This window comes from Schistocerca nitens, chromosome 4 (assembly GCF_023898315.1).
Source record: "Schistocerca nitens isolate TAMUIC-IGC-003100 chromosome 4, iqSchNite1.1, whole genome shotgun sequence".
Classification (NCBI taxonomy): domain Eukaryota; kingdom Metazoa; phylum Arthropoda; class Insecta; order Orthoptera; family Acrididae; genus Schistocerca; species Schistocerca nitens.
The window spans coordinates 481,555,419-481,627,507 of record NC_064617.1 but is presented as its reverse complement, the minus strand read 5'-3'; positions in this window follow the sequence as shown (position 1 = coordinate 481,627,507).

Sequence of the window (72,089 nt, the reverse complement as noted above, 5' to 3'; positions counted from 1 at the left end):
ACAGATCTACAATATTAGAGACTTCAGTGTTGATGGAAATAGAACATTCATCTCACTGTGGGAATTTAATAGCGCGGGGGTATCACGTGATTGAAAGGTCAGAAAAATCTAGCAGTATCCAAGTGTCACGACACGCATTATGATCCCATTTGATCGCTAGTAGACCATGCGTGCGACAGTCCGTATCACCGATCGTACGGCCACTGGGCTTTTCAGTGTCGTTACAGTCAATATATACGGTCCAAAAAATCTAGACACTAACCTCTCAGGATAACAACATGTTGTTCATCGAATATCGCGGATTACAGAACCGGATAGATGGGTCACAGTTCAGCATTTTTACATCTATGTCAACATCAGTACTCCGCAAGCCACCTGTCGGTGTTTAGAAACACCTAGAGTGGGGGGGGGGGGGGGGGGGGGGAAGGTACCTGTGGTACCACTAACTTATCAATTCATGCTGTATATAAGTTGACAGCAAATCCAATCCAGTCACATTTCCCCGGAATGGAGTACATTGCTCCACCACCTTCTCCCCTGCCCCAAGACCGAGCGAAGAGGCACGGTGGGTTACCACACTGGACTCGTATTCCGGGAGACGATGATTCAAGCCCGCGTCGGCAATCCTGATTTAGGTTTTTCGTGATCTCCCTAAATCACTCTAGGAACATGCTGGGATGGTTCCCTCGAAAGGCCACGGCCGACTTTCTTCCCCATCCTTCCCTAAACCGATGAGACTGATGATCTCGCTGTTTGGTCCCCCCCCCCCCCCCCCCTCAAATCAACCAACCTGCCCCAAGCCGCAACTGTACCTCTGCTCTAAGCATATAAAGGGCAGAGATTGGCACAGGGACACCGCCATTGGCTGGACGAAGTGTAGAGGAAGCTCACCTAGACTGGCGTGTCACGGTACATGTTTCCATACGATGATGGTGTATGTTGGAAACCACATGAGACACTGCATCCCGGTTGTCAACAAAACACCATTAAGGCAGGTGGTCGACGTAATCTCGCATGTGTAATTTTTACGTAGGATGAAACTGAACCTCTGATAAGTCTGTGGTCGTCTCCCATCGAATGAGAAAGGAACCTACTGCACGATCATGTTTATTTTGACAATACAGCCACTAAGGCTTGTCTTGAGCAATGTTGAATGTAGTTCTGGTGATAAATGTATTGAATGTATATGGTTGTTGGGAAGGGCAGTATTTGTGGGGAGAGAGCAAGGGTATGCCCACACGTACTTGTGGGAAGCATGTGTGACATCGTATGGTTAATTGCGGTGTAGAGAGTAGCGTGTGCAGATTAGCGGACGGATCAAACGCACGTGTTTGAAGGACACTTTATGTGATTTAGTATTAACGGAAGATATTACTTAAATCGTTAATCGAACTTGAGCAGTTGGTTTTTCGTAATGGCTGGATAATACACTCCTGGAAATTGAAATAAGAACACCGTGAATTCATTGTCCCAGGAAGGGGAAACTTTATTGACACATTCCTGGGGTCAGATACATCACATGATCACACTGACAGAACCACAGGCACATAGACTCAGGCAACAGAGCATGCACAATGTCGGCACTAGTACAGTGTATATCCACCTTTCGCAGCAATGCAGGCTGCTATTCTCCCATGGAGACGATCGTAGAGATGCTGGATGTAGTCCTGTGGAACGGCTTGCCATGCCATTTCCACCTGGCGCCTCAGTTGGACCAGCGTTCGTGCTGGACGTGCAGACCGCGTGAGACGACGCTTCATCCAGTCCCAAACATGCTCAATGGGGGACAGATCCGGAGATCTTGCTGGCCAGGGTAGTTGACTTACACCTTCTAGAGCACGTTGGGTGGCACGGGATACATGCGGACGTGCATTGTCCTGTTAGAACAGCAAGTTCCCTTGCCGGTCTAGGAATGGTAGAACGATGGGTTCGATGACGGTTTGGATGTACCGTGCACTATTCAGTGTCCCCTCGACGATCACCAGTGGTGTACGGCCAGTGTAGGAGATCGCTCCCCACACCATGATGCCGGGTGTTGGCCCTGTGTGCCTCGGTCGTATGCAGTCCTGATTGTGGCGCTCACCTGCACGGCGCCAAACACGCATACGACCATCATTGGCACCAAGGCAGAAGCGACTCTCATCGCTGAAGACGACACGTCTCCATTCGTCCCTCCATTCACGCCTGTCGCGACACCACTGGAGGCGGGCTGCACGATGTTGGGGCGTGAGCGGAAGACGGCCTAACGGTGTGCGGGACCGTAGCCCAGCTTCATGGAGACGGTTGCGAATGGTCCTCGCCGATACCCCAGGAGCAACAGTGTCCCTAATTTGCTGGGAAGTGGCGGTGCGGTCCCCTACGGCACTGCGTAGGATTCTACGGTCTTGGCGTGCATCCGTGCGTCGCTGCGGTCCGGTCCCAGGTCGACGGGCACGTGCACCTTCCGCCGACCACTGGCGACAACATCGATGTACTGTGGAGACCTCACGCCCCACGTGTTGAGCAATTCGGCGGTACGTCCACCCGGCCTCCTGCATGCCCACTATACGCCCTCGCTCAAAGTCCGTCAACTGCACATACGGTTCACGTCCACGCTGTCGCGGCATGCTACCAGTGTTAAAGACTGCGATGGAGCTCCGTATGCCACGGCAAACTGGCTGACACTGACGGCGGCGGTGCACAAATGCTGCGCAGCTAGCGCCATTCGACGGCCAACACCGCGGTTCCTGGTGTGTCCGCTGTGCCGTGCGTGTGATCATTGCTTGTACAGCCCTCTCGCAGTGTCCGGAGCAAGTATGGTGGGTCTGACACACCGGTGTCAATGTGTTCTTTTTTCCATTTCCAGGAGTGTATATTAAAACTTATTTTATAATGTGCAATAAACTATTGATGCCGAATGAAACAAGTTTACTGTTACCAGTCACTGTTTATTTATTTCCGCGGCGCGTTTCAAGAGTTTAAACCTCCATCATTAGATGGATTTATGAGTATTATATTAAATGTGTTGTTTTACGACTTTTGGGTAACTTTTGGCACTGTCTCCAGTGATCACAGGCTCCGTTCTTTGTCGAAATACATCTCATATAAACCGTCACATTTTGTTAACTAAGCTGGTGTCTAGAAAAACATTAGTTTATGCACAAAATCTTTATTTAAAAGTGTATCGGTTTATATGTGACGTATTACGACAGAGAAAGGAGCCTATGACCACTAGAGACAATGCCACAAGTTACCAAAAGTGGTAACACAATAAATATATGCCAGAACACAAATAAGCCCACCTGATAATGGAAGTTTAAACCATTGAAACGCGTTGTGGAAATAAATAAACGATGTCTGATAATAGCATACTTGTTGTAACATTAGATATCAGTAAAGGTAACGGCGAAGCCTCGCCTATAACGTCCGCATTAATATAATCTACTTTTTTAAACATTTGGTATCTGAGCCTGCCTGTAACAGTATTACAGAGTTGAGACTGTAGGACCTTATCCGGAGATTCATGCAATCCGCTAGACGACAGGATTCTCGTAGCATCCGTTTATTCAACTGCGTACAATACTTGTACGTACTGCAAAGTAACGCGTCACACACCACTCTTGAAATGTGTCAGAATGGTTTGAGGAAAACTTCATAGACTGGAAGACACTGTACCAATCGCAATCTGAGTTGTGCGCGGCGTTTATGGTTTGAGGAAAACTTCATTGGACACAGCTGTGACCAATCGCAATCTGAGTTGTAGGCTGCGGTTTGGTTGCCAATGCATGAGGTGCCTCGTAGTACCTGCCGCCGCTAGCGTCACAGCGAAAGAGTTTTGAGAAGGCTCTCACTGAAGAACGGAGGGCGGATAGTGAATGGCTGCATACTCCTGTCGAAACATTTCCTCTATTTCCAATGTGACGTAATACGTCACATACTTGGAAGAGACATTATAGAATAAATATCAAAAGCTGATACATCCCGAAATGGTTCGTGCGCAGTTCTGAAATACAAGGCTTTCAGGAGTACTCCAATGATTTTCACTTTCAAGATCTAAAGAAAGATACACTTCCGCTGGCCGACAATCCTTGTTCAACATGTTAAAAGAACAGGGACTCGACCCTTAAACGCTACGAATAAGCAAACATTAGTTGGCATACCATAGAAAGTTCATGATCAAACCTAAAGTACGCCCAGATGACGAGTTACCCCCACTATCGTCCAACCTAGTCCTGGACAAAGTTATGAGGGAATTTGAAAAAGAAATGAAAATCCAAAAACGTTGGAAATCAACACAACTACGATGATCCCGGGACAACATAGAAATCTCAAATTTAGCTTTCCGATACGACGAAGCAAAAGTAACCACACAAATAGAAATGCTAAAAGAATGTACAGGAAAAGTTGGCCTGCAAATCTCTTTTCAGAATTCTGAATTCTTCTGCTGAAAATTAAACATGCAAAGATTAGACACAAAATATGTTAAGATGAACAGAGTTACTTATGTCAAATATCTAGGTGAAAGCCTCGAACCTACAGGAGGCGAAAAGATCGCACAGAAGACTCGACTACAAAAAATGAAGAGAAATTAGGTAAATAATAATAAATGCATGTTCATGCAATCAAAGATCAGACACTACATCACAGTAAGCAAGTCTGAAATACGGCATGCAAGTGAGACACTAACACTCCGTACCAAAAGCGACGTGGAAAGCATAGTGAAGGAAGAACGCAAAATCAAGAGAAAAATTCTCGGTCCAAAGCTGGCAGAAGGAGGATACAAACTACACAGTAGCAAAATAACAGAAGATGTCAAGTGTAGCAGCAAATGTCAGAAAAAAGGTTAAAGTTCTATAGACAAATCAACAGACTACCACAAACAGGCTCACCGACAAATCCTGACGTACCGTACTTGGAAGGGGTCAAGTCAACGATAACGTGGACCACATAAACAAACAACACAAATTGATCCAAAAGAAACTGAAGATAGAAACGTATACAGAGACAATGTACACAAGTCCCAGAAATACTAGTGACAAAGTGGACTGAAGATAGAAAGAGACTCCATGGAGAAAAAAATCAGAGAACCGTGGAAGAACAAAACGAATGCTCAAATGAGTCACAATACTTTGTGTGGTCCTACAGGATCTCGACAAAAATAATGATAATATACCGTGTCATCAACAAGGCAAGAATATTTCGAAGGAGACTTGATATACCAAATATTTCTAGAGACGTTGAAGAATAAAACTGAAACCGCTGACTGCATCCATACGATAAATAGCGTGTCATCTGTAACGTAAGAGAAATGTAGCATCCACCAGGAAATGAGAGTACGAAAATGCGATTGTGTTCAAAAAAGTGTTGTTTGAAAGTTTCTTACGATAAACTCGTCTTTTTTCCGTATTCGTAAACATTGGACTGGTTCATCTCGGCAAGAATACATGACATAAAATATACTTGACAGGTTACTACACACACTATGGCTTTCAACTGTCACAAATAGTGCATGAAATGTGATAAGGTCTTGGATTGGAAGAATTATCTTTGTTTGATAATGAGTTTCAGTCAGTAATTATAATCTACAGATCACTCTGTGTCAATAAGATTTAGTAAGACAACCTCATTAAATTTTTATCAAGACTGGCAGCATCAAAAAATTAAGTACATGGTGAACCTAAAGGACACACACTGTGCGGCGCCTATATGGTGAGACCATACTGCGTTTGTACATTGAGCACAAACACACGAAGACGCTTCGTCTTGTTTGCTGCTTACGTAGTATGCGAGGTTATTTTTATCGTCTATTTTATTTTATGGCGTTGTCGATCTCGGCAAAAATTTAATGGCGTTTTTCTACGCAATTCTGTCAATACAGAATGACTTAAACCGTTTATCAAATGGTAGGTTGGTGCATGAGTTCGTAGCGATTTGTTTTGCATTGCATTCTGATTGCTATGGATTTGTTTATCGATTGTCATTTTTTTGTAGCCCAGGTTACTATTTGAGTTTACACACTGTCAGATGGTTCAAATGGCTCTAAGCACTATGGGACTTAACATCCGAGGGCATCGGTCCCCTAGACTTAGAACAACTTAAACCTAACTAACCTAAGGACAACACACACACCCATGCCCGACGTAGGATTCGAACCTGCGACCGTAGCATCAGCGCGGTTCCGGACTGAAGCGCCTAGAACCGCTCGGCTACAACGGCCGGCGTTACATACTGTCATTTTGTCATTTAGAAATAGTGAGTGGAGCAGTGGACGTCAGAAAATGGAGTGACAAGTGGAGAAATCGGAATATCTTCGACATATTCTTCTGTTTGAGTTCAATGGAAGGGTGATAGCAGCACAGGCTGCCAGAAACATTTCCGACTTTTATGTGGATAATGCCACTAAATAGAGCACGACAAGAAACTGTTTTTCTCGTATTAAGGAGGCTCGTTTTGATGTTAGTTACTTGGGGTTTCATGAAGATCGCTTAAACGCATTATCCACAATGAACTACGTCAGTGTACTCGGAAACTGGCAAAGGTGATGAACTGTGGTCATTCCACTATCGTGCGACATTTTCATGCTATGGTAAAGGTTCAAAAATCTGGTGTATTGGTACCGCAAGCTCGAAGCCAATATCATAAAAGTCAGCAGGTGCATCTCTCCTTGCTCATCATCAATTGACTCGTGAACGACTCCGACCATTTCAATTACGTATCGTTGCTGGTGACGAAAAATTGTGTCTTTATGCTCACGTAAGAAAAAGAAAGGAATGGTCGAACCGAAACAAAGCAACAACTCCTGTTGCAAAAACAGCGCGCATCTACAAAAGACAACGTTGTGCATCTAATGTACCATGGACGGTGTGCCATAATGCAAATTGCTTCCCCGAGGTGTTGACATCAATTGCCAACAACTCAGACGTCCTGTAGACACAATCCAAGAATAACGACCAGTAAGACTGCCTGAAGTGCTGCTACTCCGCGATAAACGCCCGCCCGCATTCTGCTAGACACACAAAACACTACATGGAAATGAAATGACACGATTTCAGAGACATTACTAGTCTCACACAGATATGGTTTTATGTGTATATACTAAAGCTGCGAGTGAAACTTTGCATCAAGACAGGGAATCGGGTTCAAATGGTTCTGGACACTATGCGACTTAACATCTGAAGTCATGAGTCGCCTAGAACTTAGTACTAATTAAATCTAACTAATCTAAGGACGTCACACACATCCATGCCCGAGGCAGGATTCGGACCTGCGACCGTAGCGGTCGCTCGGTTCCAGACTGTAGCGCCTGGAACCGCACGGTCACTCCGGCCGGCCCGGGAATCGGGCACAGGTCTCCTGCTTATTAGGTATGTGCGTTAGCCACTAAGCCACCTTGGCACACCCGTCCACACAACTGCATGGATTACCCTGGCACTCCTCCCTCCTCGATCCAAAGTCTTGCTGCAACCCCAGTCTACTTTGAATTCCCCTTTCACACAAAGGGAAATGCCGAGGCTCTCCATGCACTGGAGTAGCGCGTCAGCACCGAACATAAATGGGGGATCCAGCCTGAAACCCAGGTTCAGATACATATGCATATGAAATGACGCAGTTTCAGAGACTTTTGGTATCATACAGATATGATTTTATGTACATAGACTGAAATTTTATTTGTGTGAAAGAGGAATTTAAAGTAGACTGGAGCGGAAATGAGAATTCGGAACGGAAGGGAGTCATGCTGGAGTAGTCCAGGCAGCTGTCTGAACCGCAGTGGCGAATTGGCTAACGCACTTGCGTAGTAATCAGAGAAGGCGCGGTAGTTTGGCGTGTTCGGTCAGAGAATTAACTGCCCTCAAAAATATCTGAACGGGTGACATGGGACGTCCGCCCCGAACAAATGCAACGAACAATAACGAACAAAATGACAAAATGAGATCTCAAAAAAATCCACTTGCGTAGTAAGCGGGAGACCCTGGTTCGATTACCGGTGTTGGTGCAAATTTTCACTCTCCGCTTCACTGTATACACATAAAACTCTATACAGGAGTTGTGCTGGGAAGTCATTCCGCACCCACATTATTCACCTCATCTTGCACCCTCAGATTTTCACCTTTTCCGCTCTCTAGCGAACAATCTTCAAGGAACCTCCCTTCCAGATGAAAATGTGCTCCGAACATTGCTCGACGAGTTCTTCGCCTCAAAACTACGTGATTTCTACAGTCGCGGAATCGAGAAGCTACCCCAGCGTTGGCAGTATGTTTTAAACAGCGAAGGAGAATATATTAACGATGGCTAAAGTCTCTGTTATCTGTATCTGTTGTGTTTATTAAATTTGTATAAAAGCGCTGTGAACTTATGCACCAACCTAATCAAGTGACCAACTCCTGCTACAAAAAGTGGTGTAGACACTGTACTTACAGATTGTGAAGTATTTAAGACACTAGAAGCCACACGTGCCCGCTCCTTTATGTCCGCTACGCTGCTGATACACCGAAACCCCCTCCATCTGCTCACTTCCTTCATCATGCTAGTGCCACCGCTTTCCTATCCCTCTATCCTGGATTCCAGACATCCCAGCGATCCCACAGTCTTCACCTAACCTGCTTGCCTTCTAGTCTAACCAATGGGCTACTCAAAATAACCCCTTCGGAAACCCTCGCAGTAATTATAATTCATATTATAGCCCCGCCCTAACCGCAGCCTCCGACAACCTTGACGTCATCCCATAATCCACTCCAACACTTAACACAGATAAGTTGAAGATGTGAATTGAAGTTTGTGTTAGGGGAGGCACTGGACTAGGGTGGTCCGTGTAGGTATGGTAGCGACAATGCTGTGATACTGTCATGGCTAGCATACCTGCATAGTAAGCGAGGAGACACAGGTTCAAGTCCCAGCCGCAGCAGAAGCTTTAATTCATTCAGCTTCCATCGGTATCTTCATAGTTGCAACCCTTCAACTTTACGAAATATTCAACGTTCCCTTACCCTTTATTCCCAGTACAGGTCCTTCAACTTTTAGCAGATGTGTGGTGCTACATTTTAAGATCGCCACTTCTCTACAACGTCTTTCAGACATTTTCGTATTTCTCCTAATAGTTTTCTGTTTCAGTTAAAAACGAAAAAAATCATACGTTATTTTTTATACAGGAGCCATGAAATTCTTCTTTCGATAAATTACAAAAATGCAGGGTGATTCCGTGAGGACGTTACAGACTTTCAGAGATGACGGAGAAGGGTAAATGTACCATTCTGACGTAACGGACCATGGTACGGATGACGATGATGATGTTGGTTTGTGGGGCGCTCAACATCGTGGTCATCAGCGCCCGTACAAGTTCCCATTCTTTCCATTTCGAGTCTCGCCACGTCTCGAATGATGATGAGATAATGGGGACAACACAAACACCCAGTCCCCGGGCGGATAAAATCCTCGACCCTCGCGAGAATCGAACCGGGACCCCGCGATCCAGAGGCAGCAACACTAGCCACTAGACTACGAGCTGCGGACACCACGGTCGGAAACGACCGGCTCCAAAGTTATAGGCTAGGCGAATATCGTTCTGCTATCTCTGACAATGGACCTCTTTTACTGCAAGCTCTTTGTTTCCATGTTTTAGGAGGAGAAAATATAGACCAAAATAAGAAACAATTTTCAAGTAAACATGGGCTCTAAAATGCATACTGCAAGAGTTACGAAGAGGTGTGTTTCACAGTAGCAAAGATGAACAAGTACTCATAACTCCTGAGGCATGCACTCCAGAACCCGTGTTTATTCGACTTTTTTGTGTTTTGGTCCATACTACCTCCTCCAAAAATGTGGAAAGCAAAATACTTTCAATAGGAGAGGTCCACTGTCGGAGGTATCAGAACGATTTTCGCTTACAACTTTCGATTCGGTCGTTTCCGGATAAGAGTCCGTATCTCAGATTGACACATTTACCCTTCCCCATCATTCTTGTTAGTTTGTAACATCATCACGGAACCACCCTGTCCACAGAAATTTTTAAGCATTTTTTATGTAGGTTGAACATTAATAAAACCGACAAACTGCAGGAACGGATGCCTCACTGGAGATGGAGAAAAAATTTCCCACGAACATGTGGTCGGAAATGCATCGATGCCACGGGAGATGGCGCTGACGAATGACAGTACTTCTGACCACGTTCCCCGTGTTCCTCGTGTGTTGCAGACTCTGTGATCGACGCAGCGTACTGCAAGGAGCAGAATTGTTCGGTATTCGTGTCCGGAACAACTCGAGTTGTTGTTAGTGTGCGGCCAAGCTCATGGGAACGATCGTGAGGAAGCACGGCTACACCAAAACAAGTACCCTCACAGACACCAACCACATCACACAACATTTCAACCCCTTTTTGGGATCGTGGGGCTTTCAGACAGACAACGAGCAGGGTGGCGGCGGACTGTGCGTACACCAACCACATTTGGAGGCCCGGGTTCTACAGGATATTGAGGCGAGCCCTAGTACAAACACCTGGCTAGTGGCTCGCCAACATGGTGAAAACAAAGACGAAAATGTGTATCCTGCGTGACAACCGCTACTATCCCTATAACCTGCAATGAGTTCGAGGATTATCAACAGCGGATTTCCCTCTGCGGGAAGGATTTTGTCGATGGTTTTTGCACCAGACCATCACAAGTATGGAATTTCTATGATCAGTCCTCTTTAGCAACGAAGCAACATTTACCACAACTGGCATCATCAATCTGCATGATCGTAATCTGTGGGCTACAAACACGGTACGTAGTATGAGAAACTTTCAGTCGTCAACGCCATCTACCGTGGCAACGATGCATTTCCGAACACGCGTCCATAGGGCCTTTTTTTTCTTCATTTTCAGTCAGGAATCTATCCTTGCAGTTTCTCGGTTTTATTAATATTCACCCTGTATATAAAAATTCAGTCAGCGTAAGTTTGTCCTTGCAGAACTCGAAAAGTAGTCGGTTGACTGTCTCGAATATACACATGTTTTATATAGCCATTTTTAATATACATAATATAGGTAATATACAAAGAGGAAGGGTTACTACCAAAAATCGCAAAAAAATTCTTGACCGATTTGCTTCACAATTTTGCACGGTACTCTTTTAAACGTCTCGATGAGTGTAAGATGATATTTTTTAAAGCTATATAACACACAAATTTATATATAAAATATGTAATGCTGAAAGGTTGTTAGCAAAAAATCGAAAAGTTCTTGAAAGAATTACTTCTAATTTTAAACGATATTTTTTTAAACACTTGGACAGATATTGACTATGTTTTTGTAAACAGCAGTTTACAGGTTCTCTGTTTGCATTTTCGCAGACAGTTTTAATTTCGATAGCGGGGTATTTAAACCATTAGACAAATCGATTCTCCCTTACATATTTATATTTTTTCTCTGTGCGTGTGCCTAAAGATGAATTGTATAAACAAACAATGCTTATTTGTTTTCTTCCTCACAGATGGTTTGTACGTAAAACAGGAAAGTTGTATTTTTGGATTGTCGTTTTATGACTAGAACACTACCACAGAATTTGAATTTGCAAATACAATAAATAAGGGTGAAGGTCAGGGGGAGGGGGGGAGGGAGAGGAGAAGAGGAGGTGGTCGGAGGCTGCAGGTAATGGACGTAGAAAGCGGAAAGGAGGAGACTGACAGAGAGGACAGGATTAGATGGAGAGAGGAGGGGGCTGGAGGAGATGGACAGGAGATGAAAGGGGAAAGGAGGAAGAGATGGACAGGGACAGGGGGAGAGAAGGTGAGTAGGACGTATATCCAATTCCCATACATATCAGAAGCTGTGCTTTTCCTTTTCTTTCTTTTCCATTAAACCACACTGAGCCACAGCAACGTTTGGCCGGGTACGGCTAGTTTAACTATATTGTTACATTTCTGCGAATATTTTAAATGTTGTGGCTGAAGAGTGGAATGTTTATACCGTTGATAACCCCTACCCTCTTTCCCTTGTGGAGCTACGAGGACAAAACAACAGTATAAAAAACAGAAGTCACACTTACAACATGTTACGTGTAAAACAGTGCAAATGATGTCCTAATTTTTAAAGAGTTATCGAATTTGCGATAATTACTCTTCTCAACGTTGTTTTTGTGTATTTTTAAGTTGAGTATTAACTAACCATGAAACACGTGCCTGTACTTAGCCGATTATCATTTATGTAACAAATAATTTGCAAAAATCTGTTAACCGTCAACAACTATGGACGCTGACGGGAACAGAATTACCATGGAGTGGTCTCTAAGAACGCCTTCTTATTTTTTATATATAAAAAATTGTTGTGGTGAATACATATTTCCGTGTCTTGGAAGTAGACTTTATGAAAATTTTAATTTTTTTAAAGAAAGCAAGATTTTAAACACTTGGACTGATAATACGTATAATAACAGTAGATACTGAAGTCCCTACTCCCTCACAGATTTTCACCAGGGAGATACTGCTCCAGATTCGTAACATAACTGCACTGAAAAACGCGTTTCATTTAATAGCCACTGTATATGAAGTCGACTTTGAGTTTGCTACTCATAGTTTCAGCATAGAGCGACTACCAAATTCCATAATTCTATGAAGGGACAAACTTTTAATTTTAAAAGATCAAGTAGAAGGTAATTTTTCTTTCTTAGAAGCCGGAATTACATTTTAATCACTTTCAGTCTGCTTGTACTCGTATTTCTCGTGGATCGTCCTAGTGCACTCCAAGCAAATCAGAATACCACACCGTTGACAGGGATATCTTGTTTTGCTCTTCTTACGAGGAGGGCGAAAGGCACATGTCTTGTTTCTCAAACAGTTCTTTCTGTATTTGAGGCTTATACCTCCAAAACAAGATGTCTGTCGCTGTGCAGGTAACTCAAAGACGATGTTGTGTTGTCTTCTTCTTACGTTAGGTGGCACCGGCTCTTTTCTCCATAGAAAACATCTGTCTTTTACGGAGAAGTAAGCTTCTCCATAGTTATCAGCTCTCACATCGCTTTCAGTTTCCTACTTCGCATTAGTTTCGTGATCATTAAATATCTAGAAATCAAGATCGTTATCGCTATCATAGAAGTTTTCGTAAGAGAATCCAATGAGGTATTTCTGGATATTCATATCTGTCTCAGATAAAATACGTTGCGTAGAAGGTCCAGCTTAAATAAGACATGTAAACAATACGATACGCTTGTGACATCTCTGAAAGCCCAAAACTGGGAAACAAAGGGCAGTCACAATGCAAAAGTTCTGGCACATGTAGCTTGCCATCCAATAGGAACGAACAGAAGAGTCCACTTCGCTTCACATGGGTGTGTGAAATATCACAAAACAAAAAATTCGCAGTGGTTTGAGAGCCAATTCATACTAGTTAAGGTTTTTTAATACCTCCGCGATCTATCCCGTTGGTTTCGACACAATGCTGCTTAAGCCCCTTTCACGCGATCGGCTTTCTTATCTCAATTGACTGCTCGAGTCCAGTGCGTCTACTGCAGCCACACTGTGCTAGAAGAGATATCCTACGCAGATGACCTCCTCCTGTTGGTTGGCGGCCTTAGCCTCGAGGAGCTTAAGGTGGAACAGGTCACGAGTTTACTAAGAGAATGGTGCCGCAAGTCAGAAATTAAATTTTTCCCCAACAAATCGACATACTTAAATTAAAAGGACAATTAGTTAGGAACCCGAATGTGAGGATTGATGGCTCACCAGTTCTTAGTCTTCGCGAGGCACGATACTTGGAGTCGTCGTAGACGCGAAATGGAATTTTGCCACGCACATACGAACAGTAGCCCTGAGGTCGTTGGAGGTGCTCAGCGACCTTACTGGGATTGCGCACAAAAGATTCCATCTACCACCAAACTTAACTAAACTATGTTATAATAGTATTCTATAGTGGGTTAGGGTTCAGGAGTCTGGGCACACAGGTTCAGGAGGGTCATGCCTGCCTTGGCAGTCAGAAGAGTGCAACGAAAAATGTTACTTAAGATCTATGAGTGCATACAGGACATGTCCGAGCAGCGTCTTGTTAGTGTTAATGGGGCTCTGTCCCCTTGACGTCAAGATAAGGAAGCAGGCAGCTTGGTACTGCGTAAAAAAGGGGAAAATTGAGGGGACAGCTGAAATTCTGGGGGGTTCAGGTTTGGGATAAGATTATGATTAAAAGGTGATGGGAAGAGCTGTGGCAGGACATGTCTGAGCAGCGCCTTGTTGGTGTTAATGGGGCTCTGTCCCCTTGACATCAAGATAAGGAAGCAGGCAGCTTGGTATTGGGTAAAAAAGGGGAAAATTCAGAGGACAGCTGTAATTCTGGGGGGTTCAGGTTAGGGATAAGATTATGATTAAAAGGTGATGGGAAGAACTGTGGCAGGAATCCTGGGAAGCCGAAGAAACAGGCCGTAGGACATATCAACTGTTTCCAAGCATTAGAGAGCGATTACAATTAAAGTATTTTCAGCCGAATAGAGAACTGTTGTACTTTCTCACTGGGGATGGACCATATCCGACATACCTGTGTCAGTCTGGGAAGCGGGCTTCTGTGGAGCGATGGAGGTCACCCCTGAGCACGTGGTCTACGAGTGTTTCATACAGGGTTGATGTGGCAGCCGAACTCAAACAGCACTACCCAGCTACGACATGTACAACCTGATACGACAACAAGACACCTTCCTGACACTTAGCAACCTGGCTAACAGGTACGAACTAAGATCCTACGGGAATTCCTGAGGGATAACAACAAACAGTAGGACATAAAATGTGAAGCACGATCGCACCTATCCCATGCCGCCGTGGCGCGGACTGACTAGTTCGAAGTAGGGAGTAGTTAATGGGTGATAGTAAATGTAATAGTGGACCGCAGCGAAGGTAAAAGTTTCTTGGGCCAGCCCAGTACCAGCGGCACGCCCGCTGGGATTAGCACGGTGGGTACGGCCAACATAGTAGGTTTATAGATCTAGTGACAGTGGAATTTAAGTAGCTTCAGTACAGTATAATAGTAGTAGCTTTTCCATTGTAGATTTAACTGTAACATCATCACTACTTGTTATATTAACAGAATCTTCCGTCGGTTCTTGGTAGAACAACATTATAATAAATGAAAAACACCAGTTTGCTTTTGTTCTACAATATTGCTTTTATTGCTAACCGGTTTTTGGCTTACAAGGCCATCTTCAGACATTTACTGAGTATTATCACCAAAGAAGTTAAATGTTAGCAGACAACATTGGAAGAGAAGTAACACATCTAGACTGAAGTAGGAACATACAGTAAGTAACATCTTTGCAATGAAATAGTAAAAACTGAACAGTACATAAATAACAATGGAGTTGACAGGAAAGCCTTTAGCACAAAATAGGAATAGCATGCCTACATAACAGTTTCTATTAATAAACAAAACTAATAAAATAGTATAAAATTAGTACTAGACAAGGCTGCATCAAGAGGTATGAAACATGGAGAGTGATACACAACCAATTAAAAAAGAAGAGACAGTTGTCAATGTAAATACAGAATACTTGTTGAAAAGCTGCATGTGAAATTAAAACTGTGTAACATAGCACCCACTAATCACTTAGGAAGTGGGTTATTATTGTATGATTATTAATAATAAGAATAAAGTGCATCTACTGCAGCGCCCCTGGCGTCCTATTCCCGTTCTACGCCTTGTCTTTTTTGAGTGTACTGCAGCTGCTCTAGCCGGCCGCGGTGGTCTAGCGGTTCTAGGCGCGCAGTCCGGAACCGCGCGACTGCTACGGTCGCAGGTTCGAATCCTGCCTCGGGCATGGATGTGTGTGATGTCGTTAGGTTAGCTAGGTTTAAGTAGTTCTAAGTTCTAGGGGACTGATGACCAAAGCAGTTGAATCCCATAGTGCTCAGAGCAGCTGCTCTATACTGAGTCTCGCGTGTTTCGATTGTCATTTAAGTTTACACGTTGGTGACAAAATTGCCGGTGTCGTGAGAGCTGTCCGCTGTGTAGTTTGGCATCTGAATGGTGAAAGTAGGGCTATGGGAGACTCTTTTTTTTACGGAAAAATCGAAATATAGAAATAAAATGTAGAAACAAGCAACGACAATAGAGTTTATTAACGAGCAAAGCAAAATTCATCGTTGACGTTCTTGTCAACGGTCGTGTGGTAAATTCTCTATACTCTATACTCATGAAGAACTGAAAGAATAGGAAGACTCTCATCCAAATATTTCAGAACATACGCACTTATTTGCCCGAGAAAATATCTGCTTGCAAACACGACAGTATGTAGAACGCAGTAAACAGTGCTTCTTTCTTGATCCTTTGTATCTTGTTTTCTTGCTAAGTGCCAAAGAACAACGGAAAACCGCTCGGTTAAGACCGTCATGTCACGGACTGCGCAGCCCCTCCCGCAGGAGGTTCGAGGCCTTTCTCAGGCATGATGCGTGTGTGTGTTGTTCTTTGCATAAGTTAGTTTAAGTAGTGTCTAAGTCTTGGGACCGATGACCTCAGCAGTTTGGTCCCTTAAAAAAAAAAAAAAAAAACAGGGAGATTATTTTTCTTGTCTAATAAATTTGACTTTACACTGTTGGAATATTTTCATTAAAATATGTTTATCTGCTTACATTCTTATTTTTGCATTTTTTCCTTGTAAAACGAAATACTTTTTGCTTTAAGATATTTCATCTGTTTTGTAGGAGAACACTAAAATGCCAGGGCCTGATGTAACTTTTCAGTGTCCCACGAAAACAAAGAAAACCACATAATAAAGATTAAGAAGATGCGGAAGCACAAATTCCATTTCCGTAAGAGGAGTGAGCTCAACCAGAATAGGTCACAACTTTCGATGTAAGCAAATACCGCCAGAAGCCCTTGCCTCTGCGTACGCCCAGACTCCAGAGTGCGGCATAGTCGGAAACGTAGAACTCCGCACTCGGCACAATCTATAGATTATTGACTCACAGACACACACGCATCGTGGTTGGTTGCTGATTTACAAGCGGTTACGAAAGGTTCACGCACTTCCAGTAGTCGATTTTGATCCGAAAGCCGCTCGTGCGAAAAGGGCTCTACGGCAGCTGCAAGCTTACGCGCGGAAGGGGCCTTGGTAGTGCCACGCAGTCGACCTTGGCGGTCTCAGCTGGAAACCGGTAGCCGCGCGACCTTGGATAGCAGACCGCGTTGCGCCGGATGCGGCGCGGCGCCTCAGCTGATAAGCGGCCTCGGCTAACGGGCCGCTGTCAGCTGGCCGGACGACTGCGTCGGCTGAGCCTCCTGTTCTGCAGCTTTCCCTGCCAAGCTTCCAGCTGTCGCCTGCAGTTCCTTCACGTTGTGTTACATAACGTATCAACAGTTACGAGTAACCCGTAACTCCGACTACTGCCATCCCACACAACCGCCGGTGTCCTCAAACACTGTGTGCACACAGGGCCGATTCTATCATGAGACAAGACTAGGCGACAAAATTTTAGGCGCGGTAAAGTGAGGGGAAAGAGCCAGTGGCTTTAAGCATACACAACATCCATACCTCACCGGGATTCGAATACGGACCCGTCTCGGACAAAAGCCAACCACTTAGACCAATGCGAAATGGGAGTAGTTAACAAAAGCTGAAGAACTCTCAATAGAAAATCGAAACAAGTCGTCATTTATTTCTTTAACCGCAAGAAAGTGGATGCTGAAAAAGATGAGATTTGTTTTCCGTTATAAAAATATTTTGACTGAAACAGAAACACCAATAACACCGCCATTATCCAGATGACCTAGTCTGATGCTTCGGCATGTCTCCCATTAGAACAGCATAATTCACTCGCATCAGAAAATAGCTCTAAGCCTTTATCAGTCCATTTTCTCGAAATTAAACAAAATAAGTAATTGATGCCAAATTTGTGTTGTTTGAGCCTTTTCCTGACTGACTAGATGGAAGTGTAGTTCTCAGGAGAGACGTCGGATGTCGTCGTGAAATTTCCACTAATGTTCCGTCGACGCAACTAAACTTCAGGTGTGGCGAACACACTGCTGAGGCTGCGACTGAATCCCTTCATTTATGCCAGTCACAGGAGAAACTGCGCAGGCATGACCGCGTCGAATTCGGTGACCAGTAGTGCAGATATCCTGATCGGTAGAGGAGATAGAAATTTCACGACGACATCTGGCGTCTCAAATGGTTCAAATGGCTCTGAGTACTATGGGACTCAACTGCTGTGGTCATCAGTCCCCTAGAACTTAGAACTACTTAAACCTAACTAACCTAAGAACATCACACACACCCATGCCCGAGGCAGGATTCGAACCTGCGACCGTAGCAGCAGCGCGGCTCCGGACTGGAGCGCCTAGAACCGCACGGCCACCGCGACCGGCATCTGGCGTCTCGCCCGAGAACCATACTTACGATACATACAACAAACTGGTTGCAGTCTGTTGATTTCTGGTTTAAAATCTTCAGCACATTTTTCTTATTTCAATTATTTTTGGAAATTTCAAAAATTGAGGACAAAAAAAGAGAAATTGACATTTGTTGTCCTCGATCAGTGTTAAGGGTATTGAGGACAATGCATGAAAATTGGGGACTGTCCCAGAAAACAAGAACATCTGATCACCTTATTTTAATGATTAAAATTATGAAAGGTAAGTTACATCCTCGTACCGTTGGATGTTGGTGGTGTGTTTACATTTTGTGGAGTGCAGTTGCAGCTGTAGCAGTTATAAAGGTAAGTACTGACAAAGTTATTTGTGCTCTGTTATACAGTTACTAAATTTAACAGTTTTCAGCGGTGTTTTGTACTGTTCGTGGCGAAATAACGATTTAATTAACTTCGGGAAACATTCGCTCGCTGTGATTTTTAGATTTTTCTGTGCGTTGAAGTCGTTTAGTAAACTTGGTGCTTTAGTTTTCAACTGACGTTTCTCATTGTTTCTAGTGAGATATTTCAATAAGATTTTCATTCGTTGTTTTAAATTCGTTGAGTGTTTCAGTGGCCGCTCGAAGTTTTGGTTTTGGCTAGTAATTTTGTGAAGCTTAGTTGGTATTGGTATTAGCTGTGGTGTAGTAGTACTGATACAAGTAGTAGAAAGAGAATTTCGAGACCGCTATTGTTCGTTCTTTAAATACTTCTACTCGTCTAGCTGAATTTAGGTAACGTAAACATACAGCTTTTTTAATAACTGTAAAATTTTACCATGAGTGAGAAGTGTGGGCTCTGTCGTAGGTTTGTGAGTAGTGGATTACGGTGTGGGATTTGTTCAAAGTATTTTCAGGGGGGGGGGGGGGGAATGCAGTGGGGAAGCCAGTAGGCATTCTAGCGAGATCCTCTCCTAGGAATGCAGAATCTGTAGAAGAAATAAGTTTATAGAGGAGCAGGAGCGTAAGATCTGTGCCCTTCAGGTCCAATTACAAATCGCAGAGGAGGAAGAGATGGGCTAGGGAGGGTGAAGGATGTTGGGGAATGGGAACTGGCAGTTGGCAAGAAGGCAGCTAGGAGGAGGAGGTATTCAGACAGTTGTAGTTTGCGTATATGCAAAGATTTGTCCAACTGTCAGATTTGAATGGAGAGGAGAGTCTTCTAGCTGTATGTGTAGGGAACATGCAGCAGCCCTCAGCAGTTAGGTAGCCTAGGTCAGCTGCGAAGTCTAACAGAAAGAAGAAGGTTCTGCCACTAGGTTGCAGGAGGTGTTGGACAGTGAGTACCAGGTCATCAGCATTGTGAAGTCTAGTGCAGGGTTGGCTCAGGTGACAGATAGCGTAGGGGAGGTATGTAGGAATTTTACAGAGGAGGATCAAGTAGTGATAGTGGGTGGAGCAGGGAACAGTCTTGATAGGGGCAGGGATTATGATGTAGGTGGTTACCTGAAAAGATAGCTACTCAAACTGGTGGCACTAATGTGCATTTCGAACAACTGTTTCAGCGTCGTGATCGACCGTATCTTAATGTGGCTGTTAGGCATGTTAACATGGGGCTGATGGGAGAGGGCATGGGTCACATTTCAGTGGTGTCTGTTGGGTCTATCAGTTGATTGGGTTTCCCTAGGCATGGCCTGTATCTCAATAGGTATGGGAGGGGGAGGCTGGCAATGCTTATAGGTGACAGTGTTGTTGGTGGTGGTGAGATCACTCACGGAAAAATTCCTGTAGTACTTGGTGTTAGAGCTGCACCTTTTTTAGACTGAAGTCAGCTGATAGGAATATCTGCTTAAAGGAAGTCCCTCTAACTAAGGTCTCACTTTCAGAGAACATCATGTTTCCAAGTAGAGAAGGAATTAGCATATTTCATCAAAATATAAGAGGTATTAGAGATAAAGTTAGTCAACTGCTTATAGATGTTGACTCTGAAATTATTGCTATATTGGAGCACCACTTAAATAATTGGACAATTCAGAGGCTTCCTTTACCAGGTTTTTCAAGAGTTCCTTGCAAAGTAGGGAAGTGGCTATGTGCATAAAAAACAGTATTCCATTTGAGTTCATAGACGTATCATAACACTGCACTGAACAGATATTTGAATGTTGTGCAGGGGCAGTAGAATTTAGTGAAACTAAATGAGCTGTGGCTGGCTCATGTTATGCGTTCGATTAAACCTTGCTTGCTATTCTGTGTTTAGTCTTCCACAGTTATCGCGATTATGCTGTTATCCTCTCCTTCCGCAAGTGGCAGCAGCCGTGTGTACCGATATTCGCACCTTGTAATATCTTTGGCCTGGTGCTTATAGTTCCAGCTTGTAAGGTGTCAGGCAAATCCAACACATTCCATGAAAACCCTAACACGATAGCAAATCCGGCAGTATGTCACATAGCTCCAAATAAATCCTGACATTAAATTAATCAAAGTAATACGATCAATGAGTGAGCAAATGGAATACCACAGACTAACACAAGAACACCTAAATGCATGTCATACCTTCCCACCGTGAAACAGACGCAGGTCCGAGGGGAGAATAGAGAACAGAAGCCGAGAGCAGAATCGTGTAGGCTAGGAGGCCCTACGATAAGGGACGGACACCTACGTCGCCAGCTGACCGCCAAAACCACCCCCCAGCCCATGTTAAAAGATAGAACCCTCAAGAAGAACAGTATAAATCATACGATAACACTAAAAGGGCCACACCAGCTGCAAGTTTTAGCGTGAGACTTCTTCGCGTCTCTGTTACGTTGCAAATGTTAAAAAAATTGCCCAACCACGAAAAGTATAACGTTTCTCATTGGATAGACAGAATTTTTGTAGGCGAAGCTTAAGGTTAACATTGAGGCCCTGATTGGTCAGTTAAAAACACAGCCAGATAGCTTTTTTTTAAACCAACTTCGGTAAATTGTAGTAAGGAGAAGTTAGGGGAGAGTTTTCCTTCCGAGACGGCGAGGTGCGTGGAGCTGTGCCGCCCGCCGCCCCCTGACACTGCCTAAACACCGACAACGTAATGAACGCACGCGATGCCGCATTTTTGAGGGCATACGGCTTCACTCAGAACTGCAGAAGTCTCATCTGTTACATCCCCTTTTTACGTAATACTAGTGTCGATCGTCAATTAAATCTCATGGTGTTCACATTTGCTGTTGTTGTTGTGGTCTTCAGTCCTGAGACTGGTTTGATGCAGCTCTCCATGCTACTCTATCCTGTGCAAGCTTCTTCATCTCCCAGTACTTACCGCAACCTACATCCTTCTGAATCTGCTTGGTCTCCCTCTACGATTTTTACCCTCCACGCTGCCCTCCAGTACTAAATTGGTGATCCCTTGATGCCTCAGAGCATGTCCTACTAACCGATCCCTTCTTCTAGTCAAGTTGTGCCACAAACTCCTCTTCTCCCCAATTCTATTCAATACCTCCTCATTAGTTATGTGATCTACCCATCTAATCTTCAGCATTCTTCTGTAGCACCACATTTCAAAGGTTTCTATTCTCTTCTTGTCTAAACAATTTATCGTCCATGTTTCACTTCCATTCATGGCTACACTCCATACAAATACTTTCAGAAACGACTTCCTGACATTTAAATCTATACTCGATGTTAAATTTCTCTTCTTCAGAAACGATTTCCTTGCCATTGCCAGTCTACATTTTATATCCTCTCTACTTCGACCATCATCAGTTATTTTGCTCCCCAAATAGCAAAACTCCTTTACTACTTTAAGCGTCTCATTTCCTAATCTAATTCCCTCAACATCACCCGACTTAATTCGACTACTTTATCCTCATTTTGCTTTTGTTGATGTTCATCTTATATCCTCCTTTCAAGACACTGTCCATTCCATTCAACTGCTCTTCCAAGTCCTTTGCTGTCTCTGACAGAATTACAATGTCATCGGCGAACCTCAAAGTTTTTATTTCTTCTCCATGGATTTTAATGCCTACTCCGAACTTTTCTTTTGTTTCCTTCACTGCTTGCTCAATATACAGATTGAATAGCATCGGGGAGAGGCTACAACCCTGTCTCACTCCCTTCCCAACCACTGCTTCCCTTTCGTGCCCCTCGACTCTTATAAATGCCATCTGGTTTCTGTACAAATTGTAAATAGCCTTTCGCTCCCTGTATTTTACCCCTGCCACCTTTAGAATTTGAAAGAGAGTATTCCAGTCAACATTGTCAAAAGCTTTCTCTAAGTCTACAAATGCTAGAAACGTAGGTTTGCCTTTCCTTAACCTTTCTTCTAAGATGAGTCGTAAGGTCAGTATTGCCTCACGTGTTCCAACATTTATATGGAATCCAATCTGATCTTCCCCGAGGTCGGCTTCTACCAGTTTTTCCATTCGTCTGTAAAGAATTCGCATTAGTATCTTGCAGCTGTGACTTATTGAACTGATAGTTCGGTAATTTTCGCATCTGTCAACACCTGCTTTCTTTGGGATTGGAATTATTATATTCTTCTTGAAGTCTGAGGGTATTTCGCCTGTCTCATACATCTTGCTCACCAGATGGTAGAGTTTTGCCAGGATCGGCTCTCCCAAGGCCGTCAGTAGTTCTAATGGAATGTTCATAACCAATAGATTGTGGTCAGAGTCCACATCTGCCCCTGGAAATGTCTTACAATTTAAAACCTGGTTCCTAAATCTCTGTCTTACCATTATATAATCTGCTACTTATAATATATCCTTTCTGCCTGCTTCATTTACTGCATTTTTATATTTTCTCCTTTCATCAATTAAATTCAATATTTCTTCTGTTATCCAAGGATTTCTGCTAGCCCTCGTCTTTTTACCCATCTGATCCTCTGCTGCCTTTACTACTTCATCCCTCAGAGCTAGTCCGCATCTCGTGGTCGTGCGGTAGCGTTCTCGCTTCCCACGCCCGGGTTCCCGGGTTCGATTTCCGGCGGGGTCAGGGATTTTCTCTGCCTCGTGATGGCTGGGTGTTGTGTGCTGTCCTTAGGTTAGTTAGGTTTAAGTAGTTCTAAGTTCTAGGGGACTTATGACCACAGCAGTTGAGTCCCATAGTGCTCAGAGCCATTTGAACCTCAGAGCTACCCATTCGTCTTCTACTGTATTTCTTTCTCCCATTCCTGTCACTTGTTCCCTTTTGCTGTCCCTGAAACTCTGTACAGTCTCTGGTTTAATCAGTTTGTCCAGATCCCATCTCCTTAAATTCCCACCTTTTTGCAATTTCTTCAGTTTTAATCTACAGTTCATAACCAATAGATTGTGGTCAGAATCCACATCTGCCCGTGGAAATGTCCTACAATTTAAAACCTGGTTCCTAAATCTCTGTCTTACCATTATATAATCTATCTGATACCTTTTAGTATCTCCAGGATTCTTCCATGTATACAACCTTCCTTTATGATTCTTGAACCAGGTGTTAGCTATGATTACGTTATGCTCTGTGCAAAATTCTAACAGACGACTTCCTCTTTCATTTCTTGGCCTCAATCCATATTCACCTGCTATGTTTCCTTCTCTCCCTTTTCCTACTGTCGAATTCCAGTCACCCATGACTTAAGTTTTCGTCTCCCTTCACTACCTGAATAATTTCTTTTATCTCATCGCACATTTCTTCGATTTCTTCGTCATCTGCAGAGCTAGTTGGCATATAAACTTGTGCTATTGTAGTAGGCATGGGCTTCGTGTCTATCTTGGCCACTATAATACGTTCACTATGCTGTTTGTAGTAGCTTACCCGAACTCCTATTTTTTTTTATTCATTATTAAACCTACTCCTGCATTACCCCTATTTGATTTTGTACTTATAACCCTGTATTCACCTGACCAGAAGTCTTGTTCCTCCTGCCACCGAACTTCACTAATTCCCACTATATCTAACTTTAACCTATCCATTTCCCTTTTTAAATTTTCTAACCTACCTGCCCGATTCAGGGATCTGACATTCCACGCTCCGATCCGTAGAATGCCAGTTTTCTTTCTCCTGATAATGACGTCCTCCTGAGCAGTCCCCGCCCGGAGATCCGAATGGGGGACTATTTTACCTCCGGAATATTTTACCCAAGAGGACGCCATCATCATTTAATCATACAGTAAAGCTGCATGCCCTCGGGAAAAATTACGACTGTAGTTTCCCCTTGATTTCAGCCGTTCGCAGTACCACAACAGCAAGGCCGTTTTGGTTAATGTTACAAGGCCAGATCAGTGAATCATCCAGACTGTTGCCCCTGCAACTACTAAAAAGGCAGCTGACCCTCTTCAGGAACCACACGTTTGTCTGCCCTCTCAACAGATACCCCTCCGTTGTGGTTGCACCTACGGTACGGCTATCTATATCTTTGAGGCGCGCAAGCCTCCCCACCAACGGCAAGGTCCATGGTTCATGAGGGGCATTCTTGAGTTATGACTGGTGTTTCTTCCTTACAAGTGACATGAAACCTGATGGCCTTAACACAAGCCGAACGCATGAAGATGGTGTCATGAGACAAGAGCATCTGTATTATCACAAAGGATTTCAACCAGTGGCACCCAGACAGATAACCAAATACAAACAGTGGTGAAACTTCTCGCCACATTCTGCTAAACTGCCAGTGTTGCAGACAACGCGAAAGCTGGATGATCGAAAATAGTTACAGGTGCATCCTAGGGATCCAGAGAGCAGAACGTGCCACCATCTTGCAGGAAACTGCGATCAGCCGTACGTCATCAATGATAAGTTTAGTACGTGTGTTGGTTAAGCCCTTGAGGAACAGTTCAAGTGAATAACAATAAACCTGCAACATGCTGGACAATACGTCGAGCGCATTCTGTTGCATTTGGCTTGTTCTGAACAAAATTCGAGAATGAATAAGGCTGTGCTCTAATGAAAGATACCATTGCTTTTCTCCTGTAATTCTCTATGTGTCTGATATGTCATATGGCTCCTTCCCATTTTACAGATACAAGTTGCATCCAAAATGGAAGCTCCCAAAATAGCCGTCGTGTTGGTAACATAGCCCCACAAGTTTTCCTTCGTTCCCATCTCACACTACTGGACGTTAGGTTTCTGTTTATCCACCTGTTTTTGTTTTACAAGGATGGTTTCACTCCGACGGCGCACGCTGTACTACCATTTATTTTTCCTACAGCGCGTTTGTGGGTTTTTACACCTTCATTTACACACGGATCGCCACGTCATACACTGCAGATGATGCTAATGTAAACTTTTATCCGAAAAACGTTACATATGTCACATCAAATAGCAGAAAACATTTCTATTCATGGAAATTACTATTAAACATTAGTGACAGTATTACTCGACGAAGCGAACGGTAAGCCCAGTCGTAACTGGAACTAACTTGCTTAAGTGACTGGGTACAATCACGTTTCAGTTCAAATTAGTTAATCCTTATCTCGCAGTACGTATAGAGGTAGTGGAAATGTCTTCGAGGACAACCGCAACGACTTGCTGTGAGTTTAATTGTCGATTAGAACGAGAAAAGAGTGACAGGGCTGACGGTAAAGGCAACGGAACGTGGAACAAAAAAGTAAAAAACTGAGAACGTTGGTGGTCTGAAAACTATGGCAAGAAGGACACTATTACCCCAGGAAAGTGTGTTCGCTCCCTTGCTGCTCATGCTGATTATAAATGATCTCGCGAACAACATCAATCGTAACCTCACGCTTTTCGCAGATGAGGCAGTCATCTGTAATAAATTGCGGTCTGAACAAAGCTGCACAAATATTCAGTCAGATCATGAGACGATTTCAAAGTAGTGCAAAGTTTGGTAACTTGCTTTAAATGTTCAGAAATGTAAAAGAGTGCACTTCACAAAATAACAAACAGTGTCCTATGGCCATAAATCAGTGAGTCACAGAATTGGGAAACTTACACAAACACCTTGGTGTAATACTCAACAGGAACACACACGCTCCATCGTGGGTAAAACAGGTAGCAGACTTCAGTTTACTGGTAGAACACCAGAAAAATACAATCTACAGAAGAGACTGCTTACAGATCACTCATGCGACCGATTCTAGAACATTGCTCAAGTATATTGGACATTTACCAAATACAAGTAATAGTGGATATTGAACGTATACAGAGAAGGGCAGCACGAATGGTTACAGGCTTGTTTGATCTATGGGAGAGTGTCACACAGATAGTGAAAAAACTGAACTGACAGACTGTTGAAGATAGATGTAAACTATCCCGAAAAAGTCTACTAACAAAATTTCAAGAAGAGGCTTTAAATGATGACTCCAGGAATATACTAAAGACCCTACATATCGCTCCCACTGGGATCGTGAGGACAATGTTAGATTAATTACGGCGCACACAGAAGCACCTGAACACTCATGCTTCGCGGGCTCCATAGGTGAAGGGAAAGGGAAGAAACCCTAATAACTGGTAAACTGGGATGTACCCTCTGCCATGCACTTAAGTGATTTGCTGAGTATGGGTGTACATGTCGACGACTACGAGAATAAGCGTTCACTCGCGGCCCATGTCCTTGTCTCGAGCATAGTTATAGAAGCCACAGAAAGCTCAGTCCGAGACGGTAGCGGGATATGCCATCAAACATACAGGGTGAGTCACTGACTATTGCCACCTAGAATAACTCCTAAAGTATGATAGTAGCTGAAAATTTGGTGGACAAAAGTTGCATGGGACAACGGGGGCCATAATATGATGTTGGTTTTTTGTCGCTAGGTGGGGTCGCGTCAGAGATGTGAAGGTCAACTTTGTTTTTTGTTTTTTTTTTAATAGAATGCTATAGTTTGGTACTTATTTTCTTGTAGCGGCTATCGAGACGAATCCAATGATGTATAACAGTAAGGACTTGAAGGTCAGAAAGGTGGTATGAACATCCATTTATAGGTGTTCGAAGTGATGACCATTGGTATCAATGCAGTGCTGCAATCTTCTTATCATGGATTGAGTGGTTTTCCTTATACATCGGAACTTATCGAAGTACATGCTCTGAAAATTCTCTCTCGTATATCGTGCAAATAGTAAATGTTCGCCGAATACGGCGTATCCATCTAACGTGCCATTGACATGTAAACACCATTCGACGGTTTCGCAGTACAACACTAATAAGAACGGTAAGACTAGTATCGTCGAATCAAGCGAATGTGAATTATGTATTCCTTCGAAGAACAAGTCGATATGCTTCTCATTTGCGGAGAATGCCAACGAAATTCAGTGAGAGCTAGAGACTTATACACTGATATCCTCAACGTACTCACCCTACACGTCGCACATTTAAATATGTGTATGATAAATTGAAAACAACTGGATCTTTAACGCATCGGAAACATATCTGGCAAGGAAAGTTACTAACGAGGAAACGGAAATTGTTAGTCTTGCCACTGTGGTTCGAGATCCTTGTGTTAGCTCGCGTCAAATCGTAAGGGAATCTGGCATGAGCCAGAGTAGTGTTGATCGTGTTCTGCATCGCCATAAACATCATCTTTACCATATCAGACTCCACCAAGAATTAACTGGTATAGATTGTATGCGTCGCATTGAATTCTGCCGATGGGCTCAACTTCAGATACAGAGGGATGGCACATTTATTAATTGATTTTATTTACTGACAAGGCTACATTCACGAACCATGGAAATGTTAATTTGCATAACATGCGTTATTGGCCAGCTGAAATCCATGCTTGCTGCGGCAAGCTGCGTACCAAAAACTGTGGTTGGTGAATGTGTGGTGTGGTATTCTGGAGGACAGAATTATAGGCCCCTATTTCATCGAAGGATATCTTAATGGTAGGAAGTACACCACATTGCTGCAAGAAACATTAGGTCTGTTATTGGAAGAAATACCTTTAGGAACGAGGAACAGAATGTGGTATCAACACTATGCGTGTCTGGCACATTTTTCGCTGATGGCTAGAAATGAATTGCAGAGACAATTCCCAAATCGTTGGACTGGACGCGGAGGAAATGTCTCGTGGTCGTCTCGTTCGCTACTGCATTTTTTCTTCTGGGGGTTCGTAAAAGACATTGTTAATAAACATGTTCCAACTAATCCTGAAGATATTCGAGAGAGAACTGTCAGAGCATGTGCTTCGGTAAGTGCAGATGTGGTAAGGAATACCACTCAATCCATGATAAGAAGATTGCAGCACTGCATTGATGCCAATGGTCATCACTTTGAACACCTTCTGTAAATGGACGTTCATGCCACCTTTTTGACCTTCGTTGACCTTCAAAGACCTTACTGTTACGCATCTTTGGATTCAGAATAAAGGATGACAGCCAAAAACAGTTGCAGGATAGAATTTTTTTATTAAAACTCTTGACCACGGTTTCGGTACATATAAACATACCTTCATCAGAAGTAAAACTTCTAAAATTACATCATGCCATGGAGAATAATAAAATAATTATGCCAAAGGCGTCGTCAGTAATTTAAAACATCATCTCCATTTATACGACATGTGTAATGGGCACAAGATCATAGCGAACAGTTTAACATCGTTGCTTCGCCTATGAACTATAGTTCATAGGCGAAGCAACGATGTTAAACTGTTCGCTATGATCTTGTGCCCATTACACATGTCGTATAAATGGAGATGATGTTTTAAATTACTGACGACGCCTTTGGCATAATTATTTTATTATTCTCCATGGCATGATGTAATTTTAGAAGTTTTACTTCTGATGAAGGTATGTTTATATGTACCGAAACCGTGGTCAAGAGTTTTAATAAAAAAATTCTATCCTGCAACTGTTTTTGGCTGTCATCCTTTATTCTGAAGAATTTTAACAGTTGCTGCTGCAGCCATGTTTAAAATCTTGACATCTTTGGATTCGTTTCGATGGCTGCTATCAGAAAATTAGTACGAAACTATAGCATCCTATTAAAAAAAACAAAGTTGACCTTCGTACCTCTGAAGCGACCCCATCTAACAACAAAAAACCAACGTCATATTATGGCCCCCATTGTCCCATTCAGCTTTTGTCCCATAAACTTTTCATCATCTGTCATACTTTTGGAGTTATTCTTGGTGGCAATAGTTAGTGACTCACCCTGTATAACAAGAAAAAGAGCGAAGCACGCTCACTCATTCCTTCTGCGAACGTCCATGGCCTGACCTACCCGACCTTACGTCACAAACAAGGGCCGCGGTCTCGAGGCCAACGAGAAAGACAGGCCTTACGTAAGTCCACGGACCTTGTGTAAGTCCTTGGTGAGGTAACGACGGGTAAGCATTTCCACGTGCTGTTGTCGGGAGCGTTGAACGCGCATTTCACCTGCGGGACGCTTATTATGACTCTGGGGATACGTAAATTTTATTGAAAGATTTCACAACGGTTTATAAGTCTTGTGTTCCCGACTGTAAAGGAAACTATCCGCATGGTTCTAATGTCCTTGTATTTTCCTTTTCTAAAGACCAAAGCCTTCTTCGTAAGTGGATTGATACCATTCAGACGGAGGCGTTTTCACCAAACAAATATTCCTAAGTACATACAATAGTGCTACATATTTTAACAAGTTCTTAAAGGCCTTTGTTACTTGTTTATACCTTCTGGAGCCCTGTATGATATTGTAGCCAGGTAACACTTGTGAGTTTGTGTTGTTAGCCATACTGGTACGTGAATTTTTATTGCTCATTTCAGCACGTTGTACTCCATAGCCGTGTAGATGCAATCCCATTTTCTAGGTTACTTTTGATTTACTCGGAGGCATAATTTATTTGAGCTGAATATTAGCAAAGAATGCTTTGCAAAATAATAATCATACAATAGTTAGCCGTGGTGTGATAAATTATGTCAGCCTTTAGTAAAATCTTTCACCTAATAACAATAGCATCAAGTTTCAATCATGGGAGACATAATACATTCGACATGGTTTTCAGATATGTGAGCCACATTTTCCAAACGAGGATATCTTAAAACATACCCAGTTCTTTGATGAAAAATGTAGACGGAAGATAGTGGCTTTACACTAGGCACCACGACTTAGAAGTAAACAATGCTGTCTGCTTTTCCCAGTTGTCCTATATCACAGTGATCAAGAATACCAGTCTACCTGTACGGTATGTTCTTTCTGCTGTAACAACAAAATCTCTTTTCTGCTTGTACAGGGCACTGCTCGGCCAAAACATCATGACCACCAACCAGTTACCGATATAAGCCCGTCCAGGAGGCAGCAGCGTCACCTTGTGAGGAATGACTATTAGACACATGCACGGTGCATGTGGTACCAGTGATAGCGATATCCGACTGCAGAATGGAGAAGGCACACTATCTATCCGAGTTTGGCCGAGGACAGATTTTAATGGCCCAGAGGCTCGGCACGAGCATTTCGGAAACTACACGATTCGTCGGGTACTCGAGAAGCGCCATGTTGAATGTTTTCAACGTGCGGCGAAACCAAGGTGAAACCACGTCCAGACGTCGTGGGGTTGGACGGCCACACCTCACTACAGGTGTCTGACATCGTAGGCTGTGCAGACTGGTAAAACAGGACAGGCGTCAAACTGTGGCGGAACTAACATCAGACTTTAATGCTGGGCAGAGTACACATGTGTCTGAGCACACAATGCACCGAACACTCCTAACGATCGGCCTTCGTAGCCGATGATCCATGCATGTGCCAATCTTAACACGACGACATCGGCAACTACGACTGAAATGTACACATGACCATCGGCACTGAGCGTTGATGCAGAGTCACACGGTTGCATGGTTTGATGAATCCCGATATCTTCTTCATCATGCCGATGGGAGGGTGCGAATTCGTTGTCTTCCACAGGAGCAGCTCCTTGATACCTGTACTGTGGGACGGAGACAAGTTGGTGGCGGCTCCATTATGCACTGGGGAACTTTCACGTGGGCATCCATAGGTCCAGTAGAGCTCGTACAAGGCACCGTGATGGCCAAAGAATATCGCACACTGGCTGCAGACCACGCCCTTATTCACGAGCGTGCTTCCTAACGGTTGTGGAATGTTTCAACAAGATTATGCACCATATCACCAAAAAAATGGCTCTGAGCACTATGCGACTTAACTTCTGAGGTCATCAGTCGCCTAGAACTTAGAACTAATTAAACCTAACTAACCTAAGGACATCACACACATCCATTCCCGAGACAGGATTCGAACCTGCGACCGTACCTGTCGCTCGGCTACAGACTGTAGCGCCTAGAACCGCATGGCCACTCCGGCCGGCCGCACCATATCACAAGGTCAGGAGTGTGATGGACCCATAGTGACGAGTTCCAACTGATATAGAGGGCCCCCCAACTCGTCTGACCAATCTAAAACGTCTGGGATGTGATTGAACGTGGCATAAGAGCTCATCGTCCCCTCTCCCGGAATTTTCGGGAATCTGGTGTCTTGTGTGAGAAAATGTAGTATCAACTCCCTCCAGCGACATGCCAGGAGCTCATTACTTCCATGCTACGATGCGTTGCCACTGTTATCCGTCCCAAAGGTGGCCATAACGGCTATTAGGGAGATGGTCATAACACTGGTTGATTAGTAAATAAACTCTATATATTATAAATTAATGAACATTTAATGTGAAAATAGCGTAATTAATGTAAATTTATATTATTTGATATTATATTTTGTTATACACTGACCTATACTACGTCAAAATGAAACTTTGTGTATTATAAAATTTCCTGGACCAATCCAATGAATGTGCGGACCCTGAGGTAAGAAGGAGAAGGCTGAACAACAGCATTTTTTCTGTTGCATTATCCGATCGCGTGTCTACATAAGCTGTCTGGCGAAAGCAGAACCTTCATGACATTTCGCGAATTTACTAACTGCATGGAAAGGAAAGAATTAGTAACAGTTGGACCATTGTAAAGAAAAAGAATTGTTTCTTTTGCCACTTCAAATTTTTTGCTGTTTTTACCAATGAGTGCTAATATGAGTACTGATTTGCAGATAAATGTTTTTTTTAAGGAACGAACAGCTCTAAAAACTGGTAGTAGTCACACTTTCCCTGGAATTATTCAGGATGTTGGTCAACTCAATGAAATTTTACAACTCTCCTTCTCCTTAAGTGTCATTATTCAAGTTGTGCACTACAAAATATAATTTGTCATACCTTGTAAAATATTCGAGAAGTTTCAGACAGTAGAAATGTAGAATTTCTAACAGATCAAGTGTAAGTTGCTGAGTATAGCGCAAGAACTGTTGAATCTCTGCTGAATTCCTAGTATTCTGTGTATTGTTTTGAATTTCTGCACATGCTTATAGCTTTATGACAAAGTCTCGTTACACGTTTTTGCACATCATAGTATAGTTCAAAAGATGTACCCAAGGTTTCCTGTAAGGCCTCAGAAGGAAAATGTAGAAGTTAGCTTTGTTGTTTGTGTTAAAGATTAGTGATTTAAAGACAGAGGATCATATTGTCTCATTAATGATTGATGATAAGGTGCCCATCAAACAATACATGGATTATAAGGGAGGTAATATTCTGGGGACACCTTTCAGTGGTACCACTGCAACTACCTCTGCATGTGTTTTCATAACTCAGACCCTTTTGCTTCATTTAAAGCAACTGGACACATTCTGCCTGCAAACGATCTTCAGGCATGTGTCCTTTTCATTTATGTTAAGAATGTAACTGTGGTGTCACTGCCAGACACCACACTTGCTAGGTGGTAGCTTAAATCGGCCGCGGTCCATTAGTACATGTCGGACCCGCGTGTCGCCACTGTGTGATCGCAGACCGAGCGCCACCACACGGCAGGTCTCGAGAGACGTACGAGAACTCGCCCCAGTTGTACGACGACGTTGCTAGCGACTATACTGACGAAGCCTTTGCTCTCATTTGCCGAGAGACAGTTAGAATAGCCTTCAGCTAAGTTAATGGCTACGATCTAGCAAGGCGCCAATTGTATCAGTGCATGTATCTTACAAGTCTCATTTGTATAGTCAAGAGAGATGTACCAAAGGAAGCATTAAAAGTTAAGTATATTCCAAAGCTACGTATTTTCTTTATAGCAGTCATAACGTATCCTGTTCCAGACTTGACGCCAGTCGGCGTGTGTGTACGCGTGCCTTTCGGCTTCCTCCTCAGTGTGGCGTAGCTAGCTTGTTACGCCACAACAGATTGACGACGAGGATTACAGGATCGTGTTCTTTCTACTTGCTTTGCTCTGAATTATTTGTGTCATGGCTTCGCCACAATCTCCAGATGTACTGTCCGAATTTTATCGCTTGCAGAATCAGCAGACGCAGGCGTTATTGGATGCCCTTGGACAGCTCGTCCAGGGTCAACGTGCGCTGCACCCCGATGCGGCCGCCGCCGCTTCATCGCTACCGCAGCCCCACCAAGCAGTTGCACCGTCCTTCCGTCATTTTGATTCAACCCAAGAGTCGTGGACTGAATGGTCCCGACAATTTGGGTTTCATCTAGCCGCCTACAGAATTCAAGGTAATGAGCGGCAGCCGTTTTTGCTTTCTTGTGTCGGTGTGTCCACCTACCGTGTGATAGTGAAATTGTTTCCCCGACGCGACATAGCAACTCTGTCCTACGAAGAAATTTTGTCTGCTTTAGATGCCTATTTCGAAGAAACAGTTAATGTAGTTGCAAAAAGGTATATGTTCTTTCGTACCAAACGTACGGCCGGTCAGACTAATAGGGAGTGGGTTGCAACATTGCAAGGACTTACTAGGGATTGTGATTTTGCATGTGAATGTGGACTTCCGTATTCAGATACTATGGTGCGTGATGCAATAGCACAGAACGTTTCTGATGTTCGCATAAGGGAACAGATTTTGAAACTAGTAAATCCCTCCCTTCAACAAGTGATAGACATATTGGATAGGCAAGACACACTTAACTTTGCTCAGGAATCATTTGAAACTTCGCCAGCAGTGTGTCGCATTGACCGGCCCGCCGGGCGCGCAGCACGGGATGCTAAACGGCCCTCGCGCACATCCGCGCAGCTGCAGCCTAGCTCGCAAACACGTGTGCCGCGTCAGCATGCCAATGCAGTTCTAAAATCATGCCCGCGGTGTGCAACTAGACATTCGCATGACAATTGCCCGTCGCGCCAAGCTATTTGCTTTTACTGTCATAAGAAAGGACATGTTCAAAGTGTTTGCCAGAAAAAGCTAAGATCAGACATTCAAAACCATTCCAGGCCCTTTGCTTCGCGCCGGAATCGAACCAGGGACAATCAGGTTCGTGGACCTTCGCCCATGGACATTCATGTCGTTAATTCCACCTCGTCCAGTGCCTCTTTATGTAACAGTGACTGTGTTAGTCCCGCACATACTTTATCTAACAGTGACTGTGTTCGTCCCACAAAAAGTGTGCGTCGACGTCGCCGGAAATCCAGTAAAGTCGCAAGTGCTTCTGTACCTGTATCAGTTCAAATTGCACGTGAAAGTCGCTCTTGTCGTCAGCAGGACAATAAACTTTTTGTAGACTTAGACTTTGGAGGCAAAGTGATACCATTCCAGCTCGATACCGGAGCTGCAGTTTCATTGCTCAATCAAGACACGTACAAACAACTGGGCAAACCTCCGTTGCGTGCCGCAAATGTTCAGCTCAATAGTTATTTAGGACAGCAGGTACCTGTGTTAGGACAGTGCAGCCTTCTTGCCACATATAAGGGACAAACAAAACTTGTGTCATTTTACGTTCTTCGTTCTCCTACAGCAGTGAACTTGTTTGGTTTAGATTTATTTCAGTTGTTTAACATGTCTATAGTAACTCAGGTCCTATCCATGAATCAGACTGCGCCTTCAGCCAGTGTTTCTAGTCTTTGTGAAGAATTTGCAGACATTTTTGCTCCGGGCCTTGGTTGCGCTAAGAACTATGAAGCACATTTGGAACTCAAAGTGGACGCGCAACCGAAATTTTTCAGAGCGCGCAATGTTCCCCACGCATTGCGTGATGAGGTCGCATGAACATTAAACGATTTCGAATCACTTGCTTGCATGTTCATTGATTCGGAAACTGATGACGTGGTCGAATCGTTTCCGATTGATTTTCGTCGTCTCGCTACAGCCACAGCTGCGGACCCTGTCCTTGCTACTGTTTTGCGTTTTGTTGCTACTCAATGGCCCTTGTCAAAGTCGCGGATCGCGGATCCGTTGGTTCGCCGATTTTTTGCTCACAGGGAGAGAGTTTTTGTTCGACGTGGTGTTTTGTTGTTGCGTTCGGATAATGATCAATCCAGAGTCGTGGTCCCACGTTCGTTACAGTCCTCTGTCTTACGGCTTCTTCACCAAGGACATTGGGGTATAGTGCGAACGAAACAACTTGCTCGTCAGCACTGTACTTGGTTCGGCATCGATGCTGCGATTATGAATATGTGCTCTTCTTGCATGGCGTGTGCCGAACAACAATCCGCACCACCGCTGAAATTCTTTGCATGGCCGAAGGCCACTTCCCATTGGCAACGCTTACATATCGATTTTGCTGGTCCATTCTGGAATGCTCGATGGTTGATTGTTGTCGATTCTTTCAGTAATTTTCCTTTTGTTGTCCAGATGTCTTCCAAGACATCTTCTGCCACAATCCAGGCGTTGTCTGCTATTTTTTGCATTGAAGGTCTTCCCCAGACTATTGTTTCCGACAATGGCCCACAATTCATGTCCGCAGAATTTCAGTCCTTCTGCAAGGCCAATGGTATTCAACATCTGACATCCGCGCCGTTTTCGCCTCAGTCAAACGGTGCCGCTGAACGGTTGGTCCGGACTTTCAAGTCACAGATGTTGAAGTTGAAAGAGTCGCATTCTAGGGAGGACGCATTCTTGTACTTTTTGTCTTCGTATCGCTCTCAGCCCCGCGATGGTCGCTCGCCGGCTGAGTTGCTCCATGGTCGTCCTCATCGAACCTTGATGTCTTTGCTGCATCCGCCGCATCAGGTTCCAGTGCAGCGGCAGACTACTGCTTTTGCTCCTGTCGACGTTGTTTTCTATCGCAACTATCGCGGTTCACGGCGTTGGCTCGCAGGGCGCATTCTTCGCTGCCTCGGCCGCGCGATGTATTTGGTTTTGGCGGCCTCTGGTGAGGTGCGTCGGCATCTCAATCAGCTGCGCCTCTGTCGTCGCCTGGGTTCTGCCGTTCCCCGTCTGCTTTCAGCGACGGTGCCGTCCGGTCAGCGCTCTGGGGACCCATCTACTGGCTCGCCTCATTCCCAGGTGTTACCGACGCTGCCTTCCATTTTGCCTCATGGCGACGCGCCGCCGCCGCCTGTTCTCCCGCCGGCGCCGCCCGCAGTGGACGCGTCGCTGCAACCGCCTGGCGCCTCCCTGGGTCACGCGCCGCCGCTCGCTTCCCGTGACCGGCTGTCCTCCACCATGGAACTCTTGCCCGCTCCGGACCAGATGTCGTCTTTGCCCGTCGGGTGCCCCGACCACATGGAGGTCGACCCTTCGGCCCCTCCTGTCTCTCTCCGGGTGCATACACCGCATGTTGACGTGCACCCTGGACTAGGTTTTCCGGCGTTTCCTAGCTCCCCTCGGACCGAATGGCCGGGTGCGGGTGGCACAGCCTCGCCTGTTGTTAGGCTCCCCTCCTCATCGCATACGTCAACATGGGGTCCTCCCCACGGCGGGCGGAAGCCTTATAACACGACCGTTTGCCGATTTGCGGGGGAGGAATGTGGTGTCACTGCCAGACACCACACTTGCTAGGTGGTAGCTTAAATCGGCCGCGGTCCATTAGTACATGTCGGACCCGCGTGTCACCACTGTGTGATCGCAGACCGAGCGCCACCACACGGCAGGTCTCGAGAGACGTACGAGAACTCGCCCCAGTTGTACGACGACGTTGCTAGCGACTATACTGACGAAGCCTTTGCTCTCATTTGCCGAGAGACAGTTAGAATAGCCTTCAGCTAAGTTAATGGCTACGATCTAGCAAGGCGCCAATTGTATCAGTGCATGTATCTTACGAGTCTCATTTGTATAGTCAAGAGAGATGTACCAAAGGAAGCATTAAAAGTTAAGTATATTCCAAAGCTACGTATTTTCTTTATAGCAGTCATAACGTATCCTGTTCCAGACTTGACGCCAGTCGGCGTGTGTGTACGCGTGCCTTTCGGGTTCCTCCACAGTGTGGCGTAGCTAGCTTGTTACGCCACAACAGTAACAATGGGCTTTTGTGTTGCAAATGATACTACTTCTGTAAACAGAAGAGTATGGGATATTTCTCAACACCACCAAAAAAGAATGTTATCCATACCTATCCCTCAGACCTCTGATAGCCATTACTTATGACTGTTAGCACACATGTTTTGAAAAACATTTGGGACAACTGGATCGACCATAAAAATTACCAGCAGGTCATCACACATACTGATTTTGAAAACAAAGAGAAAAATTTGTCAGTGAATGTTACTTCACCCTGAAGAAGCTTTATGCCTTGGAAACGAATAGATTATAAAGTACTCCTAAGGCTTCGGTGTGAAATCTCTCTTTGCATCACATTTTGAAAGACAAAATGTAAAATACATTCAAAATGTATACAATCTGTATGTTGTGCAGGAGCTTCCCACTTTAGCTGGGTAACACAGCCTGTATGAATATAAAAGTACTGGAGCTTTTATTAACTTAATAGAACAGTAGTGGTTGGTGGTAAATGTTAAAACAAATTATAAAGATGAACACCTGAAACATCCACTTCAGCATCCATTGGCAGCAGAATGAAATGTGGACAGTATCTTTCTCAGTAAGCTTTTGAAATGGTTACATGTTTTGGACCAGATGAGGTTAAAGTACAGTTGCCCTACATGAGACATCCATTGGACACTGTCAAACACCACTCATGGACTACTTGAAATGGTCAAATACTGTGTTAATAAAATTGACTTAAAGTACTTTTTGCTGGGCAAAATACAGAAATATATTCTGTAGGTTAAGTTTGGCAATTACAGTACATATGCAGAATCACATTAATTAGTTCTGTAAGATAAATCTTTGAAACTGAATGTAAGATGAGGCTTCAAACCTGCTTCCTTTCCAATCAGGTTTCTCTGAGAATACAACTGCTGCCCTGACAAGTACTGATGAAAGCAATACATTGCCAGTTGATCTGTAATCTGATACTGCAACATTTACATCTGATATTAGTGACAGAATTCATACTGATTATTCCCCACATACATGGAAGAGGTAGAAAAACTTGTACCACTTCTGACAAATTTAAATGGCAATTATATCTGGATTGCTTTGAAGAGACTGGTGTGTAGATTTTGTGCTTAGGTATTGATTCTGGACAAGAAAGCATTGCCTGACAGTAATAACAATACTTTAACAGCAGACATTTATCACAATGTAATGATACATCTGATGATGAGGCTTTTCTTCTATAATCACAGAATAAAATAAATGAAACAGATTTGTAGAATAATTATTGCTACAGACATTTCTAAATAGTGGGAAGTGGTCTACCAACTGAGCTATCAAGGTATGACTCAAGACCTGCCCACACAACTATACTTCTTTATGAGGTATTGGCAGAATAAAAGCTGTGAGGGTTGGTCATAAGTCATGCCTGTGTAGGTCAGTCAGTAGAGCACTTGTCCATAAAACGCAAAAGTCCCAGTTTGAAATCCCCATACAGCACACAGTTTTAACTTCCAGAAAGTCTTAAATCAGCACACACTCCCCCACAGTGTGATAATTCATTCTTGATTACTAACTCGCTAAACAAGTTGAACAGCACTAGAACAGAGGACTACTATGGGTTCAGTAGCTATTTTCTAAACTGTGTAATTAATTAAATCAAAATGCTCATGTTCTACATTCTAAATAAAATTCATAATGATGTACTTTCCCTGAACATCTTAAAGATCCTGAGATAGTCTCAATACACAAAAAGGTCGACAGAGGTATATCACATAAATGTACCCCAGTATATAGAATCATAGATAAATGTATATGTATATACAGATTAAAATGTATTTTGAGACTAGCAAGTTACAAAATGAAAATCAGTGTGTATGTAGATGAGAGTTATCTACCATGAAAGCTACTCAAAGCCTGTTAATTGCAATTCATAAAGGATTTAAAGGGAACTGACTGCCTATGCTACACATATAGAATTAGGTAAGGCTTTTGATTCTGTATCATGAGAGATTATTGCTGAAAATCTGGAATACTGTGGTATTGTATGGAGAGAACGAAATTTAGTTAGATCATACCTAAGCAACAGCCAAGAATCTATACTAACAAGGTGAGGTCAGAACTAATGAAAATAAAGAGAGGAATCCCACAAGGTTCTGTTCATGGACCATTCCCATTCATTGCCTATATTAGTAATTTATCAAACAATATTGACTGATTATGATTTCATCCAGTGAGAACACGCAAGTACTAACAGACAAAAGTAAGGAACCATTTCGAAAAAGTATCACTGGCGTAAAGCTTACCAACTATGTGTAAAAGAAACGAAAACCGAAGGAATTTATTTTAATGTAAAGGTACAAAAAGATGGGATGAAAGTGTCAAATTGTTGTATCTCATAATAGACCAAAGATGCTAATGAGATGAGCATATAAGATATCTGGCTGGTAAACTTGCATGTGTGATTCTTCGACTGTATAAAATAAGAAACGGTATCAACAAAAACTTACTGGTTCTTTGCCACTGTGCACCCTTTTAGTCACAGCTGCAGTATGAGGTTCTGTTAAGAGGAAATTCGTCAGGTACAAACTGTCTATTCAGATGGAAGACAGAAAGTAATTAGATGTACCGAAGTATGGAGTCCTAGAGAAACCTGTAAGAAACATTTCAAAGAAGTCAACATAATGACATACCCAAGTCCCTATAACTGCTTAGATTATGAACAAGGCGCCTCATTCATAGATATTCTTTGGTGCTCTAGAGAATTATCGTACTGATTCAGACTTTTTAGCTCACACGAGTTGTAAACTTTAATAAATAAACTCTGGATGTATATAGACTGTAATTATGATTAGGGCAATAATCTTAGTTTGTATGCATTTACGTGAGGCTAGGCCCATACATGTCAGGAAGCAAATATCCATCTGAGTAAGCCGGTACAACTAACACGAACTCAGCGTAAATACAGCAAGACAATTCTTTTTTGTGACTTTCCTCGCAAACATTCTATCGCGAGCTAGCCAGAGCCTGAGCTTGATCCATTAACAAACAACCAATATAAAAACGGGAAGCTACAAATCGTAATATAGTTTTTATTCATGTAAAATGTAGATATATCATAATAATGTGGAAGTGGAAGACAGTGTTTGTACTTCTGTAATTGATGTGCCAATATATATTTACCCACATATAATTCTGTAGATATGGAGTGAGAGCTACCAGAATGTGAATTACTTGTTTAGGCCGTAAATGCTGTATTTATTCAACTAAAACTTCCTTCTATTCCTTGTATACAAATAGAATGGCTTATCCGTTGTAACAACACAAGTACCATAATTTCTGTCTCCAACAACACCAATTGCAAATGTTTTATAACAGATAATGTCTCTGTCATAGTAAGCCTCCAATCCTTGTAAAGGCTTGTCACTACCTCTCACCAAAGCAACAGACATCCATGAATTGCCTGTGACTACTTCATTTGTAGTACAAGAAAACGTAATCTTACAGCCAACAAATGTTATTGGCCCAGCTAATATCTCCTGTTGAGACGTTGGGTTTGGTGTCTCGTCAAAACTTAAAACAGTCTTGTAAACAGGCATTCTGCTCCTCCTAGAGTATCTCCTGCGGCGGTACGGCATGGCTGTGTGCTACGTGCTGCTGCCTGCAGTCGACTGACGCAGAAACAGGAAGCGCGCGCAGACCCCAGCGCTGGCCTTATCAGCCGCCGGAAGTTGCGCAACCCATTCACGGCAACTTGATTATAGCGCGCCGCGGGCCTAGTAATACTAGGGCCCGCGGCTCCCAGCAGCCTCGCTCAGCGACTAAGTCCCCTTCAAGGTCACCCGCCTATAAGGCGGCGCACACAGCCATATCAATATACATTGATGTACAATATATATATATATATATATATATATATATATATATAAACTTCGTTTTATGATGCCAGTTGCTTGATAAATATGCTGAAAATCTAATTAAATAAACATTCTAACAGAATTTTGTGTAAGCTAGTGATGTCTCTAACAAGGATTTAGTGCCTGAAATGGGCCCAGCCAATAGTGTACTAAATTACATCCTGTGACAAAGTGCTTATTGGTTTCCACATCTCTGGGATCAAAGGTAAAGGCTCAATGTCCTGCCATGCCCCTCCACCCTCCCCCTTAATTAGATAAGGGGTCCATTGCTCAGCTTTGTAAAGATGCCACACATTTAGCTTAGCCTCCTTATCTCCTATCACTTTAATTGATGACCTCTTTCTGCTGTAATTTATTACCAAGTTATCTAGTCTATGACCTGTCTATTTTATTGATGACCTGTGATATTAGTGCTATAGTTTATTTCTGTCTAATTTATCACCATTGTTTACTACCTAATTAATGTATTAATCACCAAGTTTTATTACAATTATTTCTTACCAAATTATAATGATTTGTGGCCTTGATGTGGATGGATAGCTATAGGTGGCAATGTAGTCTATTTATCCCAACCACTTATCCACATATGCTATCAGACAGCGACCTCATTTGTGCTCTGTAAACTGTAATGTCAGCAGGAGATATCAGCCACCACCCCCCAGGCAGAATACGAAAAATGTGAGTTGTGGCATTATCCTGTTAGTTATTACTGAATCATTCTACTAAAATTTCTCATCCAATTTATTACTCAATCACTGTGAAGAGGTGTAAAGTAATTACATTGGTCCCACATCTAATCATTACCACAGGTACACTGCTGGAGATCGCTAAAATTACAGTATGGATGCATATCAACAAAAATGGCTGCCTTTATCCGACAATCGGTCCTAAATAGTGAGAAATGCAACAAGTGGGAGTTGGGACATTGTCCTACTCGTCATTACACAATTATTCTACCACAATTTACTACCTAAAATAGATATCATGGATTTTTCTCTCCAAAATAGTTATTTCCCAGTGGTAAATTAGAAAAAAGCAGAAAAATCAAAGGGGCTGTATCCCATAGCTTGGGAAAAGTGGTGCAGCCTGCATTGCTGTCAAATTATAAGAACACATTTACCATTTAATAATCACACTGTGTAGATTGAGGGCTCATTTAGTACACTGCAGGCAAGTAGCTACTACAGTATGGGGTTTCATAAACAAATATACTGATAATCCCTGCTTGCTGCTAACAGTACAACCGTTTTTTTTTCAGTTATGTGTAGTGGACTTGCCAATATACTTGGGTTTGAGGATTCACGTTTCTTATCTGCACTCATATCACATATGTATGCACCTGAGAATAATATCAGAAATTGAAGTGCCAGCAGCAGCAGCGATCAGCCACCACAAGCTAAAATTTATATGTAGGTATTAACCCACTCGTCTCATTGGACATAGATCCACAGCTGAAAGTCCATTATCACATGCAAGAAACTCTTCAGAATAGCTGCAATACAGATCACACATGAGACATCGCTAAAAATTATACTGATGGCAACTAGTTACAGTTTCGCTGATATTTTTCGTTTATTCAGTCACACAGCACCACCCGCTGTATTAAGGAATGAATGACTCAGTGACGATGATTTTATTGGAAAACAATCAGAGCCAGCCCGCAGTCACATCATGTCAGAAAGAGCACTGGAACCACACTGGTCAGAGCTGCAGACTGCAGCCATCGTACCAAGTAATCACATTGCCTGCTAATCTGTTCAGTTAGGTACGGCAAATCACAGCAAGACACCCACATCAAGGAGCAGCTGCAGATACATCATTCTTCTTAACACTGAGCACCAATCTAGTTACAAAAAAAATTATTTGAGCCAGTTTGCTACACTCATAGTTATGTGCATTCTACATTGGTGTCCAAAATTAAAGCAACAAACTTCTACTTCCCATTTTATGTCTAATCATACAGACAGTCAATAGATGTTCGTACAATCGTGTTCTGCACGGGAGGTGGTATTCTGGTCAACGAGAACCACGCGAATGATAACATCATGGTGCTTGTCAAATGGGGTAGTGTTTTCTGGGTAGTCCCTTGTAATGACACATTCCGACGCAGAGACATACAATACCTTAAAGGCTGCACCAAAGATTAAATTGAGAGGGATGTATAATATAATCTCTCTAATGTTCATATTGGATTCTCTTTTGTTTCATACTCCAAGAAGGAGTTAAGAGACTCTTTAGATTGTTACCTCGTAGGCAATGGACGTAATTTTGTGTGTGTGCGGAAAGGCAGCCATCTTGTTAGTATTTATGGTTTGTGCGACGAGCAGAGCAAGTCATTGTTTTGTGAATAAAAAATAGTGAGAAGTATCTAAGTTTTACGAGAATCATTTAAAACGACGAAGCATTGTATTCCTTGGTTTCCACCGTCTTTGTGAAGTGAACAGATGCCGACTCAGGAAGATACACTCGGTCAACAAAGAGAAGAAAATCGATGGCGACTAATGAATTAATATTGTGGCAGAAGGACTAATTCTACGTCTAAGGTGAGAACTCTGAATAAATCAACAATGACGTAGAATTCAAAAATGTAATTAATCGGAATGGTAAATTATATTACAGGCAAATTTCACACAGCACTGAATTTGTCCGCATCGAAGCCGGTCAATACAGTCCGTAAAAAAGCCTTTCCAAATTTCTAAATTTACAGTTCCATATCCATAATGTTTTCTCTTTTCCAAAAATCAATAAATTTAATTTTTTTTATTTATTTCGCCACACTGGCGGCCATGACAGGACAGTGCTGGTGGAACAAAGAGTAAGTACTTGATTGTTGTACTACAAATGTACTTGTACTAATTACTGTTTCTCTGTTACATGACGAATAAGGTGAAACAATATTAATTGTATAAACAGATGGCACAATAACCAGAAGGAACAAGGACAAGGATTGGTAGGAAAGCGCAAACGAGTGCAGCGGCTGCACCTTGGCTTAGCTCCACTTAAAGCAGAACCTTTCCCTTTCCATATTAAAATCCTCGTAGTGTTGGCGGCAACACACAATTACACTTCGATAAATACTTCTTTGTGTTAAACAGTCGCAGAATTAGAAGACGTAGTGCGCCATCTTTTAAATTTCCGACGCGCAACAAATAACAATCGCGAGGTATTTTTATTAATTCAACTGTGAGAGAATTTAAAGATTTAGATTAACAGTAAAGTCCAGATAAAAATAATATCTTCGCAATGGAATTGGAGAATTTTTGATTTGACAAATGTTCATGGACATCACCGATTCTGACAATAGTGACGTAAGTGATGACGCAGTTAGTTTTTCAGCACAACATAATGTAGAAATAAATACAATTCAATTGCACTCTACGGGGATTAACAATAACGAACCACTTGCAAATGAAACCTTGTACACAGTCGATGAAGCATCGATTACCAGATCAGGTGAAAATATGTCGCGTGAAATCAGTGAACCTAGCCTGGTTTCGATTCAGTCAGACCGTGGTAGAGAAACAATGGTTACAAATAATAACAAATACAAACACACAAGCTTCGTCAGTTACGCTTGAGGCATTATATAGTCTGATGTCAAACGTGAGCGAGCAATTATCTGATTTAAAGATCAGTCACAACACAACGAACACAAAATTGTCGAATCTAGAAATCAGCCACAAAGTGACAAACACAAAATTGTCAAACATGGAAACTGGGTTCCAACAGCAGTTTTCAAGCGTAAACACACAATTTGAAAATATGCACAAACATTTCGATCAATGCTTAAATAAACTCACCAATGAAAGCGATCAAAAGATCGAAGACAAAGTCATCAAAACAGTCAATGGTGTATACAATGTATTGGCAAATGATTTAGAAAAGAAATTGTCACATCTTACACACAAACAGGAACATGAACTGTCAGAAATAGTAGAAACACACAATCAAACACAAACGGTACAAAAAGAAATACATGAAAACGTATAGGCTATTCAATTAAATTTAACCAGAGTACAGTCCGCATGTGAAGAAATACCAGACCAAGTTAATAAAGTTAACGAAGAAGTCGGTCTTCTGAAACAGGAGACTCGACGTATCCACGCGGACATTATCAAAATAAATGAAACTTTAGAAACCGGTAATGTAAAGGAATCAATAACTGACCGGTAAACAATACTTTTTGAAAAATTAGGTAATGAAATCAAAGTAGCCGAGGACAGAATACGTAAGGAAATTGCGGGTGGACTGAATGTTTCTAATGAGTTGCCTACGTCAAGCAACAGGCAGCGCGACACATTCGCCCGTGCCAGATTACGATGTCAATAACGCAGAACATCACGCGTCCTGCCCGGCGTATGTGCACGCACCGGCGCAGGCAAACAATGGCTATTCGCCAAACGCGGTGCTGCAACAGGCAGTAGGTGTGCGCCTTGCATCTCGACGATTCTAGTCGATGAGAGCCTGTTAAAACAGACAGTTTCCAATTTTCTGCACAGAATCCAGAAAAATCCATCCAGTCGTATTCGCAACAGCATTCAAAAATGTCTTACCAAGAAACGGGACTGAGGCACAGAAGATTAGATATGTAGTAGGCTTCACACAAGGGGCCACAGACATGGCTGAACAGTGCGTCACCTACAAACAATTTGAACGGGCTTTCTTGGAGAAATATCGGTTTACTGCAGTCCAAGAAAGACTGCGACGTGAGGTATTCAATCGACAACCGTTCAACCTAAAAAACGGCGGGTTGAGAAAGTATTTAGAGAAGTATTTGAATAAGACGCGCTATTGGAACAATCCAATGCCGCACGTAGATGTTCTCAAAATTCTGAAAAACAGACTACCCGCGAACTTATGCGAAAAATTTGTAACCATACCGGAGAACGACCTTGAATACTTTCTTTCCGTGCTTGACTCAATTGATCTAATATACGAAGAAGAGCCAAACATAAGTAATTGGAATGAATACTCCGTAACCAATCTCAACAACGGCAACGGGAATCATTGTAATGGCAGTGGACAAAACCCAACTCAGTTGGCATCCGTATGCGACAAGGCCAAATAATGTAAACTGGAATTACGGAAATTGGAGGAATTCGGCGCCACAGAGACGTGAAGACCGAAAATATAATACAGATTACGGTCCACACCGTTATGGTAATGATAGAAATCACGTGAATGATTGGTCAGGCCCGCGTTATGAAAGGCGGCACACAAATGAAAATTACAATAGTTACAGTAATAGGAATGACCGACCAAGGAGAAATAGTGACGGTCGTCTGCAAGAAAATGTGGCACGCAGCGGTCCGGAAACTTATTGGCGACAATAACCACTCAGTACACTTCGTAGAGGTAACGGACAGTAATCAAGCAACGCCGTTGTCTCCCCCCCCCACCCCCCCCCACCCCTGGTAAATAACAATCGGTCCCATTGAGCCCCCACCGGCCAACCGATTTGACAACAGGGGGCACAAGCAAACACACATTAAATCTTAAACAATTATTTTTAAGATATGATTAGGATGCTACCGTAGAAGATCTTGAGAGGTGGCATGAGCCCCCTCTCATATTTCTATCTTACGATTCTCCTCTCTAGTTGCATGCGGTGGAGGGTTGCTATTCCTTCACACGCGGACTTCCCATGCAGCGTCTCTCGTCACCCGGGTGGTCCAGTGACAGGCGGGCTCTTCTGACTTTGAAAGGGTAGGCCGACAGGCGTGGGGGGTCGAGTGAATGCTTTCCGGACGCCGGCATTGTCAGGAGACGCGCCCGTTTGGGGCCGGAAGTGGCGGCTGGGCTGGAGGTTCCGTTGCTTCGCAGAAGCTTAGCGAAAACACTTTCTGGCGGGCTACCAGCGAGGCGTGGGAATGACTTATGTACCCAGGCAGCTGTGGCGGGAAAATTCCCGCGCTTTCTGCAAAATAGTAACTGGGATTGGCTTGCTCAGGGCATAGCTCCGTGACGTAGCAAAATCAGCACAGAAATTGGCGCCAAGAATCTCCATTGGTGGAATGGTAGTGCTCCGGCAATGGAGTGGAATTTCCGCCGGTTTTCGGGTTGCTGATTGGAACGTAACCATGGCCACTGTCGTGGGGGCGGGAATGTTGTGTGTTCGGCCTGTACGGGTGCTCTAGGTAGTCGGCAGTCGCCTTTCGGTCGAGGACGTCGAAGCAACCAGCCAACGGCTCCGGTACGCCAGATCGTGTCCTGGCAGCCAAGAAGACAGTTTGGTAATGTATGTCCGCAGCACTGGCAGACAGGGATTTTCCTAGGTGATAATCAGAGCTCAGCAGAGCGCGCCTGTTCGTCTTTTTCTAACTTTGTTCTGTCTTGAGTAGCAGCAATTACTGTTGGGTTAGCTGTGTGTCTCTCTTGAGATTTGAGTGCAAGGAATTGGCTCCACATACCACTTCGTCTTAAACCTCACGATCTAGTTTAGGGACAACTTCACCTTTACAGTGTTTGTATGAATCTCCAATTTGAGCCAATTTGATTTATTATAAATATTTCCTGTGTTTCTTTTACTATTTGGTGTTTAGTCTTAATAAATCATATTGTTATTTTGGACAGAACTTTCATTATGTTAATCGATAGAGCAACCCTATCATTCCTCACTATGCTAATGAAACCTTTGTTTATTTAACTTATTTATCAAATTAAATTATTGCAGGTGCCAAACTCTCTTCTACTCCACTGGCAGGGTTGATTAGAGTCAGTTCGCGTATTTTTGTTTATCCTTGTGCAACAGCAAAAGTCGGAGTTAGAATAGGGGGGGGGGCTTAGAGCATGATTTACATATGTGGATTCTAGTAGAATTTAGTGATAAATACACTGCTAGCCCCGGCACCTCGCAATCTATGTGAAAAAGAGATGAAAGCACTGAACAAGGTAAGTGACCTTGTGCAGGCTGTAATAAGAGCAAAGATAGGAACTGTCATCTACGAATATTATTTCTAACAGTGTATTTAAAGAAGTTTCGAAAGCATTAAAAGTAACAGTGTTGCCAACGGAAAATTGTAAAATCTTGACACCTGTAGGTAACAAGTCAAAAAGTATTAAGTGGCAGACGCAAATACCTGTTACCATTAGCGATGTCAGGATAAACTGTACATTCTTAATTGTTGATAAATTAATCGTCAATTGTATTTTAGGTATGGAAGTTTTCCGACAGTATAAAATAAACATCGACATAGGCAGTGGACTTTGCTATTTCCGAGTGGGCAGTCGTAGTGTGAAGGTCAATCTTGTAGAGTCAACAATAGAGCGTAATGGCCAATTACAGGAACAAGCTGAAGTAAAATTAGTTTACCCACAAGTGTTATTGATAGATATTCCTTTCCCCGAACAATTAGACACGGAAATAATTAACGAACAGGCTGCCCATGAGAAGGTAGAAAAATCCACTTGTCTTTCAGAAACTCAACAAAATGAACTAGCAGATCTTATTTATGAATACCGAGACATTTTTAGAAAACAGCCGACAATAATCAAAAATTATGAATGCAAAATGGGAGTCTACCCACATAAAACGTACTGCCACAAATCATATGCGATACCATGGGCAAAGAAGGAAGCGGTTCGCAAAGAAATAGAATGGTTCTGTGGAAGGTGATAGAACCTTCGCATTCACCGTACTGCAGTCCAATCCTAGCTGTCAGCAAACCTGACGGGTCAGTCAGATTAGTACTTGATGCGCGGGAGATCGTACCAATACGCGCTAGGCCGGAAAACTTAGATGAGCAACTGCTTAAATTACATGTAGTGAAGTATTTAACATCCGTTGACATGAAGGCTTCGTATTGGCAAATAGCCCTACATAGTAATAGCAGAGAATATACTGCATTCATTCATGCTGGCAGAAGCTATCAGTTCCAAGTTCTGCCACTTGGACTCAACGTGAGTGCTGGGGTGTTTACAGAGGCTTTAGACAGAGTATTGGGTCCAGAACTGATTAGCAAAGTGACGTTGTATGTAGACGATCTCTTGATAGCCACGGAGACCTGGCAAGAGCATGTAGAATCGGTACACAAGGTGTTCCAAAAGTTCCGAGAATATGACGTCACAGAAAATTAAGGAATCCGAGTTCGGAAGGGATCGAATAAAATTTTTAGGCCACATTATTTCACCAGGCGAAATTTTACCAGATCCAAAAGAGCTTGATGCCATAAAATATTTCCCCTCACCACAAACACGTAAACAATTGAAAGCTTTTCTTGGGGTCACGTCACTTTTTCGAAAATTCGTGCCCAAACAGTTACTGAATAGTGATTCCCTACTCAACCTTTTAAGGAAAAACCACACATGGTTGTGGACAGAAAAATGTGAGGAAGATTTCGTAAATATCAAACAGGCACTCATAAACGCACGCATTTTGAAGCATCCTAACATGAACTACAACTTTTGGTGGAGCACGGACGCCTCATGTCAGGGATTAGGCTCTTGTCTGTTCCAATTAGTAAATGATAATGGAGAATAGAAAGTAAACATAATTAGTTTTACCAGTAGAACGTTAACAGAATGTGAAAGAACATATTCGGCAACTGAACTTTAAGCGTTAGCTGTGTGTGGGCTTTCCGCAAGTTCCAAAACTATCTCTGGGAAAGGCATTCACGAGTGTTTTGTGATCATCAAGCATTATCGTTTTTACTCACATGTAAATTGTTGCACAAACGGATTGCACGTTGGTGTTTATCCCTGCAGGAATTTGATTTCGAGATAGTTTATATCAAGAGTGAACAGAATGTAATTGCCGACGCATTATCGCGCTTGCCACAAGGCTTGAGCGAGTTCAATGAATTGATCGAACAGACTTCCGATTTTAGAGATTTTCTGATGCATGATGGCACATTTCAACCATATTACAGAAAGATGTGTAAAGACATGAGCAAACTACAAAAGGAAGACAATAGGTGGAGACAAGTTATACAAAAACTGCAGGCAGATGACAATATTTCATTGAAGCAATATTACACACTGTCAAACGATGTTTTTTCTACAGGCGCAATCCCCAATCCAACACATGGTGTGTATGCATCCCGGAAGAATACATAGACAATTTGATGAAACACACACAAAGTATGGGGACACTATGGGACATCAAAAGGTACAGAGAAAATATCATCTTATTGCTACTTCCCGAATTTCAGGCGCAGGATTGAACAAATAATAAAAAGTGTACAATATGTCAGAAGGTTAAACATCTTAATAGATCTAGTTGGGACCTATTACACCCAATCATTCCAACTAGACCAAGAGAACTAGTTTCCGTGGACGCAGCAGGACCATATCCCCGAGCTAGGGGAGGAGTTAAATAAGTGATCGCATTTTATGATGTCTTCACAAAGTACTTAAAAATGTATGCTATAAAAGCAGTACTACTATGGATCAATAATCAAACGCATGATGGAAGATTACATACCACTAGTGGGAAAACCGAACATTATATTAAATGACAATGGAACAAACTTCACTAGTAATAAATGGAAAACATTTCTCGAATTTCAAAACATAAAACATATATTGGTATCCAAATTTCACCCAGAATCGAGCCCGAATAAGAGAAATTTTAAAGAATTTAATCGCTTTATAAGAACTTACATACCAAAAAACAGACAAAATGGGTAGAATACATAGCCCCATTTCACCATATTGTAAATAATTTAATTCATACCTCAACAGGCTTTAGACCTACAGAGTCAATGTTTCAAGGCACAGAACTTGACGAATGGGCTAAACCTTTACCTAAATTAGCCACAAAGGAAATAACACTAGACGAAAAGGTACGTCAAGCATTACTACACATGGAAGAACAAGCAGAAATAAGGAGAAAACAGGTCAACAAAAAGATAAGAAAGGTTACAGAATTTAACATTGGACAGGAAGTACTATTACATACCCACCCAAAATCCTCTAAAATTAAGGCATTAAACAAAAAGTGGCAGTTGTTGTATGATGGCCCTTTCATTATAATAGACAAACCTCACCCAGGATGTTATCTGTTAGGTAATACACGAACGGGCAAGGTGAAAGGGTTATACCCCCACAAGGATATCAAGGAATTTTTACATTAAAGGTTATATGCTATTTTAGCAAAACTGAAATTATACAACTTTGGATCACATAGTAAAATTGCTGTGATTAACCTAAGAAACTTGCAAATACGAAAACAAAAAAAATACTCCAAGTCCGGTGTTCGTAGTTTAAGAAGTACATTGAAAAAGACAGTCAGTTAGTGAAAAACACGCATAAACTAGAAAACATAACTGAAGTTTCAATTAAACATCGAAACTAGTAACTAAGTGGGGGCATATGCCAGCTTAAAAACGCATAGTTAACCACACCTAATGAAACATGTGTTACTGTGAGTCTTAACACTATAAAATAAACCATACGGTACTTTTGTAGTCTAACTCAGTTATTAAAGAGAGAGGAACAAAGACAAATTAGTGCGAAGGTCAGAGTTTGTTCGCTTGAGGCGAGCAACAAACCACGCGTCGTAGGTGCAATCCAACGCTCAGCTGACGACCACGCGGTAGTTGCATGAAGACGAGGGCATTGACTGCGCTGTAGGCAGCGAGCTGGGGGCCCGCAGAGGTTTTTTTCCCTTGGCTCTTGCTTTGGCACTTTTTTTCTTCTGCCCTCCAAACCGCTACCCTTCGTCAGATTTCGACCAATGTATCTCCAGATGAGCGCGTATTAATGGTTAATCCTAACCAGACGTACGCAAACATCGCAGTACCCACATCCTGCGACACCTCACTTTAGTGAATACTAACCCTTATGCAGAGATGGCAGTAGACCTTTTGTGTTGGCCATCATGCCGGTGTGGGCGTGGAGGGGCTCCACCTCTTAATAAAAAAAAAAAAAAAAAAAAAAAAGCGAGCTGGGGAGAAATCTTCCCCCTTCCCTGTCCGATCAGCTGAGTGTATACAAAGGGCGAAGGCGCATGCGCGGTCGAGTCCAGACGACACGTGACTCATAGTACACGATGGCGGCTATCACGAAAAATGTTCACCAACAGTGCAGAGTTTTCCCCGCGCCTACAGTCCAATCGTGGTACATAAGCGCGCATGCGCGGAACGTTTAAAAGTTTTGAGACCACGCTTACTATGTGACACAGTGACGAAAGTCATTCAAAAACAAGAAAGAAAAGGGTACACAAGTCTTGTAAATAGTAGCTTAGAAAATTTAATTATAAGCTGGTTCTACGTAATAAAGGTGAACATACAAGTACATACAGGTCATGGCCGGTATTGTAATATATTATATTGAGTAAAATCTTAGCTTGTACGGAAGGAGAAAGAAAATAGCACAATAGAAAAAAATAAATAATGCAGATCTATAACTGGAAGAAAGGCTATGTACACAAGAACAACACAATTACATATAGGGAAAAGCTAGCAGCAAAGAGGAAAGCAATGAGATAACGCATACATTTACATTACACAGTAGTGAGCGATTTTCAAAATGAACAACAAGATAAACGAGTGAATTTTTGTGACTAAGGAAGCGAATGACACAAGCTTTAAAATAGGAAAATAATAAACAGATCTATGCAACGTGAGTAATGAACTGAATCGCCCACAAAACAAATACCTAGGCTTTATAGAGAGAGAAACACATTAACGTTAGGAAACACCTAAAGCACTCAGCAAACAACTTTGTAGAATATATAAGCTACACACGAGGGTACATGTACGAAAGCTAAAGTGTAAAGGAGGAAAATATGGAATGATTGCGCATTAATCGACCGTAAGGCAGTTAGGTATGTAAGAAGAAATATTTAGTTGTAAGTATTATTAGTATGAGGGGACGATGCTCAGCACACCCTGAATTGTTTTGGAATATAGAGGTAATGGTGCAGGGTACCGAAAAAGGGCCACACCTGCAAAGTGTATATTATAGTGGTAGATTTTTTTTTGTGTATAAACGTATGTATGAATACGTGAAAGGCGAAAGAAGCTCTGTACATGTACGGAACCTAAACAACATAGAACTGTATAAGGAAAATTAAACTCTAAGACAACCTCGTATAAACATGTATACCTAACGTCAAGAAACAACTTAATTAAAACCGTCAAGACTCTACGAGTTTACGAGAAAATACGAAAAACCTGATACAGAGTGCAACATTAGCGATGCTTCACTCATGTATGCAGAAGGAAGGTATTAATTACTTTACACTCTTGAGACATGAAATGATAAATCATGTCAAAATTATATCTTTCATACATATCACGATTTAGAGTCACAAAGAATGAAAATGATATCGCCGCTATACCAGAAACAGGTAAGTAGTGTGATCGAAGGCCTGTAAGCAAAGGCCATCGTCTATAAAATGAATTATGAACAAAAACGTCATACAGAATTTTATGCTGCACTGAAGCTATGAAAGTCGGATTATTCGTGCACATAGATTTTCATGAGAACCGTTGCATTAAAATGTTTGTATTTTCTTTTCTCATGATAACTCAAGACGTCTATAAGCGCACTTTAATTGAAGATGATACACGCACACAAGGGCGTGCCGCTATTATGAAACACTGTACATAGTAATAGTAGTTACACCCTGAACTTCAAGATTTTATCTTTATATGTCCATGTTAATGTAGGAAGTTTTATTAGGGGTAATGATTTACAAGCACACCAGAACGTGCTTAAGCACAAAACACTGTACATATTAGGGTTATGCTGCATATAAATGATTATTTCGTGCATTTTCAGATTTTATACGTAAAAACCGTAGCATACACGTAGTCGTTGCCATTACACTAACAAGGGGAGGCCACCAATTGTGAAATTCAGATTCGCTTCATACTGTGCATAATAAAAGCTCATGGCCAGAGGTGAAATTTGGCAAAGCAACAAGATGCACTTCTCAGCCGTTGTCAAGAAAATCGACAGTTAAAAGACACCTTTGTGGTGAAATACTCTATACGATTAATAGTTTTCTACAGCGTCGTGGCGCAGCGGTAAGCGCGCGGGTTCGTAATCCGAAGGTCGCCGGATCGAATCCCCCGCCATGCAACTGTTTTTATTATTTGTTTTTTTTGTAATTCAAATGTATATATATACACACACACACACACACACACACACACACACACACATATATATATATATATATATATATATATATATATATATTATTGAAAGGGTACAGTACTGCCCGACATTGAAAATAGGTACAACATACTTCATTATTTTTGTCAGAACAACACTTTTTTTGTAAAATAACTCAATTTCAATTAATACAGCGAAGCCGGATACCAGTGTGGGAAAGAATGACAATTTATTTATTTAATTTATCACATGTGCACTCCCACAAAGTAAATCCCTACATCCAGTTTGATGAGATCTGTGAAATGAATGAATGTATGGTCGTCTGCTAACCGCAGATAGTGAATGTGAATATATTATCATTTTTGAGACGATCCTTTGGCCACCTTTGGTGGGACCAAAGAGATGAAATTTACCTGAGCTTTGAGCGCCTGAAATGTGGCTGACCAATACGGTAGCAAGGTGCTCCCCCACTTCAGCAGAGGTGCGAGAGGACCTGAAGAACGGCCATGTTTCAGCACTCTGCCGCTGGATCTTGTGTTGTTAAGACAGGTGTGCTCCGTAAAGACAAAAGAGTGGAGACATGGTATGCATGTGGAATATTTAAGAGTAGTTTGAAATAATAATTTCTCTATTTCAGGAACTTTTGTGGGGAGAATTAAATGTCAGGCAGGTAATATTAATGGGATCGTAGTAATCTTCGGAAGTGGCCAACGGTCACAATGAAACCACATGTAGCAATAAGTTGTAATACTTCCATGTGCTTAAGTTAAGTTGAATTACTAGCGTGTGTACAATAAAGCTGAAATATTTAAGAAATAGCGTGTGTACCATAAGTTGAAATATTTAAGAAATGGCGTGTGCAGGACTTGAAATTAGAGACGAGTACTTCCACGTGGTGAGTACTGTGTGAGTCTCAATCTGTGTATGAGACAAAGGATAAAGAGAAGTACTCGTCCATGGTATCAGTTGAGGACTTGCGTGTGTGATGAATATGTTCTTAATATTACTTTGCGTGATATGATTCCGTGTGACGCTAGATTCAAACTCTGAGAGAGAATCAAGGTGAGTCGGCCGTCTATCCAGCAACGCCACTTCGCTTGCATTGCACAGGAAGACGTGCATATATCTCCAGAGTTCATAGTAGGAAAGTAGAATTACAAAGTGGGGCAGTGTCGTGTGAAACTGGGATAAATACTAATTGAAGTGGGAGAGCTGAAGGTGATAGTGTTGTGACTATTTATTGAATTGTATTCCAGGTTGTAGTGTGGTGTATGTCATGTAATTTGGGTATGTGTGGTTTGCATGGGAGAGTAGCAAGGTAGTTTCAAAAGATTAGTGGGTTATGCGTGTTCCTTTTGTACTGCTCGGTCTGGAGGAAAGTTTCGTGATGATGATTGTGAGAGTCGAAGTGTGAGAAATAATAAAAGATCCACCATCCTATCCAGAAAGTGCACTGTAGCGTTAAATAGTTACGAGACCATAAGATAGAGATTCACCAATGTAAAGCCATGCCCACTGGACGGAATTTCTCATGTGTTAATGTTGTAGGTTATAGAATTTGTGTGTTTACGTTATAGAATTTATCGGAATAAATTAGATAGTGACAAGAAAAAGATTGGTGGTCTTTTCCTTCGAATTGTATGTTGTCATGATATCCCGAATTTATAATGTGTGCGCCACTCATATTCAGTGCTATGGCCACGTGTTGACAAAAGCCGTTAAATAAAAAAGAAAGAAAATGTGGTATTGCCAGTGCGTAGTGAACAGTCAGAGTTCTGTAAATTACTGATAGTCAGATGCGTGTTTCCGTTGCGTATTAATCATATAGGAGGATAACTTGTAACTTAATTGTGAGTACTAGAGTTCATGTTACTCGATAAATAAGAATGAATCCACTCGCTTGGCAGACCACTCATCTTGCAGGCCTGACTGCTTGATGCCACAGTATGAGCAAGGCATGTGAGTGCCTCTCAATATGTACACACTTGAAATAAATCCAATCCATCGATCGTCCACCACCAATTGTCTTCTCAGATTTTTGCTGATATGATACGATACGCGTGGTATGCATCAAACCTGACGAACGATAGAACAATTTTTCAGAATGTCAATCAGGTGTGTTTCCCAACAGATAATTTAAAAAACAAGTGTTCTTGTAAAAACGCATCGTTTATCAGATGTGCTCGATGTCGTGCTGTTTTCTGCTTTCCATGTTTCTATGATAACTATCACTCTGGTTCGTGTGATACTCCAGCTACTTCTGGTCACTAATTGTTAATTATGTGCGAGTGTATACCGAACTTATCAATAAATTGTATCCACTTGAATATTATTTGTGATATTGTGTTTTATTTCAAGTTTTATTTTTCCACGACAAACGACTTTCAACAACTTATTATATGCATAATTGTTGCAACTGATTGCTGGGAATTATATATATATATATATATATATATATATATATATATATATATATATATATATGTGTGTGTGTGTGTGTGTGTGTGTGTATATATACATTTTAATTACAAAAAAACAAATAATAAAAAAAAGTTGCATGGCGCGAGATTCGATCCGGCGATCTTCGGATTACGAACCCGAGCGCTTACCGCTGCGCCACGACGCTGTAGAAAACTATTAATCGTAGAGAGTATTTCACCGCAACGGTTTCTTTTAACTGTCGATTTTCTCGAAACGTCTGAGAAGTGCATCTTGGTGCACCTCTGGCCATGAGCTTTTATTATGCGCAGTATGAATCGAATCTGAATTTCACAATTGGCGGCCTCCCCTTGTAAGTAGAAGGTAGGAAATTGCCTTCCCAAGCTTCAGTGGAGCAGCTACAGGTGTATTCTCTGCATGCTGATGCATGTCGTTGCGTATGGAGTATACGTAACGTAAGGTAAACCTTAACTTACACTCGAGTTCAAGAATGAAAACAAAGGACTTGTTCCTTCTAACAGATTAGTGGAAAAAGGTGTGTGTCTCAGTAAAATCCAAGAAGAAGAAGCCACTATGAGTGGTCAAAAAATTTTTCAATTTTCGTCGATAGTTTTTTCCTGTAATTAATGTAAACAATGTATTGTATGTGTTACATGTTATTCCATTGTATGTGATGTATTTTGTATTTCATGCCAAGTCCCGTGACTTACAAATTTGTGAATACTTATGTGCATTGACCAGAAGTATTGAGGGGAATGAATCTCGGTACAACAGGTAAAAGGGGTTAATGCGAAGAAAAAAGTGTAGTGAAAAAGGAAGTTTCGATCGCAATACTCGGCGGTTAAAGTGGTGTGTGTAGAAATTAAAATTGTGCTAAGTAGTGCTACGTTGCAAGTGTCAGCGAGCCTAAACAAGTGACATCGAAAATTGAAGCTTGTATCGTCAAACGACCCATGGCGTCACAATAAGAGAAAACAATGCCAAACAAGTTTGACATGGTACGCTTCTTACCTGGAGCTGCATCGACGTGATCGTCCTCCGCCTCGCACATAGTGTGGTGTCTTCTTCGGGGTGCATATTCCAATGTACCTCGTCGTATCCAGTCTACGTACCGGAAGGAACTACAAACAGCACAGTCATACTGAGGTTTTGAAGTCTACACGCTACCCTCACCTCGGTGTATATTCACTGCACTGGCGTGCGCATTCAACCAACGTCGCCCGCTAACGGACGACAAAATCAGGCGCGCGTATCGCCCGACCATATTCAACACTGCGGCTGGCGAACAAAGCAAGTCGCCCCAGAATAAATACAGAAAGCAATAAAAGGACTTAATTTTTTCCTCTGATGAGGAAGGAAACATTTGTAAATAACGTTGTATTCATTGTACATTTTATTGTACAAACTTTACTGCGTGACGTCGTTTTCTCAGTATAAATCAAAAGTTTGTGTATTAGGATTAAGGTTTGTAAATATTAGCATAAGTATGCCAAAAAACTGACACACACTCTGTAATACCAAAGAATTCACAGTGCCATGAAAACGAGACAGTAAAAATGAAGTTTGTAAATAAAAGACCCCCCCAAACCTATCAATTGCAAGGTCGACTACTGTACCCTGTCAACCAAATAAAATTTTCTAGTGACAGTATACAGTATGGGGGCAGTTTTAATGACACATTCCGACGCGGAGACATACAATACCTTAAAGGCTGCGCCAAAGATTAAATTGAGAGGGATGTAGAATATAATCTATGTAATGTTCATATTGGATTCTCTTTTGTTTCATACTCCAAGAAGGATTTAAGAGACACTTTCGATTGTTACCATGTAGGGGATGGACGTAATTTTTGGTGTGTGTGGAAAAGCAGCCATCTTGTTAGTATTTATGGTTTGTGCGACGAACAGTGCAAGTCTTGTTGTCTTGTGATTAAAAAATAGTGAGAAGTATCTAAGTTTTATGAGAATTATTTAAAGCGATGTAGCATTGTATTCCTTAGTTTCCACCGTCTTCGTGAAGTGAACCGATGCCGATTCAGGAAGATACACACGGTCAACAAAGAGAAGAACATCGATGGCGATTAATGAATTAATATTGTGGCAGAAGGTGAGAACTCTGAATAAATCAACAATGACGTAGGATTCAAAAATGTAATTAATCGGAATGGTAAATTATATTACAGGCAAATTTCACACAGCACTGAATTTCTCCGCATTTAAGTCGGTCAATACAGTCCGTAAAAAAGCTTTTCAAAAATTCTAAATTTACAGTTCCATATCCGTAATGTTTTTCTCTTTTCAAAAAATCAATAAATTTAATTTTTTTATTTATTTCGCCACACCCTCATCCACTATTGCTGTGTACAGTCACAGACAGTGCAATATGGCACAGAGAAGACGCCTACCAGGCTCCCTGCGGTGGAGGGCCATAGGAAGAATGGGAACATGAAAGTCGCAAGGTGATGTGGCGCGATTGCTTAATGTGAATCGTTCTGTTGTTTCTCGGATGAGGCGACAGTTTATAGAGAATGAAACTGTATCCCAAAGACCTGGGCAGGGCTGATCATTTGTGACATCAGAAAAAGAGGACTGTTATTTGGTTGCAAGGGCATGACAGTACCGCCTTAGTACTGCATGGCAACCAGCATCTGACCCCGCAGCATCCACTAGACGTGTTAAGACGAGGCAAACAGTGTCCAGATCGCTTCGGAAGAGTGGCCTTTATTGTCAGAGACCTGCTCTTTGTATACCTCTGACGCATCTTCACGGAAGGGAATGTCTAGAGTAGAGTTGTCAGCATGCCACCTGGATGGTCGAACAGTGGGCTAATGGTCAATTCGCAGATGAGTCCCGATTTCGTCTGAAGAGTGATTCTCAATGGATTCGCATCTGGAGGGAAGGTGGAATTCCATTTCGGGACCCGAACACTATAGAAAGAGACCGATATTGAGGAGGAACCCTTCTTATTGCAAAAAGACTGTAGGCCTAACACTGCATAGAGTCCCAAACAGAAATCCCACTGTCCCAACCATACAAATAGGTGAAAATAGTATTGAACTGGAAAATGTAAATAAATTCCTTGGAATATCTGTCTCTGACACTCTAAGCTGGAAAAGGCACACTGACAGCTTAGCTACCAAGCTACGTAAGATATGTTTTATGGTTCTGTCAGTCAGGGAAGTCATGAGTATAAAAATCCTAACTTAAGTGTACCACGCTCTTTTTCACTCAATCCTAAAGTATGGCTTCATATTCTGGGGAAACAGTTCTGAGTCTAATAAAATATTTAAGCTACAAAAGAAAGCTATCAGGATAATGCTATTTAAAATGCAGAGAGACTTGTGGAAACAACTCTTCCGATAACTAGGTACTCTTCCACTTCCATGCCAGTACAGATCAGACATACTAAGTTTTACCAAGCTAAATATTTGCAGCCTGAAGCAGAATCTGGAGGGAGGGAGGGGGGGATGAGTGTTTAACGTCCCGTCGACAACGAGGTCATTAGAGACGGAGCGTAAGCTCGGGTGAGGGAAGGATGGGGAAGGAAATCGGCCGTGCCCTTTCAAAGGAACCATCCCGGCATTTGCCTGAAGCGATTTAGGGAAATCACGGAAAACCTAAATCAGGACCGCCGGAGAGGGGATTGAACCGGCGTCCTCCCGAATGCGAGTCCAGTGTGCTAACCACTGCGCCACCTCGCTCGGTCAGAATCTGGACTATCACCAGCACGACATTAGAGGGAAATACTTGCTGACACAGTTTCCCCATTGCACCAAATTCTAAGCTGATAATGTAAAGTGCATGAGGATTAAACTTTGTAAACATCCACCACCAAACATAAAAAACACCAACAGTCCAGTACCTTTTAAAATAAGGCTTAAAACGACATTATTAAAAATACCCTTTTTATAGCTTACGTGAATAATATGATTTTTCTATGTAATATATTTTCACACTTATCTTACTGTGCTATAATTTATCATTAAAATTTAAATTTCAATAAGGCCTAACTGACTTAAAAATTGGTCTACTTGTATGTACTCGTTATATTTATCTAGTAAATCTTAACTATTGTATAAATTATGTAATGCTTATGTGTACTTAATTTGATTTTAAATGTATCCTCAAATTTTAATTTTAATTAGTCCTGGTTGACCTCAGTTTTGAACAACTTGTGAGTATACTAATACTATATCTTGTAATCTATAACTGTCATACACCTGTGTAAGTCTACGTGAATTTAATTTGGTGTTGGATATTTTTAAATGTTTAACTACTACAATGATTGTCCCATATCATACAGTACTCTCTGTGCACGAAATGAACACCTCTCCACGAAATTGTACAAGTGAACTGGCAAGGTTTAACTTCTGTCAGGTATTGAGACGAGATCTTGGGACTTTATGTGCGGTTGTTGCGAGTTACTGTGGGTCCAGACTTCGTATTGGTGGACGATAATGCTCGACTTCGTAGAGCGTGGGTGGTTGATGTTCTCTTAGAAACGGAAGATATTGGACCCCTGGCGTGGCCTGCTCACTCTCCCAATTTGAATCCAGTAGAGCACATACAGGGAGACGGGTTGCATCTTGTGAGCTTCCACCAACCACTCTCCGTAACTTGCGAGGAGTTTTGCAGGAGGAATGGGCCATATTTTCTCAACATGAGACTGATGACACCATTCACAGTATGCCCCGCCGTTTCATTGCCTGTATTGCTGCCAGAGGTGATCACACCCTATAACGAGCACATCAACTAGTTGACAGAATGTGTATGCAAATCCTTTAAAAAGAAGGACTTTTATTTCTACCGTTCTGCATGTTACAATTGTTTACGTTCTGTATTCTTTAGCTTGTTTCTACTTTACTATAACCTGTTTATACTGTTTTGTGGCAAAATAAACGCAATCTTACAAAATTTCCATTTGTTGCTTTAATTTTGGACAGACACTTACAAATAATGTTACCATTGTCTTAAGCGGTCGGCGATACAGCATGTTCCTTTTAACAATCATCAGATGCATTTTCTCAGGGGATTCGGCGGATATTTGTAGTTTTTTAGCTGCAGTGAGCACATACAAATACTACTCGTCTTTAAAGCGATAAAAGCGTTGGTTTTTTCCAGTTGTTAGCCGGCCGGGGTGACCGAGCGCTTCTAGGCGCTACAGTCTGGAACCGCGCGACCGCTGCGGTCACAGGTTCGAATCCTGCCTCGGGTATGGATGTGTGTGATGTCTTTAAGTTAGTTGGGTTTAAATAGTTCTAAGATCTAGGGGACTGATGACCTCAGAAGTTAAGTCCCATAGTGCTCAAAGCCATTTTTTTTCCAGTTGTAAACAAAATTATTTTAAAACGAAATTTTACGTAATAATTCAGTAGAGGAATCCGAAATTAGTATAATTCGACATTACTTGCATCAGTACTTGTTGAACAGGTGCAGCGACGAAAATGCCGCCTATTTACTCTAGCGTAGGATTTCATGATTTCACCATGATTTCAAAATTAAATATCTCGAGAACTAAGATGGATAGACGAGAGTAAAAGAGGGTCTGTGAACTGTGAAAACCGTAAGAATTTTATGTAGAAGTTATACAGAAGTTCGCAATAAGTCGGAAAGATGCTAACAGATGCTGCTGTATGTTGTGCATCTCGTACAGTATCGTTGTGCATAATTAAACACGTCATCTGCAGGCAGTCTTTGCAAGTGCATCACTATCTTTTCGAAATAACCACCAATCGCAGTATGGAGGTGGCGCAAACGAACAATGAAATTTGCCATCAGATCTGTAGTGACTCAATGGTAATGGATCCAGACGCGAACGAGATCACCGATTCAAGCTCGTCCAACATGGTGGTATGATTCCAGTAGACAGTTTCTTAGAATGTGCCCCACAAAAAGCAGTCACAAGGTATCAGGTCAGGCTAATATTGAGTCCAATTCAGCACTGCGCCAGTGACTTTGCAATAATCCAATGCAATGTCTATCCCTGAAGTATTCATCAAGAAAGCGAAACGTCTATTAAATGTGATGTGATCTGGCCTCATATTGCATGAACCACTCAGAGCTTGCTCGATCCTCCATCGTTGACTGTGTGGCTACAACTTATTCCAAACTTTGAACGTAACGTTCACTAGTGATCGTTTCTTGTGCGAGAAAGAGCCAATAATGCCTCTGCTGCATACCATAGCCGATACACTAACTTTGGGAGAATTCAGTAGTTTCACTTCATACAAATGGGGATTTTCGGAACACCAAAATCGTAAGTTCTGTTTTTCACAACTCCATCTAGTTGGAAACGTGTTTCATCTGTGGAACAATACAGCCAGCGTAAAATCTTTCATTATTAATCGTAGTGAGAATTAGGTTTGCAAAGTCAGCCCTCAGTCACACAGATCTTACAGCTGGCTTTGGATTTTGAATGGAAAAATGTGTAGGCTCTGTATCAGTATTTTCTGGAACACTTCAAAACACCCTCTGCTACAATAATTCGGACGGGTCTCCTTGGATTTTGGTGAATAATACCAGAAACTGTGGCGACATTTTCAGCAATAATTACAGTGTGCTTGGGGCTAACATTCACCATTAGATCATCAGCCACTCTGCCTGTCCGTTGGAATTTGGTGTAGAGCTTGGGAATGGTTTTCGCACTGGGTCCTTTTGGAACATTAAATCTTATTAGAAAACTGCGCCTTGTTGCCCCGTAGGACTCTGTTCTAACCTGTGGTACTACGGTACCAGAAAAACACGTTGTTCAAGGGCATTCATGATTTAGACTTCTTCCTTCAATACGCTAACCTTCCTTTACGTTTGAACGTTGCGCGACTGATTGTTCTCAGCTGCAGCATACTGATTATAAGCACTACGTATTGCGGGTACAGCTCCATGTGTTAGCAGCTTTTAGAACTAATATAACTACATGTTTCCCTGAGACATTTAAGTTTCTTCTTTATCTAGTAATGATCGAAGGAGAAGAAATGCTAGGCAGAAATGCTAACCATTACACCACCGCAGTACAATGGTCAGCATTGCTGCATGAACAACTCACAAATTTTAATTCATTTTATGTGCTTCGATCATTAGCTTTTAGAAATATTTCGAAACTTCTATGTAATTCATGTAAACATATTTTAGAGCTCTCACAATGAACATATAGCTTGTTGTACTCGTCCATCGATCTTAGTTTTCGACATATTTAATTTTGAAATCAGGAACTTCGCTGGACACCTGTAAGCTGTTTCTAACGCTATGTTTGATCTGCACTGTGCTTACACTATATGATCAAAAGCATCTGTAGCAAGAATGTAGAAGTAATTTATTTAAAAGGGACTGCCTAAGCCTGTTCCAGACATTACCTCGTTTTCTTAATAGCTGCGGAATAATAGAATTTGTAGGAACAATAGCAGTTGAAGATGCCTTCTGATCCTCAAGACCCTTAGAATAAAAAGATGCAGAACGACAAATCCACCACTTGTAGATACAATACCTACTGTAAGGAGGAGTAAAAATGGATTCAATACTTCCAAGTTTAAATCTGACAATATTACACAGAGCAGTGAGATAAATGCATTCATTATCCACACGTATTTAGGACCTGAAGAGTGACTGTCTGTAAAACTCTGAAGTAATTTTAATTCCTTGTTGTGGTCATTTTATGAGACGTGTGTGGGGCGTTGTGGCCGGTCGAAAATGTGTTTTGTAAACCGCTTCTTCCGTGAATGATGATTGAATTTCCTTAAGGTTCTTGCAACGAACCTAGGCAAGTCATATGGTTCTCCTATAAGTTGTGTTATGTAATCGTTTTATATTAGTTCGATCTGGATGGTTACTCCTAGGTAATATATTCCTGTTACGGAGTCCAATGACTTACCACCAATAGCAGAAACGAATAATAACGGAACTCTTCACATCTTTGTACACAATATACCACATTTATTTACAGCCAGACCCAATGGCAATCGTTGGTCCTCTGCAGTTCTTTGGGAAATTTGATATTGCATTCTTATAGGCAACTGCATCGTGAATATTGTACATACAGTATACATAAACTGTACAGTGCAAGGCAGAGGGTACATTATAGAAATATTATCACATTTCTTTCCTGTCCCACTCTTACATCCAGACTGAGGAAAAATTATTGTAAATATTCCTCTGTACAAATCCTAATCTCTCTTATCTTATTCTCATGGTCGCTATTCTGGATATATGATGGTAGTGGCATAATGGTATCACAGATTTAGCTGTATGCAGTTTCTTTATATCTATACAAAAGTGTTTCATGAGATACACAAAATCTTTTGTTTTTCGAATGGGGTGTTCCACCGTAATATGATATACCAATAGAATATGCTCCTTGCAGTGTTATAGAGCTTCTGATACTAAATACTCGTAGGATCATTTACACCGATGTGACTGCTTAGCACATCAGTCACAATCAATCATGTAATGTGATTTTATCAGTAGTAGTGTTTTATAAACCCCTTCTTTCGTTGGCTGATCGCATTTTCTTATGATACCTACAAATTAATCTTCAGCCCAGCAAATGCTTTTCCTTTATGCATCCTAGTTTAGGTCACTCCAGATGTTTACTCTTGGGTATTTTATGGCAGGTACAGTTGTTAGTGACAGTGTAATTCTCCAGCACTGAATTTTGAGGCCTATCTATCAACCTAATACAATGCTAGTAGCCACATGATCCAGCTACTTCGTGGGACACCCACAACTACTCAAGTAAGGCGATTTTATCAACAATAGTGTTTTGGAAACCACATTTTTCATGTAACAACTAACTTCTTTCAGTGTTCTGTCTGTTCCTGCGTTATGTACCCATTCCACTTTAGATCCGTTATTCCTAGATACTTTATGGTAACTAATGATTCCATTGAATGCTTTGTAGAACTGTACTGGATTTTTCCCTCTTTGTACGGATGTGGGAAGTAGGTCCATGTAGTGCACTACGACGTTAATTAATGAGCAAACAGTACCATCTACATAAAAATCAACAACATGCCACATACTACATACATTTATTATTGAACAAAGAATATTAAAAATGGATAACTAATAACTCAAAAAATAATGACTCAAGGGATGGTGCTGGGCAACTTCAATTAAACAAAAAATTCTAGATGGTATTTCTGAAAAATACACAAAGAATTCACATAGTGAATTCCAGATCATGAAATTCATTATCATTAATTTTAGTTTCTTCATTCCCTTATATCAAAGATTAATACTATCATCTTGAAAAAACTGAAAATCCCAACCACTAATTAATTTCAAAAGTTTGGCAAAATAATCTTAAATTTTTACCAAGTTCCAAACATTTTTTTTACTGTATCTAGTTTTCAAATATTCACATCGTGCAATGTAATGAAATTCATTTACTTCCAAGTGACTAATCTATTTAAACAAATTAGAACAGATTAAAATTTTATTAACATTAAAAATTTTCACTCAAAATTCTATACTGAGCATCATATGTTGAATATTTCTTGCCATACATGACTATATAGGCAAGAGTATCATTGGGAATTTTATCACTGAATGTGGCACACTGATTCATTGTTGTTTTCTGAGCAGTTAACATATTCATTCTCCTAGACCTATTTATAAAATAGATTGGATAATTTTCAATAAAATTCAAGGGACTTATACTGACATCACTATTCAGTTGAGTTACTGTCTTAAAAACTAGGAGAGCATCATATGTTTTCAGGTAATTGTTTGGTGGATTGAGGTCCACATTTCTTGAGAAAAAACTTCATTCCTTCCATTCTTTAGATTGGTACTCTGCAATTTTATGTGTTCGAAAAAGGAAGAGTCAATCAACTGATTATTCTCCCTTTTGTCTGGAAAACAACAAAAATAATGCATGTCAAATTCTGCAGAATTATGGTAACTTGTTATATATGTAGTACAAAATTTCTCTTTCCATTCAATCCAGCAATCTCTATAGTTTGTGGTACAGAGAAAGATTTGGAATTTCCGAATTTTTTAGTCTCTCTTACTCTAGCTTAAGTGAATATTCTGGTTCATATCTAACCACAGGAACTCGAATATCCATTGATTCTACAACAATTTTGTCTTCCACAGGAAGTGTGGACACATCTTCAAAGCCAGCCCATCGAAAAATGGCGTCTCCAACACTTGAAAACCTTGTAAAAATTACACTTAAATCTCTTTCTGAAAAATTGCATCTCCAAAGCTTGAAGACCATGTAAAAATTACAGTTAAATCTGTTTCCCACATTATTTCCTTATAAACTTTGAAAAATTCACCAAATATTTCTAAAGGATAAAGTGCTTAATTTTTCTGACTTTTTATCTTCCCATTACTGAGGATATGACTGTCAATGGTTAATTCATTTGCTAAAGATGAAGTCAATTACATAATGACAGATGAAGAAATAAAAGGATGTTCCATTCTTAATAAAATAGTGTTTCCTTTCTTTATGGTGACAACCTCAAACAGCTTTGCCAAATAGTTGTCAATCAAACTTTTATTGCATAATCTGTACCATCAGCTCCAATAATACTAAGGCTCATGTACAGATATGCATGATTAGGATTAACACAACCATTTTCAATATTTATTATAATCTCCATGGTCTTGTTGGGAGATTCAGGCAATGAGTAGTACTGATAGCTGTTTTGTTCATTATTTATTAAAGATAAAAATTTATTAAGCCATTTCTAAAATAACTGTTACAGTAGCAACATTGAAGTCAATCAAATAATCATTTTCATCAGCTACAGTCATTTCTAATTCCTGAATGTATCAAAAATTGTGATATGTATATGATAATGTGGTTTGTGAATTACTGGTCTGGTAAAGTCAGCATTAGACTTGGATGAAGCAAAAGTATAAGTTTCTCAGTGAATATGATCAGTATTCTTTGCAAATATTTCGTCAGGTACATTAAAATTTATATTAATTAATTTGAATGGAATAAATTTAGGTACATCCTTAGCAGGAGTTTCTTTATTAGCTTCTTAGTTTGACCACTAAATCCAAGCCACTTTCAATACTGCCTTTTATTTCCATATGTAACTTAATATTGCTGTCAATAATAACTCTATTTACAATTTCATCTGCTTTCATGTGAATATTTGGTTACTTTGTGTGAACAAATTTTTCCAGCCTTTTCAAACGATTTTCACCTACAGGAATTTCTATTGTTTTTCCATCACAATATAATTTATTATTTTTATATAATTTCGGAGTTAAAAATGTTGTATAAAAATCCAACTAGTGCGTCATTGCTAAAACTTCCTCACATAGGCACTGTAAATCGTTTTTTAAGGAGATATGACATACCACTCGATTGAAATAATCTACTGAGTTACATTAATAAAAATTATTTTAATTGAATGAAAACTGATTGTGAACTAAAAATAAGAAGTCCAGTGAAGAAAGCAAAGGATAAGCACAGCAAGTTCTTGCCTAGCTTTATTCAATGTCCAATAACATTTCCAAGTAGAGTGGAAAAACTACATTAATAATTGACAATTATATTTTAGCTACTGCAGGGTTGAACTAGAATAAAAGCTGTGAGTACCGGCCGTGAGTCGTGTTTCGGTAGCTCAGTTGGTAGAGCACTTGCCCGCAAAAGGCAAAGGTCCCAAGTTCGAGTCTCAGGCGGGCACACAGTTTTAATCTGCCAGGAAGTTTCATATCAGTGCACACTCCACTGCAGAGTGAAAATCTCATTCAGGAATCGCTTACATGTTTATTCAAAAAGTTAAGACAAACGTAAGTACTCAGAATTTATAAAAATGTGTCATAGAAATTGAAGATGAAAATAATTTAAAAAATAGCTACTTTTATTGAAAGTAATAACGTAATTATACTGCTAGATGAATGTGAAGATAATTCACTTGTTATGTTTGATGATTTCATTCTTGAAAATAAGGATGTAGTTAGAGGTTGTTGTAGCAAAACTGAATATTGTAACCCACAAATGCTGCAAAAATAAACGAAAAATATACCTATTCAAAAAAGTAGATTAAATTCACTTGACACATTCCAAAGGGACAATCTCCACTCCTCTCAAGTCAACAATGTATGTGTATATCAGATGTGGCTTGAACTCAGAAAAATAATATCGATAGCAAATGAGAGATTTATACTAAATAAATTAACAAATTATGGAGCTGATTCCCATGGTACACAAAGTGGATTATAACACTGTTGCCCAAACAACAAAAACAGCATACCAAATTTAAATGTGGGGTCATACTCTCCAAGATTGGCGATATTTTACAGAAATTCGAAATTTAGCATGGACTTATAATAGATTCCACAATGAATCATCATCTCAAAACATGGCACAAAGTCCAAAGAGTACTGGTTGTGTGAAAAGTATGCTAGCAGCAAGACACAGTCAGTGCCTTCTCTGCATTACAGCAATGGAAACACTATTAACAACAGTGCTGCTATACCAGAATTACTTAACATAGTCTACCAGAATTCTTTCACCAAAGAAGAGGAGTAAACATTCCAGAACACGAATCAAGAACAGGTGCCAACATGAGAATCTTAGAAATACATACCCCCAGAGCAGTAGTGAAGCATCTTATAGCACTTAATAACAGCAAGTCTTCCTGTTCAGACTGTAAACAAATCAGATACATTTCATAGTATGCTGATACCATATCTCCACATTTAACAATCATTTACAACTGCATTCGTGACAAAAGATGCGTACTCAAAGACTGGAAAGTTGCACAAGTCACACCAGTATCCAAGAAAGGTAGTAGGAGCAATCTGCTAAATTACAGGGTCACGTCATTAACGTTGATATGCAGCAGGAGTTTGGAACACAATATGAATTACCTCAAAGAGAATGGTCTATTCACATACAGTCAACACAGATTTAGAAAACATCATTCTTGAGAAACACATCTAGCTCTCCACACACATGTTAGGTGCTAATGACAAGGGATTTCAAACACATTCCGTATTTCTATATTTTAACAAGGCTTTCGACATTGTACCACACAAGTGACTTGTAGTGAAATTGCTTGCTTATGGAATATCGTCTTACTTACATGACTGGTGTTATGATTTCATGTCACAGTGGTCTCAGTTCATAGTAACTGATGGGAAGTTATCGAGTAAAACAGAGGAGATATATTGCGTTCCCCAAGGTAGTGTTATAGGCCTTCTGCTGTTCCTTGTCTATACAAATGATTTAGGAGACAATCCGAGAAGCCATCTTTAGTTTTTTGCAGAGATGCTGTCATTTGTCGCCCAGTGAATTCATCAGAAGATTTAAAAAAACTGCAAAACGATTTAGAAACAACATCTGTATGGTGTAAAATTTGGCAGTTGACCCTAAATAATGAAAAGTGCGAGGTAGTCCACATGAGTGCTAAAACAAATCCATTAAACGTCAGTTACACGATAAATCAGTCAAATATAAAGGCGGTAAATTCAACTAAATACCTAGGAATTACAACTGCAATCGACTTAATTTGGAAGAAACACATAGAAAATGTTGTGGGGAAGGCAAACCAAAGTCTGTGTTTTCTTGGCAGAACACTTAGAAAATGTAATAGATCTGCTAAAGAGACTACCTACACTATGATTCTCCATCCCCTTTTGGAGTGCTGCTGCATGATCTGGGACCCTTAGCAGACAGGATTAACGGAGTACATCGAGAAAATACAAAGAAGAGCAGAATTTTTGTGTTATCGCGAAATAAAGGAGTGTCACTGACATGATACAAGATTTGGGGAGGACATCATTAAATCAAAGGCGTTTACCAATGCAGCGTAGTCTTCTTACGAAATTTCAGTCACCAACTTTCTCCTCCAATAGTGAAACTGTTTTGTTGACACTGATCTACACAGGGAGAAACGATCATTATAATAAAATAAGGGAAATCGGAGATCACCCTGGCAAGATACAGGTGTTCATTTTATCCGCACACTGTTCGTGATTGGAATAATAGAGAATGAATGTTAAGTTAGTTCCATGAATCCTCTTCCAGGCACTTAAGTATGATTTTCAGAGTATCCATGTAGATGTAGAATATTTTACTGGAGGTAGACATAAAGGAATACACCATTTTTATTTAGATCATACATATTCTAATATACCACAACAATTAATAAGGGGTAACCTAAATTTCTGAAATATTTTTAGACAAGTTGATATAAATTTCACTCACATGTACGATGGATTTGTTGGTGGCGATTTAGAAGTTGGTTATTTCAAAGATTAATGTAGTAAATGTTGGAATGAGGTCCTATTTTTTTTTTTAAAGACAGAAGTGACTAGGAAGCCTAAAGATGGAAAGTACAGATATTAGACCATAAATTTATTAATTATCTGAAGCTTTTTACCTTTAATAAATGTTTGCAAAATATGACACCGAGGTAGTTAAAAAAGCTAGATGAAATACAAAGATACAAAACAATTAAAAGAGGAATTTAAAAAATGGAAGAAACAACCTACAACCGAGTATCAAAAATATAAAAAAGAGGATCGATCTGTTATTCATGCAATCGAAAAAGTTAAAGGAGGAATTGAAGAAAAATCAGTAAAATTTGATGGGGAATAATTACAATTGTTGAAAGTACACATGAAGATACAAATGGACTGACAAATCTTTTAACTAAAAAACACATCACTGTGGAAGGTATGAATACAAAATGTGATGCTGTTGATTTATCAAATTATGCAGATTTTTGTAGTATTCAGGAGGATTATAATCTGATAAGAACTGAGCTAGAAAAAAATCAAGTAGAGGTATTAAGTACAATAAATTGATAAAAGAAATTGTTGATGTCTATTTCTCAAAATTAAAATCAAATTTAGAATCTAGTTTTTGTGAAGGCTTGATAAAGACTTATATAGAAAAATCAACTGAATATGTTTGGGCAAATGATGTCCATCTGTTAATCGATAGATTAGCTGTAATTCATGGTGAAGAATTTGCTGGGAATAAAAATTAACACAACGAAAAAGCTGGAATATTACAAAAGTTAATAAATAAATTTAACAATTTCATTATCAATAGTCCTACAGGAATTGCATATTTGATCAGAATTTTGAATAATTTAACAGATACATTTTTAAAAAATGAATAGCAAAATGAATGGGAAAGGATTAGTACATTGGGCTTTAAATAATTTACCAACGCCAGAGTTGCATCTACCAAGCTATGTATACTGCAGACCTTAATCAAACTAAATGAAAGATTAGTTAGAGGAGATCAAGGAATAAATCCACCAGATGAAGCGTGTAAAAAGTGTGATATTATATTTAGAGATAATAAAGATTTGGAATCTAGACATGAAGTTGATAAAGGACTTCAGTTAGCTGCAAA